This window comes from Caloenas nicobarica, chromosome 1 (genome assembly GCF_036013445.1).
Source record: "Caloenas nicobarica isolate bCalNic1 chromosome 1, bCalNic1.hap1, whole genome shotgun sequence".
NCBI classification, from domain to species: Eukaryota; Metazoa; Chordata; class Aves; order Columbiformes; family Columbidae; genus Caloenas; species Caloenas nicobarica.
The window spans coordinates 142,245,763-142,317,851 of record NC_088245.1 but is presented as its reverse complement, the minus strand read 5'-3'; the positions used below and the strand labels follow the sequence as shown (position 1 = coordinate 142,317,851).

Here is a 72,089-nt window from a genome sequence, read left to right as displayed (position 1 = left end):
AGAGTCAACTTTCTTTTTCTCATCTCTGTTAAAAAGTTTCAAAAATGAGCATAAAGAAATCAGGTTGACTCCCATGGTCAACAGCAGACAATGCCAAAGAATACATGTACTGTCGGTTAGTGAAATTCATTATCCCTATGTGCCAAAACAGAGACAATTGAGAAAAAAGCCACAGCCTCTCAACTCCAAGTAAATCACTGGGCTAAACTTGCCTGACATGACTAAGAAAATAATTGATCTAAAGAAATTATTATTTAAGAAGAAAAACCCTTCTTGTGTAGCACCAACCTCTTGTCCCCTCCAGCATCTGGCACAGGCTAGCTAGGCAGTTTACAGGCCACTTAACTGTGTGCTATTATTTAGCTACAGAAAAGACATAATTTCTGCTGCAGCTGAGCACTTATGAACATTAATGCATTAATTCTGGTAAACTCACTGCAAAGTACTGAGCTGTTTATTCCTGTCAATTTTACAGATAAAGAAAAGGTGTAATTGCTAGTGTGGCACCTTCACTTCAGCGTTAATTTGGTCTGCCTTGTGTCCTACCCAGGTCTGTATAGCAGACTGACATATTTTAATTCCAGCAGGGTCATCTGCCACAGGCCTGCTCTGTATCTAAACTAATTCCTCTGTTCTGCATTGCTAAATCAGTGCCGTGTGCAGCTCACCTGTTAGTTCACAGTGTGCTCACCCTCTATTATATTATAGCTTCTATCGATAGGAAGGTAGTGGCTCTGAAACATTAGGGACATGGTACTTCATCTGAAGAAGGCGCTGCCTGTGAAAATCTGGAAATGAAGACTGCTGACTGGGAAGTGAGCACAAGGCTGTCTGAGAACTAGGCTATCCAATGAACTTTGTTTTATCAGTCTGTTGGGATAAAACAGGATAAACCAGTATCATTCCATCACCACATCTTATTGTCTAGAATCTCTCTGTAGTTTCCAGTGACTAATCTTATGAATGACAACTCTTTTCCAAATACTCCATGAAAAAATATTGGCCGTTGTTGTGATAAATAACGTCAGTGAGATAAAGAATGTCAGGCAGTTCAATGCTTTGCATTCTATAGAAGTTAATATTTCTTGCAGTTTCTTTTTACTCTTTGGATAACAGTGTCTTCCTGGACAGTGGATAAGAATATCAAGTCTGGAAAGATAAAGTGGTAATTCTTGCTGTCACTGGTGGGAGAGAAAGAAAGTGAAAAAGATTTTGAGCTAGAACCAATGGAATATATAGAGATTGCATGCTTCTTGTCAAAGTATGGCAGCTGAACAATTCTGCGTCATGACCCAAGGTTTTGCCTGGTACCAGCTTAGCTGTAATTCAGCCAGGTCAATAACTGAAAAAGGTGGACTTAAAGATAAGAATTTATCCTATTCAGTTTCCCAGTGCTGGGAAAAACCTTGTGCTGCTGCAGCAGAGGAAATCGAATAATAAACAGGTTAAACAGAGATGAAAACAAAAAGAGAGCTATGTATTTATGATGAATAAGTGAGGCATTAAGAAGACATGTCTTACTGGATGAAACATACTGGTAGTTTTCACTGTTCCTCTCCCCAGTTAAACAGGACCTCTGTAAGTAAAGAAGTTGTACTAAAAAATGCCTTTATCTGCATTCCTAACTCCTTCAACAGGAATCTAGGTCCAATGATTGACCAAACCTAGCTCTGCAGATAGAGATAAAGGCAGTAAAGATATGAGGAAATAATTTCATTTTAGCTGTTTTTAAGCTGTTGCCTTTCATATTCATTGTAGTCTACTCAATTTCTCTGTTACAGTGGGAAAGGGAGATCTCATTTCCCCAGCCTGGACATCAGAGTCTAATCTGTTCTTTTTGCTTAACTGCTCTCTTAGTTCACCAGCCAATTTCTTATTCACCAAATTCTCATTTTAAAATCTCACTTAGATTCTAGGCATTTTTGTTGCCAACCTCAAGAGCCTATCTACTTGGCTTTGCTATAGGCTTGTGTCAGCTCAGGCAAGTTGCACTTGGCTAGATGATGGTGCCCTTGCCTGTGGTTAGCAGGGCCTTGCTACTCTGCTCTGTGGAGGAGGTGTTAGATACCTGTGGAGGAGGTGTTAGATACAACAGCGGTAAAAGCTGTTGAATTGATATAAAAAATCTTGCGTGTGATAAGAATCTTCCCCATCTGGATGATGAAGATCTTTTCCTTCCTTCCTTTGCTGAGCATGTTAAGCCCTACAGAAGAAAACCTGTCCGTACATACTAAACGCATCAGAGTATTTATAGGCTTTTCTGTGGTACCCTGAGTCAACAGTGTTGTGAAAGAACCTGTCAGAAGGTAGAGAAATTATCTCTGAGAAGCTGGAGATAGTTTGTTTTTGTGGGTTTGGTTTTGTTTGTTTGTTTGTTTGTTTGTTTTTAAGCCAGAGGAAATGAGAAAAATTTTGCCAAGGAACAATTTTTTAAAACATTTAGTCTGATGATTTGCTAGTTCCTACACATATTTTTTTAAAATCTGTCTTCTGTGTAATAGAAATAACTGCACTGTACTTAGGTGAATATTTATAGAAAAGCCAAGTCCTGCTCCTAGGCCTTGTTTTTGCTTCTCTTTTTTAAAGCTTGATATTTATATCATCTAACCATAGGATAGTTTTGGTTGCAAAACTGAGGTTCACCAAAGTCCTGAGGGACTGCCACGAGAAAGATGACCTCTCCGCTGGTTAAAAAACACCAAAAACTACTTTTCTACTGGATGTGCTGGGAATTATCTTACTGAATACACCAATTCTTCTAAAGAGGGGACAGCTTTGTGGCATAATTTTGCTGACTACGCTGAACCTCTTCCTTGGAAGGATTCTGACCCTCACCTCTTGTTTTTGCTGTTATAAAATCTTCTGCTTTTTAATGGATAATTGAATCTCGATTAGTTTCTTTTGAATTATCTTACTCAGAGATAAGACTGCAACAGGATTCTCTGCATGGCAGCAAATTGCAAAGAACACCTCACTGAAGTATTTTTGATACAAGCAAAGAAAAGGAACCAATCATTATGCTCTCTGCAGTTTGAAAAGCCTGGTAAGTTTAATGAAAGAAGCAGAGACTACATAGCTCCCATTTCAGAACATCAGAAATGTGAGATCCTCAAGCTTCTTTTGGCAAGCTCTGTAGCAAAAATTAGCATCATTTAAGGTAAAAGGCCATTGCCGGTTTCATATGTGTTTTAGAAACAGAAATTACCTAAAATTGGAATTTTACCATCTTACCCAACCACCGAGGTTTAGTTATAAAGGAATGCTGGTATGAGCCATCCCAACAACAAACTAAACCTACCTCTCATAGCAGAGATAAGAATAAACTGAAGCCTTTTATCTGAGTCCTGAACTGTGGTGGTTTGGATGAGTAGGGATCAGAGACCAGGCTACACACAGGCAGGCACCCAGGTCAGAGGCTGGTCCCAACAGTAGAGGCAATTTCTTGTAGTTTCTGAAAAGAGAACTGGAGTATCTCTCATGACCAGACGGCTGGCTTTCTGCTTGGAGGAACCCCAGGTGTTGACATCATGATGCCAAGCTGTAACCATTACATCTGTGGAACAAGCTCTCTCCTTTGCCAGTCACAGCAGAGCACTGTAGCTCACTGTTTCTGGAAGCAATGGCCTCATCCATAATTAGTGGCTGAGTGGCTACACGTACAAAATAGTCTTGTAATATTCTCTCCTAGTGTTAATTCTCTTGCTGCAGAGACAAGGATAAGTGACCTTCAGGTTTCATTTGGATTTATTCATCTCATGACCACCTGTGGCTTCAGAACAATGCTTGGCACATCTCACCTGGCCACTTGATGACATCACTGTTTACTCAAGTTGTCCCATGTTTTTCATCTTTGTGCTCCAGACGAGTTTGCCTGGCGTCTGTTAATCTTTCATTAAAAATGATGTTTTTCTTCAAGGTTTAGATAACCTTTTCCAGCCTACGACACTTTGGTTTGGTCTCTGATAATCCTTCAGCTACCTGGAACTTTTTATTTCTTTTCTTCTTTTTGCCCAGTAAACATACAGTTACTTTAAAGCTGAAGTGTGAAAATGCCTCTGTGAAGAAGGTGTATATATAAGAAAAACAAGTTTTGTTGGGTCACCCAAGCTGTCATTTAGTTTAGGGTCTCCTGGGCAATTGATCCATCTACTGTACTTGAGGATGTGAACAAATAGATGACGAAAAGCATGTGTGTTCTTGCAGAAATGAAACCGTCAGGATATTCTTAGAAAAAAGTGGTGAGAGAAGACAACACTTATTTTCATATTTGGTCAGATAGCTTGCCAGTAATTGTTCTTAAAATTAATGGGCTCTGATCAGATCTTGTTAGTAGCTTATTTTTAAGGCTGGGACAAACAATGTGGTATCTATATCACAGGATTAATGAAACAAAATGCTCAGTCTGGCTCCATAAAAATAATGAAACCTGCATTTATGGTGTTTATGCAAGATAGAGATTTTGACTGTCCTTTGTCCAAGGCGCCTTGAAATGCTTTACGTCAGCTGCCTCCCTCTAGCTGTAATATTCTGTGATTTTTTCTAGTTGCATCTGTGCAACTGTTCACATGGGAATTCAAACTCAGCAATAGAGATCTAGAAGGCTGCAAGGCGCTGTATCTTAATTATCTGTTTTTCTCATCTCACGCTCATGCTGATTTGCATTCTGCTTAAATAAAGCAATATGGTTCTTACTACCAAGAGCACAGGACTGCAAATAGCATGCTAGCCCTTGGCTCTGCTGTTGTTTTGTGCAGTACCAGCTGTTTTTTATTGAGGAAATGTAGTTGAATAATTTTAGTCTCTACAGGCCTTATTGTTCTGTTTTGGATGGGTTGAATAAGAGAGTACTAAATCCTTTGAAGAGCTAGGAAATGACAGTAAGTGGTAGAGTATGTACTCCACAGCTGATGAAGAACTAGATGATCTTTCTTTTTTTTGTTTTGGTTTGGTTTTTTTTGGTTTTTTTGTTACTGAAAGCACAGATTGACCTATGACAGCTTTACTGAGAGAGAGAAAAAAAAAAGAATGAACTTTCTTCTGTTTTCCTTCTTCTAGTTTCAAAACTATTAGAAGGTAATACTGCTCTTCCAGAGACTCACCAGCTGCTCAGAACTGTGCCACTGTATTGCTCCCAAATTGTTTGCATTCTTCCAGTGTGCATCACTTTCCTCTTCTGTAAAATATCTTGATCTCTTAAAAAGACTTCCCCTTCTCTTAGTAAGTTGCTTTGAGATCTGAGGGTGAAAAAACGAAGGTCATACTGTAAGCACTCAATAAACTAGTCACTGGGCTACCACAAGGCTTCAGTTATGGCACTAATGCTGATAGCTGTCAAATAAGGCATACATTTTCTTCCTCCTGCATACACAGAATCACAGATTGTTAGGGACTGGAAAGGACCTCAAAAGATCACCTAGTCCAGTCCCCCTGCCAGAGCAGGAACACCCAGATGAGGTTACACAGGAAGGCGTCCAGGCGGGTTTTGAATGTCTCCAGAGAAGGAGAATCCACAACCTCCCTGGGCAGCCTGTTCCAGTGTTCTGTCACCCTCACTGAGAAGAAGTTTCTTCTCATATTTAAGTAGAACCTCCTGTGTTCCAGTTTGTATCCATTGCCCCTTGTCCTATCATTGGTTGTCACCGAGAAGAGCCTGGCTCCATCCTCGTGACACTCACCCTTTACATATTTATAAACATTAATGAGGTCACCCCTCAGTCTCCTCTGCACTTTGCACTGGGGCCCCTCAATTTTTGCTTGCTACGTGGTGAATTTGACACTGAAAAAAGCTCATTTGCACATGCTAGTGGAGAGTTTGGTTGGTGCATTCAGTGAAACTTGTTGCTATGTTGCTATCTACCCTTAGACAGAGCATGCAGGTTGCAAATGGTGTCAAGCATATTTCACATCTTTAGACAGCAGCCATGAGTTGAGTAGACTTCAGGCTGCACCTCCTGATGTGGAGGGTCTTTCTGTGAGCCACGTCAGCGGGAGAGAATCAGCCTGGGAGATGGGAGAGGTGCGAATTGTCTCCTTCTCTGCCAAGTCATTTTTTTGGGAGCAGATGACAGCTGTCTTGAGTATCTCAAAGCAACTGATTGTATGAGATCAGAGTGCAGCTTCAGGCTTCGTCACCCAGTTTTCTAGTGTGATTGTGCCAAAGCAGAAAGTTTGGCTTGTTTGAAAGGAACATCCTTGTGGAACGGGGACACTTCTTTGAAATGAATGTAGCTGGGTGGGGAAGAGTGGGGAGTACTGAGTGCAGAATTTATCCTGTTGCACATTCCACATGATGAATTTTCCTTGCTAAAGTAAACCAAGCCAAAAGGGGCGAAAAAAGGAACTGAGAGAACTGAGGGGTTTTTGTGGTAGAGCTGTGCTTCATGTGCTGTTTTGCATTACAAAATGAATCCAACTGTATCCAGCAGACTTTAATTAACTTTATTGTGAGGAAAAAATCAGGTCTACGATATAGAACGTTATTTTAAAAATGAAGTATCTTGCCTATTTTTAATCCCAAATGCACAAAAGAACCAGACTACAATACATTCCAGTGGCTTGAAATATTTCAGTTGGAATAAAAAAGTGAAGCTAGTTTTGAGTCATGTGAGAAGACATCACCACATCCTTAGGTTTCATTGCCTTTATTTGCACTGAAATAAATTGAAATAATTTTATCTTGAAATCATGAAGAAATTACAGCACCAACAACGAGACCTTCACTGTGAATTTCAGGCCTGGGTGAATACTTAGGGCTAAATTGCTAACCTCTTTAAAAAATCTTCAGCTGAATGAGACAAGTCTGGGAAGGGGAATGCTGATTTTGGGCTTAATAGGAGCAGTAAATCTGTCTGTGTCAGAAATTATTAAAATAGAGCAGGGCACATGGGCTTGAAGGCCCTCATCATCTTGTTCCCTGTGCTTAAAAAATGGCTAAGTTACTTGGCGTGCTGTGGTTAATCTTCTAACCTACCCTCGCTCACTTTAACTTCCTCAGACAAGTTCTCTCTGCTATAATGTTTTCTTAATATTAAGTGGGTTTAAGTGGTTTTTTCTTTTTTTCTTCTTCTTCTTTTTTTCTTCTTCTTCTTTTTTTTTTTTTTCCAGACATGTTAGTAGGCTGTCTTTCCTAACCTTGTTTTTCAGTTTCACCTAGTAAACTTTTGAACCCAATGCAAATCTCAAAGATAATTATTTTCATACAAGTTTTGTGCAACTGAGAAGAAAGGTCCAAAGTAATGCCTTTATGAAGGAGAGACAGAATGTGAGCAGTCTCTGTTTCATTAGCAATGCTACCTCTTAAGCGGGGGTGCGCACAGAAGGCCTTTCATAAGAGTGGAAATTAGCTTTACTGAAGTGGGGGAAGTAGGAGGAAAAGAGTCTTACAAAGTCATTATACCAAGTAATTTGTTTGTTTGTTTGTTTGTTCTTACAATTTTTGGTCAAAGTGAATCTTTGACTTTGGAAAAACATTAACAGCTTCTTCTGCCCCCAAGAAAAGGTAGAGTATCGTATTTACCTAGTCCTTGTCTCAAGAGTTATGTGCATCTGTCTCAGAACTGACAGACTAAATTTTGTTCAAACTTGGCTTTTTTTCTAGGTGTATGGAAAAAAACGAGGAATAAATCAGGCTAAAAACATGTGAAGGGATCTTTAAAGATGTAAGTTGGACCCAACTTCTTTCAGCTCTCAAGGAGATATTGCAAATAATTTGACATCCAGGATTCAGAGAACAAAAATATATAAACCTGTGCAAGCATGTCTTCTCTCAGTTTTGATTACTCCTGAGGCTGAAGTATATTATATGATGGCAAATCTGTCTTTCTGAAGTCTGCTACTCCTGTGTAATGTTTATTAAGAAATAACAGATTCTGAGAGCTATCTTAACTTTTTCTTAATGAAACCTAGAGGAAGACTGTGGGAAAAATTGCTTAAGAAGCTAAGCATTTCACCCAATATTCATAATTTGTCACCATATCATAATTTTTAAGGAACGTTGTCCAGAATGAATCATGAATTTATGAAGCGCAGAACTGAATCCAAAAGCATTCTATGGAACAACCATAGTGTCAATTGGTGTATTTTAAATCCCTCTCCATTAGCAACATAATTGCTTCTAAAACACAGAATTTGGCCCTTCTTCCACACCAAAAAAGTAAACAAACATTCTGTGTTAGAACAACCACTGCATAAATAAATTACTTCTACATATTCTTTTTCTATCCTTCATGGTCTAGTGTATCTAATAAGCATCTCATATCTTTACAGCAAAATGGTACATCAGAATGTAGGGGGAGATTTTAGGCCATAAACATAGAAAAAGGTTCATAACTACAGGCCTATAGCTGAGGTATTAAAAAACCCTCATCTCCTTTTCAGTCTAAAAGATTAACACTTTAAATTCTGACACTCTTCCTTGTTGGAGAGTACACAAATATTTAGTACGGGACAGGAGAGCACACCACAGGGGAGGGCAGTGACGTTTAGTGGCTGCAGGCTTTGGAAGGCCAGTTGCCTTGGGGGGCACATACCCAAAGCAAGATGCAGCATCTGCTCTGAAGGGCACACAACCTGAGACAAGGGTCCCCAGGGCCTCTGGCATGGCCGGCTGACAAAAAGAGCCATGCAGGATTTGCCTGCAGATCACAACTTCCTCAGAATCGTTGCCTATGTGTCAACAAAGGCCCGGGGCCGACGGTGTAACAGGCAAACTGATCTGGGAAAAAGGGAAACTGGAAACTCCTGGCTCCCAGCCCAGGCTTCAAACCACACAGCCATCCTAAGTATTTCTCTGTGTATCTGAACTGGGGTCATCTTTAAGATCTGTGTATTCACCCAAGGGCCAGGTCTATATATAGCGTGCTTGCTTATGTTGCCCTGCTGTGCCAGAAGCCTTCTCTCCAGGAGATCTGCGTTGTTGACTTATTTTATCATTGTTCTTTGCCATCTCTTGCTGGTAAAGGACTTAGTTGTTTCCAGCTAGTACTCTACGGAATTTGCAATTCATTATATATCAAATAACTTTTAAAATAAATATCCTAGTTTGATCTTTCCAGTTACACACAGTCTCCAGCTTTGTGTTCCTGTTTCATTCTCATTGTAAAATAAAGCTGACCTGAAAAGGAGGGGATTTCCTGAAAGAAAACCTGTTTGTGTAGAGGAACAGGAAGGAAATATCCCAGAAGTAGTTAACTGGGAGATACATTTGGGACTAAGCCATTCAGATTTAATATGTTGCTTTATTTCTAGAACTTCCAGCTCTTATAAATCATATGAGCTCTTATTCATGTCAATGTAAAATTCTAGGGTTTCTCTGGTGACCTCGCAATGGTGGCATCCTGGTTGCTGCAGTGTTTTCTGCCGTACAGAAGGTACAGGTCTGAACAAATAAGGAATATAAGGATAATTCTGGTTTGGGGCAGCTAGGCAGATTCCATCCAGTGGTTTACTGTGGTCCTCTAGTTTTCAGACTGTCCTCTTCGTTGTCAGAAGTTAAGCCTATATGGATAGATGAAGGCAAGTCCAGGAAGGTGTGTGGCCACACTGGGGCAGCTCTGGATGTCAGGATGAGGATGATGCAGTACATGGCAAAATAGTATGATGTTCACAGAGGTGTCATCTGGCACTGATGTTATCGGGAGCTTTCAGTGAGCAGTTTCAGTGATGATGGCTTTATATGCTGAGCCTCCAGATAGGGAAGAAAGAATTTGTTGATCCACTTCTCTTCTAGGGCTGCAGTACTACTTACATTTCTGGCACTATTGTATGACTATTTCTACCCCCATAAATCTGCCTTGTTGAGCAGAAAAACTGGAGTGAAGCTGAAGCACAACAGCAGGTAACTACAATATTTTGGCAGGGAAGGGAAAATCAGGTTGACCAGTGGCAAAGGACTAGAGGCTTCTTTGCCTTCCTGGATTAAGCTGTGCCTGTACAGTACATGAACATACATGTGTGCATCTGGGATCTAAGCTGCACTCAAGGATGTATGCAGGTGCTTGGGTTGGAAGGAGCAGACACAGAGGGGTCTCAGCAGTCTCACAGGCCACTTCACACAAAGGAATAAAAAAATCAGTAAGTTTCTCTGGTGAGGAGCACCAATTTAGGCGGGTAAAAGAGTTGCTGTGGTGAACAGCCTGCTGCAAAGGTCTGCAGAACAAAGCAGGATCACAGCGCACATTTGGGCAAGTCGTATGTCCTGAGACAGGTGGGAAAGCTGATGAATGGCTAAAGCTGTGAGGTTCAGACCCTGCTAGAAACAAGCTGTTGCCATGCAGGAAGGCTCCTGGTAAAGATGTCAAATCCTGATCCGTTATTCTGAATAAGAAATATCAATGTTTGCTCATCTTGGCTCAGCTTCAGCAAAATCATCATAATAACTGTTCCTGTGTGGTCTGAGATGAAAAAATATCAGCTCAAAATGGTTTTCTCTTCGGATTCAGTTCAGCACCCTCTTCAAAATTGACTTAATCCCTGAAGGAACTGCCCATTCTCAAAGCATACCAGTGTGCTCGAATGGTAAGAGGAAGGGTTTTAATTACTCATTTGATTTTGACCTCCATTTTGCTTGTGTTTGGTTTCACCTGTCATTGTGTAAATCACTGCATCTCTCCTCAGTAGTCACTTAGCAGCCTCAGTGGGATGAGCAGGCGGGCTGCAGCTTGATTCCTAGTAGATAAAGACCCCTCTTTACAAAATCACCTCTGTGCTTGTGCCTTCAGAGCACTAAAGAAGCCGGTGGCTGACTAAGACATGGAAACTGGCTTCTTGCCCTTAAAAAGGAGCTTGGAGATTAGGGTTGCAACACATCAGCATGTGCTGCGTTGGCAGTAGCCACTGCTGTAGCTGATCTTTGAATACGTGGGAGACATCAGGCTCCAGGATCATCAATCATACTTTCATGTATTTTAAAGAAAGGAACGAACGAAGGCCCCAGTTTCCCTGGAAAAGGTCGAAGACAAGCTTGACGTTATGCCAGGCTTAGAATGATTAAAGGGAGACTGTCCCTTTCCCCATCTCTACAGATACGTGTGCTGCCAGCTCCTGGGCCCCAGTCACTCCAGCCACCAGAGCAAAAGGGCTGTTTTCTGCTCTCTTTTCTGTGCAACAAATGCAACTTTTAGGCTGAGGTCAGGCTGGAATTAGTGTTTTCCCCCCTGAGGGACAACGTCACTGTATGGTGCCAGAACCAGCCTGCACTGGCTGAAATTCCTTTGCTAGATTATCCCTTCCCATCCTGTTTGCCTCTTTGTCCTGTGACCCCCCAGTGTACCCTCAGCACTGTCCCTCAGGGCACCTGCAGTGCTGGGATCCAGCTGGCAGCTCACCCAGAGTTGCTCTGCTAAAAGTTTTGGTGGGGCTATTCTGCTCTCCCCGGCTCCCGCCCTAAGCCATACGCTTTCTTACGTTATGTAGACACAGACACAGGCTCATATGTACTTGCACAACAATCTGCTTTATCAGCCTGGACCTTTTCACACAGCAGAGATTTACACTCGCAGCTGCCATGGTTACAGCCTGACTTCACTGGCGAGGAATTAGACTACTGTATGGTCTCCTAAGCTGTGTAGGCATTTGAAAGGCAGCTGCTTTGCAGTGAGCAAATTTGTTCTGTGCAGAAGGAGGCAAAACGATCAAGTCATCAGTTTTATCTGATTTTTGAGCCAAATCTCCCCAACCTAAAGCCCTAAAAATCATTGCACACATGTAAGAAATGAGAGAATTTGGACTACACTATTCAGGGCTGTTGCTATAGATAGGGTTACACAGGCTCTCTGGTAATGATGCAATGTACTAAATAACAGTTCCTTTCAGCTGCATTTGGGTGGTAGAACACTGTTTTATTTGATAATAAGGATTCCCATTCGAACTACAGCTGAATCGGTTCCACTGCTCTCAGTGAACTGTTCTGAAAGAGACTTTATTTGCCCTCATAAAACACATCTTGCAGTGACTCTTCCTTTTTGTTTGTTGGTAAAGTTTGTAAAACGTTTACTGAGAAGTGTGACAAGATGCAAGTTTTGCTGGATGGGTTTATTTTCTGTTCAGTCATACCTGTACCACAGGAGTAAGCAGCAAGAAGAAAACAATAAAATAATGACTGGTTTAACTGAGCACAGAGTTTGACTTATCTGATTTTGGCAATTATCATAATATCTTAAATTTTAGGATTTTTTTTAACTCTTGCAAAACAACCTGTGGAGTCATAGGCAGTCCACTTGACAAGTTCATTTCTCTCATCACTTATTATACTGCATTTGGTCTTCTGTAAGCTATTTTTTATTTACAAAACCTATTCTGGTATTTTGTATCCATATATAACCACTATTAATTGCTTCTGGAAACCTGCTACACTCTCAGCAGTAAATACTAAATAACCATCTATTGATTGAAATTATGTTCTCCCACTTTTCCCGCCATTGGTGACAAATTGGTTATGACCAGCACAATATACTTCATAACATTTTCTGTCAATCACACCCTTTGTCCCATGTGGTTCTTTTCCCCTATGAGATTTCCGATTCTTTCCTGTATGCCACTTGGCCTCAGCAGCTGCCTCAGTGACTACCTGGTTTCCATTTTTCTCCTCTCTGAGATGTGAACTGGACTTTACCTTTTCAAAATACTCCTTGAGTTTTCAGTTTGATGTTAATCTGAGCCAAATCTGTGGCAGTGATCCAATATCCAGTAACAGTGCAATGGTTTTGGATCATTTCCTGAATTTTCTTAAGTATCTTTAGCCTGGAGAAAAGGAGGTTAAGGGGAGACCTTATTGCTTTCTACAACTACCTGAAAGGAGGTTGCAGCATGGAGGGTGTTGGTCTCTTCTCCTGAATAGCAAGTGATAGGATGAGAGGAAATGGCCTCAAGTTGCACCAGGGAAGGTTTAGATTCAATATTAGGAAAAACTTCTTCACAGAAAGGGTTGTCAGGCCTTGGAATAGGCTGCCCAGGGAAGTGGTGGAGTCACCATCCCTGGAGACGTATAGATGAGGCTCTTAGGGACACGGTTTAGTGATTCTATGATTCATTCTGACCTCAATAGCCTCTGTCTCCCTCTGTAAAGAAACCTTCTGCCTCTAGTTACATTCATTACTTAACTCTGAAATGTCCTCTGTGGCTCCTTTGGAGGTGAATAGAGTATTACAGGCAACTATGTGCCATTGATTAATGTAACGTTCAGTGCGTTATTTCTCATTCTGACATAATAAGCACTCATTTTTAAGTCTTAGGAAATAAAAGGTAATGCAATACTTAACTATCTTCTAGTCATCCATGACAGAAATTGTCATGCATAGGAGAAGCCCAGGTTTTCATTTGCTGTTCATCCTTTCCATTCTTTGGTCCCATCAGGACTTTTAGTGTGTCTGTTATCCAGCCTCAGCAGCTTGCTTATCTTTTATTTCTTCATTCAGAGCTTCTAGTTTTTGACAGTATATTATCTTTATTGTCTGGAGAGACTAACTCCAGAGCAGACTTCTCAGCACTGTTCACTTTGCCAAAGGCCAAGGTGATGAAGGTTTTCTGCAGCAAAATCCATGAACTGCACTGATTTTGGAAACACTACGAAAAAATAGGTTACTGGAGCATTTTGTCAGAGGGGAGGAGTGATGAGAGGGATTACTAGTAACATATGGAGCCTTTCACCTGTAAGTCAGTAGTTCAAATCTATGATAAACAGAATTTTGGTTAGCCCTTAGCATCTTCAGTTGTTTTGTGCTCCCTCCAGTTCTAGCAGGCAGTTGTATGAAAGCACTTACAGCTCCAACCACAGCAAGGCAGACTGTGCAACCTATGGACAACTGAAGCCTAAAGCTAGTTTTAAAAGTAACTTTGAGATAGATCTACACTGTTCCTGTACAGCTTTTATAATGGGGAAGAAGCATATGGAAAGCTGTCAAACTAGTGCTAAAAAAACTTTAAGGAATGCACTTACTGATCACTTAGTTATTCAGGTGTGAATTCTTGTTCTCATGTAAACATTGGAAAAACTCTCCTGAATTCTTCTGGATTTAGCCACAGGCACCTGGAAGATTCAAGTGCATAAACATAGGATCTGTTACAGAAGGCCCCTGGCCAAGTTGATAAGGGCTCCTGCCTCACAAAGAGGCTGTTAGGGTTTTCAGCTGAATTATTGACTTGAGGTATTTATCTAATATTTTTTGATTGCTTGGGAGGAGAAAGTCAGGAAGAAGTAGACGGGGCTGCACCTTATCTGAATTATCATCTGGACCTGACTGTTGTTCCACAGCTCTGATCAGCACCACCGGTTTACCATGATCAACAAGGAGACACCACAGTGGGGTCTGTGACATTGCCCTGACCTCAGCCACAACCCCTCCCTGGGTACAAGCTCACGGATGTCTGTATAGTGCCAACTCTGGATATTTGCAGGCATGAACAGCAGTCTGAACCACTCTCAAGCTGGCAAGGAGAGCCAAGGTACATTACATCATACGTTAGTAATTTAACCAAGCAGTAGTTCTACCAGCACTCACTGAATTTCTCTTTTTCTCCCACTTCTCCTGGGAAGAAAGTTAATTTCTATTATAACAGGTGCTAATCGCATTTTATGGCTTTCCTGGAATGCCAAAATGGCATGTTGGCCTAAATGAGACAAGGAATAAAATATCATTAAACAGGTAAAAGTTTATCACAGCACTGTAGTCAGAAGAATGATGTCTGATCGATTTTTTTTTTCCCCCCCAATCTCCTGCACACAAATGCTCCATGAATATCTATCTTGCTGTTATATACAGTATTTTTGTGGGAATATCTGGATTTGTGTAGGCCTTCGTTGACAGAGGCTTTTAGGATTCTGCACCACCAGTGAGTTGCTATATAGGTAAGTAGATGTTGTGCAGAGGAAAAGCTATGATCATTACTTGTCTTCCACTTTGTGTGACCTATGATTTCACAATAATCTCTTCTTCAAGTCCTTAACTCTCTCAGCTAGCACTTACTTTCAAGAAAAACTTCCTGACTCAAAGTCTTCAAGCAAAGGAGAGCCTATTATACATCTAGTCACCTTTCAAAAGGTTGACATCTCTCATATTAATTTTTTGTATATTATGTTTAACCTAAATTTGCCTCAATGTTGATTTCTAGTAATGAGATCTCATGAAGCTGCTGGGCTAGGATTATGCACGTGCTGTGTTGGGCAGAAGCATATAGTTACATGCAAGCCATAAATCTTGAATCTTCCCAAAATCTGTCTATGAATTCTTCATGATACAGTGCTTAGCTGCTGAAAATGTTGCAAGGAGTTCTGAAGAGAAGGGACATGCCCCACAGTTCTTGCGAGAGTGGCATCAGTGACTAGGTCAGGAAGACTGAATAAACTAAGCATTTGTTTATCCGCAGCAGTGCCATTAGGGAAAGTTTCCTGGAGAGTTAGAGGCAGCACATGTTAATGGAGGAGGTAGACACTTGATCTGACATCTGGCTGATATCCAGTCATTTGTTTTGTGCAATGTAAGGTCTGGTTCTTTTCCCTTTTTTAATCAGTGGATATTATAAGCTAATCCTGCTTTAGTGCTTGAGCTATAGTGTATTGTAGAACTAGCACATCATGCCCTAGGAGACTAACTGCTTCTGATTCAGCATGTCTTATATCCAGTTGTGCAGGAATGTCTTCGAAGACAAGACACTTTAGTGTTCAGAGATAGGGAACGAGGGGAGGTAAAGCTAGTATTTGAATATCCCACAGCTCAGAGAGGAAGTGGGGGTGTTTGTAATTAGATCCTATCTGATTTTTCACATCTATTGTGTATTGCATTTACACTTCATTCTTGATCGCAGCACTATTACATTTGTATGCCGAAGAGGAGGTTCAAAATCTGAATCAGGATCCAAACTGTCTAGGTCACACTCCACATCTTACCCAGGTTGTGATGAGGTACGTTATCTCTCAATTCATGTCCCTGCAATGGCTTAAAACTAGTTTTAATATAACAGTCAATCAATTCAGTGAAAATAAATGATTTGGTTTTCTTCCGCTTTTTCAGTCTTCCACTTGATCATGTCAGTATACCTACACTGCCAAATGTACCTTTCCCAGACCAAGGGGTGTAGTGTGGCTCATAGCCATACTCCTCAAGGTTAACCTGCTCTATAAAAGGCTGACAATGTGTACACTGAATACTGTTTCACCTCCCCTAGACCTCACATATTTAGCCCTCGCTATAAATCAATACTTTAGAATATTTATCGTTTCCATTCGAAATTCCTGCAACAGCAAGCACTGTATTGCAGCTCACAGGGATGATGTTTTCGTCAGATGAATTGAGTGGTATAATTATACACAGCGCATAGATCATGAGGGTTTGTCAGAATGCTTGAAAGTGCAAAGCATGCTGAGATTGTGCTGTTTGGTTTGGTGGTGTCATTTGTACCTATAGTTTTTATCTATACCAGCTGCCTGGAGTGAACCATAGAATGAACTGTCCTGTTAATAGCACTTGGGTTTCCTCTTGCAGAGACCCATTTGACTCACTTCTGAAACAACATGAGGGGTAATTGGACCTATATGCAGCACAGATGGACAGGTATTCCCAGGTGGACTGGGAAGGAAGTTACTTGGCAGGGAAGGCACACTCTTGGGAAACCTGTGTGTCAGTTCCAGCTCAGCCATAGGCTTTGCGTATGACCTGAAAGAAACAACCCTCCTTACACCTTGTTTTCACATCTATACAACTTCTAACACTTGTCTTATCAATGTAATGTTAGAACCACTAATGAGGAATCCCTTTTTTTTGTCTGTATAGATAATTTAGCACAGTAAGACAGCTTAGTTGCAGTTTGCAGGCTCTGTTATAATAGGGCTGATAACTGTAGTAAGAGGACATTTCACACTTTACTTTTGTACATTATCACTGTTTTAAAGGACTTACTGATACGGAGAGTATCTCTTTTTTTGTCATAGTTTTCTTTGTTTTTAATGTTCTGGCCTTTTAGGAATACTTTTAAACTGTTACAGAGGACAATCTCTTAATTCTCTTCTTTCTCAAATGAGCACATACATAAACCATATGGAAAAAGGAAGTGTATTTTTCCACATCCAGGCCTTCATATAAGCATCCTGTGCATTCCATGCATGCCAGAAGAAGGAGTCAGACCCACTGAAGCTCCCTGTAGAGGCAGAGGCTTGCCTTGCTTGGTTGCCCACATAAAATGATTCACATCTTTTCTGAGAGATTTGAAATCTTCTATAGAGTATCAGCTCTGGCAGCTGATCCAGAATTGCTGGGAGATGACAGAAACACCTGAAGTGCTGATGTGGACCTGAGTCACTGATGTGTAAACCAGACTAGTGTTCACGAACTCATCAAATCCACCTTAAAAAATCATTTAGGTTTTTTGTCATCACTAAAAGCGATTCACTACAATCTACTTCACTGAATTCTGTATATCAGAGCAACAATTCAGAGAACTTCATGTCAATGCCATCCTCCATGTTTGGAGCACTATAACACATGTGGACACTGTTTAAAGATGTACCTAAACTGGAGTGCATTATTCAGTGGGTCCAGCAGTGCTCTTCAAGACATGAATGTACCTAGCACCTTGTTGAATTTATGTCTTTATTTACACATGCAGGCTCGCTTGTAAACTGGTTCTGTAGGGTTTTTCAGAACACGATTAACACTCCTAAGGATCCAAAGAGGTAGTGGAGAAGTTCTTTTGAGGCGACAGAAAAGGAGTGGAAATCTTTTGCAGCGTATGAGATGGTTTTACGTGTTGAACAGCAGGCTGAATTGCCCATTCTGCATGTTTATGCGATGAAAGACCCTATTGTAACAACATGAGACACACAGGGGAAAGGGGCTAGAGCTGCTCTGGGAACCTTTAGTCTGAACTTCCTGACCTTTCTGCAATTAAAATTTCAGACAGCCTTGCATGTGTGCATTCTTTTGACACTGCATTCCCTGAGAAGGTGGCTGTTTCGATTTTGGGAAAGAGAATTGAAATCACTGTTGGATAAATAAATGTAAATCAGCTGTAGATGCCATTGTGTGACTATCACTCCTCCTTAAAACTGCTGCAAATAACAAATGTCTGTGTAATGCAGCAAGTGATTTATGTTAATAAGGTAATTTGAAAGGTGTTATGGTGAGGTAAGGGAAAACAAAGCAATGACCAGTGAAGTGCTTATGAACTTGGGTCTGTTTTTCCATTCACTGGCAGTGCAGCCAAGTGCTGCACGAAACATACAATTGTTGCCCTCTTCTTTAACCTGTTTTCCTCTACAAATTCCAAGCAGGCCTAACACTTCTGAGTGGCAAGCACAGACCTGTTCTTCAGGCTGTCCAGCAACTTTCTTTCCAGTTACAGCTCTCAGTGTCCTATGACTTATGAATTACGTGCTATGTATCTGCATATGCTGGATGACTGTGTGAACTTTCTATGACTTAGTATTTATGGCGTATTAGCTCCCTCATGCCCCATCTGAGTTTGGACTGGATAATACAGTATAATTTCTGCCATGTAATGTACAAGCATGCCATAAGGCTAGTGTGTTGGAGAGAGATGTGATCCAGCTGGAAGTAACCTCAGTGCTGTGTATGAGAGAGTCTCATCTTCTCATGGAGGTCAATTAACCTAAGGTGAATTTCCATGCTCAAACTGCTTCTGAACTAGTTTTGATATCTGGACAGTGCAAACATAACTCTCTAGAGACAAGGCCTGAAGCTGAGCTGCGGACTTCTCTGCCATCCTCCATACACATGCTTGTAAAAACTGCAAGCCTCATACTTATTAACTCTAAAGTACTTTCAAGCTCTTGACAATGTAAAAGTACAGGAATATGAGAGCAGGAGACTGTATAATTTTCTGCCTGAGCAGTGCTAAAGTCTTTAGTGTAAATGGTGGTTCAGCTCTTTGATTCTGGGTAATACAACACAATCAATGATACTAAGTCCTTGGAATTCATGAAGGTTTTATTTTCTTTCCCCTGAAATGAGAACAGCCGCCCTCCCAGGTCACAGACTTCTGAAAGTGGAACATTTCCAGATGGAAAATGGAATAATCTCTGCTTGGAGGGAGGCCTCTCTGGTATGGAAAGAATGAATAAACTATGATGCATGTCCTCCTGTATACTGTAACTTTAGTAAATTCCAAGTGAGCTGAAAGCTTTATTCTCTGCAGCACAAGGCAATGTATTCACACACTGGGTTCACCTTTTTGTGTTCTCTCCAATCTCTGTATGAGGATAAGAAGATCTTTAGAAAATATCCTAGTTATGATTCATCCAAGTGTCATAATCAAGGCCTAGTAATACCACACAATACCAGAGTCTCATGCAAGGTGTAACTCCCTCTGGGATGCTGAGCCATGCAGTGTTACAGTCATACACTTTCCTGTCTAAATACATTTTTGCAGCCCATCTCGGGTCTAGACTACTGTAAGTCACAATCCAGAAAATTGTCTTAATATTCCTAATTTGGAGGGGGGTGCGGGGGAAGAAGAAAGGATCAAACCTTACTTGGACATGGTCATTGACACAAAATACAGCTGTTGCCTGGCTGAGGAAGTTGTGCTCTAGGAGACAGTGCTCTTGAGGCCTGAATTACTCAGAACCTGCCTGTTGTGCTGTTTATATAACAAAGCAGGTCTTTTGCAAGTACCTAGAGCACCAACACCTTATCGAACAGCACAGGTAGAGTATGGCAGGGAACCGTATTGGTACCAGGATTCCCATATGCTGCTTCCAGCCCTGGTTTGGATTCTCTCTGTGGCATCTTAGTTTTCTTACAGAAGGAGAAACCCATATCTCCCTGGACTTGGGAAATTTAATTAGTATTTTGGGATCCTGTGTGAGAAAGGCAAGTAGTGAAGACATACATAATCTACTGACAATAACAGAAAGGTAATGTGGTGAATGAAATCCAGTTTTCTAAAGAAAGGTTGCTTCATGTCAGATTTCCCCTCAGGTAAATTAATGGGATTAGGTAATTGTGCATCAGCAAGGATGTATCACATCAAGGGGTCAAGCAAGCTGGTTTTTACCTCCGTCCCAGTTCAGGTTTGTTCAAACTGAAATTGCTCCTGTTTAGTTTCAGTTCAGGCCACTAATGGTTTGTTAACCACACTGGTAACTTGGAACTTACTTGCAACAGTCAGTTGCTGGAAAAGATCCAGCAAAACAGAGCTTCAGGCACAGAAAATATTACTTCTCCTTGCTAATTAATTAAAGTAAATTTTGAGAGGGTCTAATTTCAGGTGAGGTTCCAAAAGGCTGCAAAACAGCACTTGAGTTCTGGTTCAAAAGAGAAATGACATTTCTAAGTGACTTTTGGTTGGGTTCATTTCTCTGGTTGCATTGCCAGCAAGTGTGCACTTCCCTCAAGTATCTTAGTCACTACTTGTAAGATGTGATGGATGCTTCACAGAATCACAGAATGTTAGGGACTGGAAGGGACCTCGAAAGATCATCTAGTCCAATCTCCCCGCCAGAGCAGGTACACCTAGGTGAGGTTACACAGGAAGGCGTCCAGGCAGGTTTTGAATGTCTCCAGAGAAGGAGACTCCACAACCTCCCTGGGCAGCCTGTTCCAGTGTTCTGTCACCCTCACTGAGAAGAAGTTTCTTCTCATATTTAAGTGGAACCTCCTGTGTTCCAGTTTGTACCCATTGCCCCTTGTCCTATCATTGGTTGTCACCAAGAAGAGCCTGGCTCCATCCTCATGACACTCACCCTTTACATATTTATGAACATTAATGAGGTCACTCCTCAGTCTCTTCTCCAAGCTAAAGAGACCCAGCTCCCTCAGCCTTTCCTCATAAGGGAGATGCTCCACTCCCTTAATCATCTTCATGGCCCTGCACTGGACTCTCTCCAGCAGTTCCCTGTCCTTCTTGAACTGAGGGGCCCAAACCTGGACACAATATTCCAGATGTGGTCTCACCAGGGCAGAGTAGAGGGGGAGGAGAACCTCTCTCGACCTACTAACCACCCCCCTTCTAATACACCCCAGGATGCCATTGGCCTTCCTGGCCACCAGGGCACAGTGCTGGCTCATGGTCATCCTGCTGTCCACGAGGACCCCCAGGTCCCTTTCCCCTACACTGGTCTCTAACAGGTCGTTCCTCAACCTATACTGGAACCTGGGGTTGTTCCTACCCAGATGTAAGACTCTACATTTTCCCTTGTTATATTTCATTAAATTTTTCCCCACCCAGCTCTCCAGCCTGTCCAGGTCTCACTGGATGGCAGCACAGCCCTCTGGCGTGTCAGCCACTCCTCCCAGCTTGGTGTCATCAGCAAACTTGCTGACAATGCACTCTGTTCCCTCATCCAAGTCCTTGATGAATATATTGAATAGTACTGGTCCCAGTACTGACCCTTGAGGCACTGGAGTGACATTTGCTTTCCTCCAGCCCTCAGGCACCTCTCCTGTTTCCCAAGACTTGGCAAAGATGCTGGAGAGTGGTCCAGCAATGACTTCAGCCAGCTCCCTCAGCACCTGCGGGTGCATCCCATCTGGACCCATGGATTTATGGACGTTCAGATTGCTTAATTGCTCCCTAACCCAGTCCTCATCAACTAAGGCAAACTCCTCCATTGCCCTGCCTTCCTCTGGGGCCTCAGGGGTACGGGGCTCCTCAGGACAGCCTCTGGCAGAGTAGACAGAGACAAAGAAGGCATTCAGTAACTCTGCCTTCTCTGTATCTTCTGTCACCAGGGCACTCACCTCATTCATCAGCGGGCCTACATTGCCCCTAGTGTTAGTTTTATCTGCCACGTATTTGAAGAAGCTCTTCCTGTTGCCCTTGACCCCTCTCACAAGGTTTAATTCTAAGGAGGCCTTAACTTTCCTAGTTGCCTCCCTACATCCTCTGACAACAGCCTTATATTCTTCCCAAGTGGCCAGTCCCTCCTTCCATGATCTGTAAACTCTCCTCTTCCCTTAGAGCTTGTCCAGCAGTTCCCCATTTAACCAAGCAGGTCTCCTGTTTCCCTTCCTTGACTTCCTACCTGTCGGGATGCTCTCATCTTGAGCTTGGTAGAAGCAGCCTCTGAATGCTAACCAACTGTCTTGGGCCCCTTCACCTTCAAGTACCCTGTACCATGGGATTTCCACTAGCAATTGTCTGAAAAGTCCAAAGTTGGCCCTACTGAAGTCCAGGGTTGCGATTCTGCTTGGTATTCTGTACCTGCCACACGAGATCCTGAACTCCACCATCTCATGGTCGCTGCAGCCAAGGCAGCCCTCAACCTTTACCGCTTTGAACGGAAGATCCTTACTGACTCATTTACTTACTGTCCATGATGAGATGGGTCTATATGATTTCCTGCATTTGTGATTCCTTAGTCCAGTTTAATTGTATTTGAAAAAGTCAATAAAGCTTCTGTTACTTAAGAGACTACTGTTCTGATTAACAGATTTTTGCATCAGGGAGGTCTCTTAATTTTCTTACTGTTTCTTCTAGCATCACTGTAGACAATTCTTCCTCCAAGGAGGCCAGACCAATTAAAATTTGTGGTAGCTTTCTCTCTCTGTGTGTAATTTCATACAGAAGGCCAGATTTGCTCCCCCTCTTCCCATTGATAACTGACTCACATGAGTAGTCCCACAGAAAGGAGAACACTTGTATGACTAATCTGCTCAGCAGCACACAAAGTTCACCATCTGGACTAAAATTAAATGACTTGTCTATAGAGTGCTACAGAAATTGTAGAAGTCACGGATTAGAACTCAGGAGTCCCTAGTGGCAAATGCCATACTTTGAGAATTAGACCATTCTTCTTGTCTAGCTAAACTGGGTCTGGACACCAAATTTTTTCACCAGATATGCTTTTCCCCCTTAAAAATAAATAAAATGCGAAGTTTTTAGTGTTTTATTAAACTGTGTATAAATTGGGACTTCTGTAAGGGTCCCCTAACTCGTGTGGCTCTGCCTTAGTTGGATTAAATGCCTGAAAATGTTATTGGTCTTGTTTCTCCCAGGCATTTTCTTACCAGATTTGTTGAGCTAGCAAACATATAGCTGTATGTTGGCACATACATTACCTCAGCTTGAACTAATTTATGGGACGTGGCACCTCTGACACAGTTCCCCTGTTCCAAACAAAAGTCTTAATCAGTCCCACTCAGAAACATGTGTAACGCTGAGGAGCTGTAACTACTAGTAGTTTTTCCTCTTGATTAGGACTTTGGCACTGGTCCATTATCCAGCCCTCCATGAAAAAATGCTCAAAGCAGCTCACTGAAGCAGAGATGGCATTGACAGATGGGTCAGTGGTTTTTTCCTGTCAGGAAGAACAAAAATGTGATGAGACAAGTGGGGGACAGGAAAAGTCATACAAGAGAACCCAGCCTATTTCCTTCTTAAAAAAGATGTCTGGAGTGAGCCTGCACCAGTACACCATAGCATTTATTTGTTGTTTCTTGGGACTCTAGGGAGGATAGAGCTTGCAGAACTGGTGGAATATCTCTACAGTCACCTTGGAAGACAGGGATGCTGCTGCTGGCTCTCTGCTGTGCCTCCTAGAAATCTGCAAAGAAGGAACGATGCGATTGAGGGGAATAGAGACTGGATCTGTGCCACTGTAATTCCTGTATCATAAACTTCAGTGCCCCAAAGTTTATATGGCCCTCAATATAAGGATACCCAAGGGGCTGCTCCAGATTGTAGCAAGGTTACATATCTGTTCATGGACTACTCTGGCGTTTGGGAGGACTAGCATCTGTATCTCTCTCATAGCCATAACCTGGTTTATCTTGCCCTGCCTCTCTTACCTATTCTCAGAACTGCTGGTTTTGCATCATACTGTTCCTGCACAGGCTATGGTCACTTTCTCAGCAGATCCCTGAATTTAGGCTGACATCCCCTTCAGCACTGTTGTAACTGAGGAAAAGGAAGGAGAAGCAGGAACAGAGGGTTAAGAATTTACAGAAAGATGCTAGATGCAGTCAAGGATAATCCTCGGTCCATCTGTTTCTGCAGCTTGTCTCATAACTCAGGAAAGAATTAAGGAAATTAGCTAGAGAAATTCACTTTAAAGAGTGGTCAATATTTGGAAATGTTTTCTTTAAAATTTGCCAACAACATTTTTTTCCATTTAACGCAAAATTTCTCACTGCCTCTTGCTTTATTTTACAAGTGAGCTGTTGTTTTAAAAAATACTTCCTTCTCCTTTAAAGCAAAAAGGAGAAAAAAAGGAGAGGTAGCTAAAAAAGTGGAAAACAAACCCAAATGAAACCCTGCAAGTTTTTGCCTTTTCACTAAATAACTTGAAACAGTGAAAAAACAAATCTCTATAAAGTTTGGTTCGGTCTTTTTTTCATCCTGAAATGTGTTGACGTGCAGTAGGACGGATGCCTCCCAAGGTGGTGACTCGTATGCACCAGAGCAGGGGTATGAGTGCAGCTCCACAGCCCACCCTGAGAAATGGGCTCATGTTGAAGGGCCTACTGGTGGGTGTGAAGCAAGCTTCTCGCCAAGCCACCATAACTCACTCTCATGGTTAGTGATTTTACCCTGCTCCGCCCTACAAGGGTACCTCAAAATACCAGGTGTTTCATGCTGATTTTATTTGAGACAAAAAGCAGTTAAAGAAACACATGACTCCATCCTTGGTTATTTTTGTCAGCCTGGGTAGGGCGGTGTTGCTAGCAGTACACTAGACGCTGGAGCTGGCAGTGCACTGCATGGAGCTGGGCAGTCACAGAATCACAGAATGGCTGGGGTTGGAAGAGACCTCTGGAGATCATCTAGTCCAACCCACCTGCTAAAGCAGGTTCACCCAGAGCAGATCACACAGGAATGTGTCCAGGTGTGTTTTGAATGTCTCCAGAGGAGACTCCACAACCTCTCTGGGCAGCCTGTTCCAGCACTCTGGCACCCTCAAAGTAAAGAAGTTTCTCCTCATGTTTAGATGGAACCTTCTGTGCTTCAGTCTGTGCTCATTGCCCTTCATCCTATGGTTGGGCACCACTGAAAGGAGTCTGGTCTCATTCTCTCAACACCCACCCTTGAGATATTTATAAACACTGACGAGATCCCCTCGCAGCCTTCTCTTCTCCAGGCTGAACAGACCCAGTTCTCTCAGTCTTTCCTTATAAGAAAGATGCTCCAGACCCCTAATCATCTTTGTAGCCTGCTGCTGGATGCGGCCTCACCAGGGCAGAGTAGAGGGGGAGGATAATAGTGAAGAAAACAGAGCTGTTTCCAAGCACTCTGGAGTTCCTGTTGTAAAACCACCACTTTGCATTGCACGAAACCTTGCCTTGACCCTCCTGCCCCATGGAAGAGGCCGTTCTGCCCTGCCCCTGGGCAAGGATGCTGCTGCACAAGGTTTCAGTCCATTTTTCTCAGCAAATAGTGTCGTGCCACCTGAGAACTAAAAAAGAATATGAAAAATTGCAAGGAAAATGGTGCCTGGAGGTGAGACTGGAAGTACCTCTGGTGTTCTAGATGTATTCTTTCAGAACTACATTTCCTTAACAATGTGCAAGCACTCTTCCCTCTGATTTAATGGGTTTAAGGCAAATGTATTTGACTGTGTACCAAGGGCTCGAGAAAACAAAAGACAAGAAGATTGTCAAAAACCAGAAAGTTTGTCAGAAGCCAAAGCCCAAAAGTTTGTAAGTCAAACTTTCCCTCAGGTTTTCCTTCATATGCCTAACTTTGAACTCTCTCCTCACTGGCAACTCTAGGGAGGACTAAGAGACCCAGGACTTGTGCCTCTAGGTTTGTTTCTTTCAGTACACCGTGCTCTCTGACTGCCAGCATCCCATGAGAAGCAAATTGCCATGACTAATAAATTCCATCTCACACTTCACATGAAGAGGTTTGGTGGCTTTTTCCAGAGCCTTAAATTGAATCAGGGATAAGCCAACAAAGAGATTACAGACATATCAAGAGTTTACTTTGCGTGATTGCCACATATTTGCTGCCAGATACAGTATCCAGTTTTCCCTCTACACTTCACTTGGAGATCACATCAAATAAGTCTCAGCTTCTCAGTTATGTAGAAATGAGGCAAGCTGCCTCCAGTTTTGAAATTCTTTTTTTATTTAGCAAGAAATGAAATAGGCATTATGCTGGGGGAATTCACTGTGATTTGAGAATGGCTTTTTCAAGTCATTTTGGGAGATGACCTGTGAGCCCAACTCATGACAAACAGGATTGGGGGGAGAACAGAAAAACAAATCAATTTGGGCTTTTTTACTTAAAATACTTCAGTTATTTACTGAGAGCTTTTCCTCTGAGCCCTGACTTATTTCCACCTGCTGCATGGCATTTGATGAAGCAGATTACTATAATGAATCCGTTGTTACAGTTGGAAATAAATTTCCTCACTGGCAGAGGTTAGATTTTAGGATGCTTTTTACAGCCTTAGGCCTTACACATATTTGGGCGGATGCTCAAGTGTCTGGAGCAGCTCCTGGTGCTGCATCTCCTCTTAGGCCTTTTGATGTGACTGAGCACAAGTGACCTTTTCTCTTTGATCTACAGAGACTGGTGCTAGTCTCTGTAGTGAGGTTGCTGCTTGTTACTCAGCAATGGTGAATCCATAAAAAATGCTTCATCTTTTATCTGTCACAATGAAGCCCATTGTGTTGAGCTGCCAGTAGAACACCAAATTCAGGCTAATTATGCTGCAAGCATTGGTATATTTGGAAGTTTTAGCTGTCCTTAGTTGCAGTCAGTTAATAGGAGGACTAAAACGATCCTACTGCTGAACACTCATGCAATAGACAGGTGCTGGTGAATGCAGTCAGCTCTGGTAAATAAACATGGCTGAGTCTGTGGGAAAGAAAACGGAGTATCTCTAGTGCCTATATGAACTTGACTTGGAGAAAAATTCCTTCCCCTTTCTCCCAGTCAGTTTATCTGTCAGCATGTGAGTCACAACTAACATGCCCATCAGACTCTTTTGGACTATATGTGCACTGCTCTGCTTACAACTTGGGCCAGGTCAGAACTTGGCTTCACTGGAAGTCAGATGAATCTATTAGAAGCCTGCCATTCAAACAGCCCATTGTTAGTGAGGTGAATCCTTTCTAGCTGCTGGTGGAAAAAATCAGCTGATCCTATGAAATGAAAATTATCTTAATGGATAAGCAGAAGTTGTGAACGCTGTGATTGGAAGGATAAAGGAAGGTGCTGAAGAAATTTAGTTTATTGTCGTTGATGGATGTGAAATGCTTTTATGCATTTTGTCATGGATGTCTAGTACAGGAACTCTGCAGACACTATAACTTCATTCATCCATCTTCTGTGAAAATGACAGAGTACTTAACAGCAAATTCTGAAGGATATATTGACATAGTAAGTAAAATCAGCCTGTAGATGTATAAATATGCTCTGTACTGTATAGAATAAAAACAAGGCAGATTCTTGCCCCAGGAGCTCATCTATTACCTCCCAAATGCCCATGCTGATGCTTTCCGAATTGCAAGTACCAGACAGGATTTCCATGTGCCTTCAACTCAGGGGTTTGATGGGGTCCCATCTCTTGCTACACAGCTCCAACCCTTTCTTTTACTGTCTCTCTGGGCTGGCTTATGAGGCTGTTGCACTGTGAGCTGCGAGAGAAACAAATGATTCCCCAATGTAGTAATCCCAAGATTTCTAGAGCTCTGAAATAGGTAAAGCACTGAGATGTGAAAAGTTTATTCCCTGGCTCATTCTTTGTAAGCAGTTGAGCCTAGTAGGTGTGAGCTGGATGCTCCTACTGAAATGCAGTATCCAAGTGCCATCTCTAGAAGAACCAGCAGTGGGCTAGGACCACCACATATGCAGGCAGAGGGGATGAGACAGGGGCAGCTGTCCTGACTACCTTTGGTAGCTGCACTGTAGAAATCTCTTCTCTGCCAGGACACTGGGTGCTTTCCTGATGATCCCCAAGGCCTAGCTTTGTCATTACTGGTTAGAAATATATGCGACCCATGTCTTCACATCCCAGAATTTAGAGGAAAAAGGTCGAAATTCAGTGGTAATCTGAATTGTCTGGCTCTGGCCTAACTCTGATAGGAATAAAAGCCTTAATGGATATAAGCGAATATCAGACCTGTAGGAGAAGGGCTTGACAGGGTGGGATGGAGATTACTGTGGCACATTAAGGAAGATTTCACTTGCTCTGATCTGTCATTTTTGAGAGGTGCTGCTTTTTCACTGGTTATATTAGCAGAAAATTTTACCATTCTCTTCTATGATTTATTTTCATGTTACTAAAGCTAGTTCTGTTCTTCATGTCCTGATATCACTAGGAGAGGAAGTCTGGTTACATGACCTTAAACCCCCTTTGGCTTTGTTTTTTCTTATCACCATGGTGCATGGATTGTTACTAGGGATCTGTTGATGGCAGGTAGTGCTCTCAATGAACTACCTGGAGACCAGTTGTTATACTAAAGAAACCACCACAGCAGTAGACTCCAGTTACTGTTTGCCAACAGAGATCTGTAAACAATTGCTGTCTCTTAATATCTTATCCCCTTGCTAAGATTTCTCTGCATCAGTCAGGGACTGATGAAGAAGACATAAGGAGAGAGAGACTCTATTTTTGCTGATAGGAACTTCATTTTCACGCCTCTCAAGCAAGCATTAGGTTTGTAAGAAAAGAATGTTGACATTATCTTACAAACGCTTTTATCTGTCTCCGGGCCAGAAAGCTGCTTTTCTGGAGCTTAAACTGCAGCCCTTGAAGCATGTAGATTTTGTGAGCCTGTACTGTGTGGAGCAGAGAACAGGCCTGCCAGTGAAAGTTACAGGAATTTTCAGTTTATAAGTATGTAGGACTTGCAATAACATCATAAATATTTCATTTCACATCACACTTGCAGTTCCCAGCACTGTTAATATAGATGTATTGTCAATCCCCAGCCACTGGGGAAAGCGAGCTTGTCTGGAAACTGGTTCATTCCTTCACCGGAAAGCACATTCCCTCCAAAAGTCTGTAGTGAGCTGGTTGTAAAGTGTGGGCCCCTGGTTTCCCTTCTAAGCACAAGGAGATTATTTTTGTTATTTCTTTCCTAGCAAAGACTCTGGGGTCTCTCATCTGACTTCCTGACATATTTGTTTACCCTGGGCTTGAATAAGTCTTCCACCTTTTTAAGCCACAAACAGAAGAACCATGTCTCAGTGCAACATCTCAATTTCCTTAGATCTGTTGTGGGATAGATGGTGGAATAATTTTTGCTGCCAAGTTCCTCAGTAATTCAATGCAAGCAGAACTGTAGCAGCAGTAAAACACAGCTGAAGAGTATGAATATTTTTCCCTTGCAAGGCAATGTCCATATACACAATACAGTCACAGCAAGCTTCCTTAATCCTTTTGTGCTTTTGTATATCTTAGGGTTTTTAGAAGAGGTTAGCTATGAAATAATTCAAAAAAGAAACGTAAATGTTTATCTCAGAAATGAGCACAATTTTACATCTGAAGGTTTTTTTACGTAGCTCCGATAACAAAAAATAAAAAATCCACTTTTCATTGGATCTGAACAAAGACCAAATATGAAAAAGAAGCTGACTTTTCTCTTTAAAGGTTTTGATGTGCCAGTGTGATGATATGTCAGAGGTGAATGGCAAGATCTGTGAGAATCTACTGATATGCTGAATTTTATTTCTTCTTTGCTGTCACTTGCATATCTCCTTCCCCACACTCTAATCCATATAAAAGCACGCGTGCCCTTGTGATATAAATGAGTACCTAATGACTTTGTTTTGCTGATGTGTTTGAGGTTTCTGAATTGCTTTTCATTTGCCCATGCTTTGGGTGGTGAAGGTACCTGTGGTTTGAGGTTACTATCAGCTGCAACTTTTTCAGTCATCAGACTTTGATAATTTGTTCTTTAATAACTTTGTGTTTAGTGACTTCATCCAAAGGACTCAGTCACTGAGCTTTAGGACAGATTTTAAGAGCTTCATTAATTTAACTCTTTTCCAAATCCCAAAACATAAATTAATGAGGCAAACACTGATCTTTCTGAAAACCCAGCTAGACTTTTTCTATTCCCTTGCCATACATTACCACTAAGAAATATTCTGTTGAAAGTGGGACAACAGTTATTTTAGCAGTGGCTGTTGCAGACTATACTCCCCACCCGTAATGGCAGGGTGGTTATACGTACAAACCTGCTACCAGGAAACAGGGCAGTCAACAACCCAGTCACACGTGGAGCGAAAACTGTTCTTGCCAAAAGAGCAGGACAGAGCTGATATGGCACCTCAGCCTTTTCACAGAGGCAAAACCATGTCAGTTTACTTTATTGCTTTTCTACAAATAACCAGGTTTTGAGGGAGATTTTATTTCCCCTCCCGAAGTTTGTATATTCAGAGTAGTGTTTCCTAACACAGACTCTGTGCTCATCCTGTGTTCTTTGTCCTTTCATCTCCAGCATTCCAATGTTAATATTTTGGTTCTGTGGTTTCCTGACTGTACTGTAGTATTTCACATGGATGCCTCCAGTTTAGCTAACAACGTGTTCTTTGAACTATTATTATTAATGTTGCTATTATGCTTTGTCTCAGAAATATAGAGCCCCTCGACAGAACCAGAGCCCTGCAGTGACAGGTGTTTCATACACAAATGCAATGTCTTTAGAACACATCTAGTTTTCTAACTATTTCAATATATTTCCAATTTACTAGAAAACCAGAAATCTTCAGTATTTCTTTAAGCATATATTTTGTTCTTTTTTCTCATGAACCAGAACTTTTCAGTGTTTAATTGCTTTTGTACATTATCATCCTCATTCGCGTAAGTCTCATTGCATTTATGTAGATATATCTAGTCAGATTGTCTTTAAACTTGTATAGGAAGAAGACCAAATGGGAGGGAACAAAAGTATTCTCTGCTTAATACCAAGTACAACCTCTGTCTCTGAGACTTCGCACTGGCTTTTGTGCACATGGCTGCTGGTTCCTACAGACGACAAAGTCCTTATATTTCATTGTCTAACACACAAAAAAGCACCAGCTACATAAAATATTGTAATGAAATAAAGTGTGGGTTTGCCTTGTGTGAATCAACTTGAGTTTAACACAAATCTGCAGTCCCTGTGAACCTGAACACTGGGGAAATTTTGGATCCAGGTGCGAATTCTGCAGCTCAAGCTGACTTGTAACATTTTAATTACTGGATATTGCTAGGACCTGATTCATACCTGATGGTTCAAATGCTGACGGTGACTCCTCTCCTGCTTACTACCAAATAGAATGTGCTTCAACATGAGGAAACAGGGAGGAAGAAAGGATAGGAAAAACTCAGCCCACTGCCATTTAATAAGTCGCATTTGACTAAAATATTTTGTCTTGGGAATTGTTTACAAGAAGGCAAAAAAAAAGCTGGAGAATCTCTGAGCCAACAACAAATAAAGCACAAAGCCAATTTTAGCCAATAAAAAAAAGTCCACTCTTAGGCTTGTAATTCAGCACAGAAAGTGCAAAATACATTAGATTAGATTGACTTAAAAACAATAATAAAGGCATATTCTGCCTGTTTTGCAGTGAACAATGAATTCTACCACTCCTCTGTTCTTCCAGTGAAGCAGGATAGATTTATGTGTAGTTTTAGAAGGGAGTAAGGGCAGATCCTCTGTCAAATCAGTTTGGTTCAGAGCAGTCTGGTGGAGCTATCCTATCATGACTAGATCAAACAACATTTTTTCCTTTACGCACGAAAATGAGAACTGCTAAGAGTGGTACTTTCTCTTTTGCCAGTTTTCATTTGCTCTTTCTGTTCTTCTAGAATTCACTGTTCTTCCTGGAAGAGCATTCTGGAAGTGCTTATGCAGATCATAGGCAGCTCTTTATATCTTATGCCTGTAATAATAAGAAAATATCCTCACTACATAATAGCTCACTTGCCCATTGAAGTCAGCCAAAAAGGCTCCAATTTACTTTAGTGATCTTTGGCTCAGACTCTGAATGTTAATTTACTAATGTCACACTAACAAACATTGCTTGAGTTTTGTGAAAAACAGCTGAAAGCTGTATATTTATGCTTCTTATCTTTTCTACTTAAAGAAGACACACAAGTCCTTAAGTCAAGCCTAGCCCAAATTTACCGCTGTCAAAGAAAACCTGTCAACAATAATGTTGTGTTAAAGCAGCCGCATTAAAGAGAGGAATTTTTTAGCTATCACAGTGTTTTCAAACTCAGACCTGCTATTTTAATAGGACCTTGTACATACCATTTTGACTGAACCATACTGAAAACTCCATCAGTTAGCACTAGCCCCTTTGGTCTGGCACTGCTCAGTGCTTCCATGATCTTTTTCATTAGAATAAATGTATGTGACTTGTAGTGGTACTTCTAAATATATTTTCAGACACTTCCTCTGCACATTACCAGACAGCCACTTCAAGATACAGCCACCTGTGGTTCTTTTGAGGACCTTCAATGAGGGCAACTCAGAGCAGACAACAATTTTAAAGAATATTTAGTCAAAGGCATGATGGGTGACTGACAATGTGCCTATTGCTGTCATGAACACTGAGCCGGCCTTTTGGCAGAAAATAACTAAGGTATGTCAGAGTTTGTCTCCAGGAGGTCCCTCTAGCAATTTCGATGATGCTACCTCTCATGAAAATGGTTCTGTTTCATTGCCTCTACAGGAGCAAATGTAGTGTAGGGTTTCAGCAGAGATGTAGGAATCAGCTCTTTTCCATCCTAGCTTGAAAACAGCACTTTGTATGCTATTCTACCTAATGAAAATGCAGCGATTTTGTCCATGCACAGATGTGAGGAAATGAAAAACTATTGAAAAATATTCAAAAGCCATTCGTTTTCACTCTTATAATGTAAATCCTACAATGGTCTCTTCTAAAACACAAGGAGTTATTTACTGAGACCTGTTTCAAATTGAGAAATCCATTTGAAGCTTGTCATCAAATGTAAGCACATGAAAACCCACCTAAATTAGGATGTAAACATAAGGTTCTTTGTGTAAATCAGGCTCACAGTTTTATGGTAAGATTTCCCATTATGACTTTGTTACTTTTATGAAGTAAAGAATGTTTGCTGTAAATTTTTTTTTTGTAAGGAGTGAGCTTGACTTATATTCTTCTCTATTTTTATGTAGTGTATATTTTTTTTTAAATCACTCTTTTGACCTCTATCTTCCTGTCAATGTGTATTAATGAAACTCTGCTGCATCATGGGGATTGTTATGTAGATCGTCATGGAGCTTCCGTTACAGGTATAAATGGAACAATTAACCTCTGCCTCTAAGAGATACTCTGCAAAGGGTTTTACTCATGTACTTATATTCCTTTCTCAAGAAGGACTTTTACTGGTAATCGGTGGCTTTAACATAACATGAGAGGTACAGATGAAATACAGGGCTGTCACCCCCAATGAAATACAGCAGTATCAGGCATTTGAGTTTTATTCACTTTGTTAAGCAGTTTCTGTAGAGAGTCTCCATCCTGAATGTGACAAAACAGAATACTAAATGGAGAATCATAAAGGTTTGTGAAGTGTTGGAATGATGTTTCAGCTGCCTTGAGTTGAACGACGTTCCTAACAGATGAAAAGCATTTTTGTTCACTTGAGATAAGTGCAACGCAGCCAAATGATTACATTCAGACTTTCCAAAGCTTGCAAAGATTTGCTCCTGAGTCAAAGCCAAACATCAGTAACTGCTGCCCAGAAGGGATATTGTTGTTTGGAAAGGGAGAGACAGCTATAACTGATCGCAATGCTGAGCCTGGAAATTCCATCTCAACCTTATCTTCAGCATCATGCTTTTGCAGCACACTCATGAGCTCCACCACTGCTGAAGCAGCAATCCAGGGGCAGCAGACCCACCTTTTTGATGAAACAAACTGCCCCAACAAAAAAATGTGCTGAATCTCTACCTCGAGAAAAATGCCGTGTAGGAAGCAGGTAGCCTGGAGAACAGAAAGCAGTCATCGGTATTCCTTCCAAAAAACATACATGTACTGCATAACGCTCAGAAACTAATCTTTTTTTTTTTTTTTTTAATTTGAAACACCATGTGGCCAAACAAGATGTTCTGCCAGAATTAAATACAGGTTAGCCTTTATCAAAAGGCTGTGAATAGTTGGCTACTAACAGAGAATTTGGGCCTTCACATCTTGGCCTACAGCAATGTATTTTTGTGTGTAATGTTGTTAGTGAGATTTCATCTGTTCTTTTAAAAACAGTTGCTCTTGGAGTCAGCACTAAACGTTCCAAGGAGCTGTCGTAAATCAAAAAGAAACAGGTAGAATCTCTGCAGAAACAAGTCAGCCTAGGAAATGCCTTCATAACAGTTCAGTGTTGGACTGAAAGGAGATACTGATTCTGGGATACTTGTGGAGAATCAAAAATGACAAACACACAATATTCAGCTCTTAGCCTTACTTAAAGGCACCAACATGTCTCTATCCAATCTTCCCCAGGAGACGTTTCTGAAGACCATGGTATAATCTTCCTTTCTCAAGCATCCTGCCATTTTTAATGGGAGAAGGAATTAACATTAGAAAACAGACCAAAAAAGCAGTCCCACACTGAAAACAGTGCTTTTTCTGTGATGTTTCTAGTATACATACAGATTTCACTCACCACCAACCAAAATATTCCTTTTCTAAGAGGAAGAGGACTGACTCTTGTAAAGGACTAAGATGATTCTAGGCATCTGGAGTTCCTCCCTGCTGCCAGCTCTTCAGTTAAATACAGTTGCAGGCTCTCCGCTGTGCGTAGGGGGATAAAAAGCAGATGTCTTTCAAATCCATGTGAAGTTTCTGTAACTGTCATTTAAAAGAAAATGCCTTTGACTTGTGCATCAGGCAAGTCTGAACTGAAACCCCAGGGAGAGAGTAAATATGATCCTCCCGGTGTCATTTTTAGAGCCTCTTTTCTGTCCGTAACTGCTCTTTAAAAGTAAATAAACACTGTTCTCTTAATATATGAATTTGTGCCCTAAGAACACTGTTAGGGATTGCACAAATATTACCTCAGTGTATATTCAGACATTATTAAAACAAATTACTCTGTTGCAGTACAGCTAAGGCCCATTCATTCATTCATAATGGTGGAGGACGGTGCAATGTCCCTGGGGTATGCCAGAAACAACCGCTCTGCTGTAAGCTTACACACTGAGTTATTTAAAATTGATTTATTTTCTTAATATCATATAATGGCTCCCAGGAGGAGACAAAAACAAACAGATCAGAGCTGATTATGCCTCCAGGTTATTCCCTGAGACAAGGCAGTAACTCTTTGGTCTAGAACTCTCAGCTACAGAAAGATACTGCTTTGTGCTTTGTGTGTTTTTTTCTCCATGCATCCCTTTGAACCTCCCAGTATTCATGCGCCTCAGGCCTTAAACCACCACAGGCCTGCATTGTACAGCTTGGCCCACGGTCTCCAGATTGCCTGCATTGTACCTGGCAGAAGTCCAATGGTGTCTTGTACACACAGCTAGCGTTAGTTTTAAATCACCCGTACAACTCGCCTGTTCTTGGGTTCCTCTAGTCCCGAGCCACCCATTGGCACGCGAGGAAACTGTCCAAAGAAAAAAATCTCCAATAGCTAGCGATCCGAGGCAACCAGTTTGCTCCCCTCAGCTTTATATTCTGTGTATTGAACACACAAAAGGCCTGACCTACAACACAAAGATCTGTATTGGCTTTGGCTCAGCCTAGAGGTTCATGCCAGCTAGGAAATTTTCAGCCATGTTCCGATTTGGCTCCCAAGGGGAGTTTTAAGATCCAGATACGTCTCTCTTCCTCTCAAAACCATTGTTCGTGTGTTGCATGTTCCTGACCTCCCTTTTTTTCCATTTTCCTGTCAGATGCAAGTTTCTGTAGAATTTAATCTGCGTGTCAGTGGCATGACTGTGCAGTAGCTTTCTCTTCAAGAGGGAGAATTCATTCCTAACCTTGCTTCTGTGAGGCAGGTAGTAAACAGCCCATGAATTGTTTTTGCAGGAACACAGGAGAATGGTGGAAACAGGATGGGAGCAATGTGCTATGTCCTGTGCCCACACATACTCCGAAGTCCTGTGAATGCTCTCAAAACAGATTCTATTAAGCCAGATGAATATGGCTCACTAGAGACTGTGGCCAAGAGTGTAATTTACTGAGTAAGACTGTTACACTAGCTACTATCACTATTGCCACAAGGTTTTCTGGCCGCAGTCACAGCTGAAGAACCTACTAGCGGGAACTGCTTTGCTCATATATAAGTGCCTCACAAATTGGTATGTATCATACATACCATTCCCCATCCCAGCAAAACCATAGATGGACTGTCAGAACTTTGCTCTAAACATAAAATTCACACCTTAGAGCTACTTAACTGCTGATCATAATGCAGCCCTAATAGAGTAAATCCTTGGGATTTTGTTGCCTGGCTGGGCTTTCCTTTGCAAGCCATTTTTGAGATAGTCCCTGAGGGGCAGAAGCTGCCCGGCCTGAAGGATGATAGATTGTTAAAAGCAAAGTAGCTCCCTGTCTAAATGAGAATCACAAGATTTTGCTTATATTCTTGGACCCCTGAGGCTTCATTCCCTTATTTAAATCCCTCAGCAACAATCTAGGGATCTATCCAATAAAGCAGTTATACTTCCAAATAAAATGAGGCCAGGACAAGGATACATTTCTGATTTTTTAACACCTACTGTAACTGTTGGTACTTTAATTATATGTTTGATGTCTGATTTAGGCCTGATTCAAATCTCTGAGGGCTGAGCTCTCAAGGCATAGTTGTCCATACATCTCTTTTGCAGCTGAACCTAGCTTATGTACATTAGACTGGGTAAGGCTGACATAACTTTGACCCTGAGATGTACTTACATCTGTGGCCAGCACTGGATATTTCTCTGGAAAGCTGGTAAAAAGTGGTTTTTCAGATGTTTTTAGTGGCATTGGTGTTTGTAATTTCATTGAAGAGAATAGGAATGAAACATTTAATCTATTGCATGTAGCGTAAGATTAATACACCACATTATCACTCCAGTTATTACCAATGGTGATGGTAGTTTGGGCATCTGATCATATGCCATCAGTTTCCAGTTTCCAGTGAACCAAGCAAAACTGTCATAGTGTGTCCCTCATCAGACTACAGAATACCCCAGGCTTCCAATTTTTTTGAGTTTTCATCCACCTTCCGTGATAGTCACACTTCTCTCCTATGGCCAGGTATTAATATCTCCACTTGATTCAGGAGAATCTTCCAGTGAAAAACATCAAATTCTCAGTATGTGAACTGGTAACTTGTAATGCTGCCTTGTAAAGGGGAAGCAAAATATTTTGCATGAAATCAGAACTTACTTTTTTCTGCATCCTAATATATCTCTGCTCCAAACTAAATGTTAACTCCCTTTGAGCTGATAGAAATGTGTTTCACTTAATTGAAGTCTCCTCCTGCTTTGGAAATAGGAAGCAGTAAATTGTGATGGGAGCCTGACTGTATGAGAGCTGAAGACACTGAGTAAACACCTCTAAGTGAGGCTCATTCAGAGAAGGCCCAGAGAGCATGTGCACGCTCAAAAGCTGTTGAGAATCTCTGCATAGTCTGAGGTCTGCCCAGCTCTAGTTAGAACCTTAGTTTGTTTTAATTATGATCTTCCTTGCATGGGTGCAGGGGCCATGATGCATTAAAGCTATTGCAAGATCCTAATGCAGATGCGTCATGCTGTGCTGACAATGGCTTCATTCTTTGGGCCCTGCCCTTTACAGCTGTTGGGTTTTGAGGGTTTTTGTTTGGTTGGTTGGTTAGTTTGGCTTGTTTTTTTCACTGATGGATATAAACTCCACTGTGTTATTTAATGTGCAAGTTCCTTTCGAGATACATGAAAGGAATGAGGTAAAGAGGATTGAAAATATACATCTGTCATGAAGACCTGAAGTTATTTTCTTCCACACTGTGCCTATTTTGACTATTCAGAATGTGAAGTCTACAGGGAAGAGGCTTTTATCCCTAGTTTTCACTAGGATCTCTAAGTTTTCCAGTTAAGTAATTAAATAGTAATGTTACATACATACCTTTATAAATATATATAGTACATATACAGTACCAATCCATTTTGTACATATCAACTTAGGATTCTGCTTTTTTATTCAGAGCTTTGTATCAAGGCAATCCTTTGGAACAATTTAAAAACACATGAAATTTCCAATAGAAGACAAAGCCCAGAAAAATAACGGAGCAGGAGTAGGGACAGGAAGGATGAGCAAATAATGAAGTTTATATGTGGAGTATGGGTCAAATTTCAAAAGCAAATGGAATAAACTTAAGCAACACAGCATGTATTCCAAACTGGAATCATCTATAATATTATGAGAAATTTGTGTACCTCTTATTATAAATATTTATACTTTTGAACTTCCTTAGTAAACTGCCAGATATGACTCCTCAAAGAACATTATTTACTTGTTTTAGGTTTTAGCTAATCTGCCCTTCAATTATCCTGTGAGATCAAATTCTCATATTAATCAGACACGGAGTTTTTTTATTGCAGATCAAGGAGGAATACAATTTGTACATGCATTACAGCATCATCTATGAATACCTAGTAGGCCATAGTGACTAAAATTTGACCTCATAGAGTATTAAAATCTGAACACAATGCCAGAAAAAGTGCCATAAACCTCCCCAGAACGGAAATCCACAACTTATCCTCACATAAGTAACTTGAGCACAGTCTTCTCTATCTCAAATCACTGCCTGTACCTCAACATAACTTCAAAGGGAGAACTTCATGCACTCAAAGATCAGGTGATTTTTAGTGAAGAAATTATTCTACTCAGATTTACATATAACTTCCTGTTCTGTGTCAATGTACCTGCAATTATTAGATTTCTGACAATACGCAGTCTGTTGATCAGTCTTGCTCAAGCTGATGTGACAGACCCTGAATTCTGTCCCACCAATCTAATCTTGAGTTATTGTCCATCTGGAGTTAATTCCTGTCCTGTCTTTCATGCTTTAAATTCCATCTGCTCCCTAATTTCTCCACTCCACAGTAGGAATACCGTAAGGATTAAGCATCTTTGATTTAGCTGCTTTGAGGCCTGCCCAAGAAAAGTCCTTGTAACACTTAGGTTGTTATTGTTGCTTTGAGCTATTAAATGGCAAACGCACTATTAACTTCAAGGCATGAGAGTTATTATAGCATTTGTTTCTGCAGGATGTTGCAACAGAAATGGAAACTATCAGTGAAGAGCGTATCAGCTCGCAGAGTTAGTAATTTCAGCTGAGCTTTATCAATGCATTAGTGTATCTTACACCCTTTTTGAAAATCTTAACTTTGATCCAGGAAGGTGTAACTGGACATTTAAATACTGAACATGCTGTCACAATTGCATGTGCTTTCAAACATCGCTGACAATATCCTATTCTGTCATGTTTGGCATAGCTATTTAAACTGTAAGTTCTTTAGGTCAAGGACTATCTACAGCTCCCTATATGTGTAGTGATTACTAATTCTTTGACCATGTCTAGTGATTACTAATTATTTGTCCATCTTGATTAGTCCCTAGACATTACAAAAATAAACAACGATAATAACAAAGCAGTTAAGAATCCTCAATCACCTCAGGTTTGACCCAGTAGTATAAAGACAAGGTCTCATTATCTCTTGTGCCATTCATTCAGTCTTCCGAAGGCAAGTTCTTCAACGGGACAAGTCATTTCTCCTCTTCTCTCCTCCCTTCAAGCATTCCCCACCCCCTTTTTCTTTATGTAGTTCAGAAGCAGGTAAGAGAAGAACCTCAAAAGCTCTTGGGAAAAATTTGTCTCCTGAGCCCCTCTGGGTCCCAACAACACCACAAAAACAGAAAACTAGAAAGAAAGAAAAAAAAAAGTTTCTAGTTTGACATAAGAGTTTTGATCAAAACAGCTGCAGTTTGCAAGGATTAGATTTGGTCTACTGTCTTGCAGAGGTAAGAACGGGACAGTGGCTCTTTATGATTTCACAGCCCTCTGCGCAGGCTGCCAAAGTAAGCATGTTTTGATGAAAGTCTGAAAAGGGGGAAAAAAGAGCTGGCATCAAAAAAAGTTCTGGTGTCCACCTCCAGCCCTAATAGTTTTCTTTTAATCTTTAGCCAGGGCATTGGAAATACAATTCTCCAACATTAAAAGCAATCAAGTGATTTTATGTTGGACTGTACGTGACTTGAGATTTGCCCCCTTTATGTGATGAATAAGGTTCGTGGAATCTGGTTACAAGCTGAAAAGTCACCATGGAAATTTTTATGAACTTTCCCTCTTTACCCTCTAAAAGTAGCCTGTTCCTTTCTAGAATTTTGGTTTTGTTCTTTTGATGACATGTGAGGTATAAAGCAAGGAGAGCATACATCTACCTGGAATAATATCTAAGAATTCTTTCAAGTTATCCAGCTGTATTTTAGTTCCTCAGAGCTCTCTCTCACTGTCATGAGGTTATCTAAGTGATTTTATGTGCCTTGTTCTATGGTTACAGATATAAATTTTAAAAAGGAAAAAAAGTGTTTCCTTTCAGCTGGAGCAATAGGGCTTGAAGTGGTAATAAATGGAAGGAGATGACGGACAACCAAATTCCCAAGGCTATACATTGTTTTTGCAGTTTTTTTCCTATTTCTTTTTTAATCCGTCCTCCTGCCCCCACATACATGTGGCAGTGTTTGTAGAGTTTCAGCCTTGGGAATGTTAGCAGCTGAGCCTTGTGTAACCTTTCGGCTTCAGGGCATGAGCTCATCAGCTTGTACAGCTAAACCACTGCTGGGCACTGGTCAGTGTGAAGTGAGGAGACCACAGGTAAACAAACCACCAAACAACAACCAGTGTCCTGTGGAAAGCGTTACCTAATAAACAGACAAAAGACAGCTATTGATTTGCTGCCGGTTGACAAATTAAATACCAAACAACATTAAAATTTTGTCCCTTAAAACCTCAGTATTATTCTCTGCAAGGATGTTATCAGACTTCTATGACATGGTACGAATACGGGGAGTGAAGGAGAGCTTGCCCATGTAAAATCAATTTGCCAGTTCCAACTTGATGTTACAATTTTCAGTTTCTATTCTGTAACTCTTAAATAAATTAGCAGTTTTCATAGCTTTCTGTGTTCAAGTTCAGAGGTGGCTGCACTTTGATGATAAAAGTAATATTTAGTTTTTACACAGTATCTATCAAAAGTAGAAAACCATGTCCTTAAAAAAGTAGGTTGGTATCACTACCCAGTTTTACCTAAGGGAAAGGTGAAGCTCCTAGAGGTGAAGAAATTTACCCACATTTATTTAAGTATTGCTAGCTTTTTTTTTTTTTAAAGGGAGAATCAGAGGGTGCTAAATTTAATAATGATTTTTCCTTATTGTTGTAGTTGATCTGTCCTGATTTTTGAATAGGCAAAATGTGGTTCTTGGTGATTGCACGCAAATCACTGAATCCTTCTTTCCCTTCATATTCTTATCTATTTAAAATATTGATGATATTTTGATTTTGATTTTAAAATATTAGAGCATAATTCAGAGGAGATTAATGAGGTTTAGATTTGCAAGTAATGGTTAAGTGCTGTAAGATCTTTGGCTAGGAAGTGTTTACTGACAGGCAAAACAATATTATTATTTTGGTACAGTATTCTGGACTGCTCTTGAAATATTGATACTAAACTCAGAGAGCCATGACTGCCAACTTCCATCAACCTCATTGGATCAATGAAGAAAAGAGAGCTATTTAAAAAACTCACTTTTTTATTACATCCAACGCTGCTCTGCTATGGCACTGGCAGCTCCTACCTTTGCAGCATCCTCTTGATTTGGATACCCCCTACAGCAGATTCAGCCTGATAGCAGCTCTGTGATGTGCCGAGTTGCTTTCCTGCAATGGGAGTCCTGGAGCTGGAAAGAGGCAGCTGAACTGCGCTGCAGCCAGTGATGAATGCTCCTAAAAAGCATGTTCCTACAGTCATTCATCTACAAGACACTATCATATGATCTCTCCTAAGGTTCCTACTGCAGATCTTTGCTGGTCCTACCAGAGACAGGACTATCTAACCCAGATGTCCCTGTTCTTTGCTGGGACCTCATACCCATCTACTTCCCTTTCCTGAAACAGCACGTCAAGGAGCATGATGTATCACACAAGTCCACGCCCGGTCATCTGTTTGTTTTGTGTTTGGATAAACAGCTTTTCACATCATACCGCCTAGTGTGCACATCTTCAGACCTTTGAAATGTATCTGCAATGTCACTTGATACAGGAGCCTTATTGTGGCCGTGTTCAACATTTTCATGAGCACTTCAGTATTGAGGTCTGAGTTCTTGCAGAGAAGCGGAGAGGGAGAAAAAAAGCAGAGATGGGTGGGTTGACCTGAGGATGGCAGGTGGTTACTCACCAGAAGTGTGAAGCGGATTAGGGTGTGTGACTGTGATGGGTTGGCAAACTTTTTAAAAGTATTTGGTCTCTGGTTCTCACTGTGAAAGAGCCACAAAGGTACAAGGGAAGGGGTGAAGGGCTGGCGAAATAAATATTCCCCAAAGGTGTGTATGCCTGTGTTTCCCTGTGGCCAAAAATTCTTGGCCATGTTTCAAAGAGTTTTCTCAAGAAAGAAAGGCCCCGCATTGCAGAGTGGTAACACACAGGTCCTACATTTAAAAGGCAGGGCCAGGATCAACTCTCCTTAGTTTACAAGGCCCTCCCCAGCTTGGTCCTTCATGGGAGCTGGAAGTGTGGCCACTGCATGCTTTCTCCATCACATTTTTCATCAGGTTTTGATCACTCTTACCCATTGGGATGATATGCAATGATTTCTCACCCCTTTCCCGTTCCTCTCCCCTAACTGAAAGATGGAGATTAAACCTGCTGTCAACTCTCATGTGATGCCAATGGATCCCATAAAAGAATCGTACCTTTTCAAGAGCTAAGTAATTTTCGGGGTTACAGGTGAGTGGTGTACAAGAGAGAAGAGCAGGAAATTTGGACAAAGCTGACTTCAGATGTTTATTTTGCCTAGAATATAAGGACCAGTTTTCTGAATAGACCAACCACTGGAGCAGATGGTATTCTGCTCGGCTGCTATCCGTACTGAGGCCAGGGGTCTGTGGAAGTGAGGGCATGGCTTTTACTGAAGGTGTGGAACGTACCCTAAAGTTTCTAGTGCAAATCTGTGGTTTTGGTCCTTCCGGCAGCAAGACTAACTAGCCCAGACATCCCAGTCCTTTGCTGTCTGTCTGCTGGGACCTTGCACCCGCCTACTTCATGTCTTGAAACAACAGCGCAGGAGGTACGGGAACAGTGGGGGCTGCAGGAGGGAGTTAGCTGCTCTGTGGACCTCAGGTAGTAGACAGATTTTGATTCAGATAATAACGAGAAGAATGAGCCTTCCCACAGAGAAGCTGGGGTGCTGAAAAAGGAAAGGAACTCCTATCCCTAACTGCAGTCCTGTAAATTCTCATTAATCACTCCCTAATCTTCTTCCCAGTTTGCCTTTTACTCTCCCAGCCTCAGATATCCCACTGGCTTTCCCCTGTTCTTTCTCCACAGCCTCAGAACCTACTTACCATTGCACATTTGAGTGTTGCATATACCATGGAGATATCGCCAAAGATTTCTGAATGAGCTTGTTGGTGCATAGTATGTTATTTTTCTTGATTTTCTGTAGAATTGCCTTATTACTCGATGGTGTCATGCATGGGAAAATGTGGGGGGGGTTTTGTGAGAACATCCTGTCACGAATGAAGCTCCACATGTAAGAAAATGAGTCACTAGAATCCCAAATCTAATAAGAAAATACATGGAGAATGAATGCTCCTCCTATGGCCATGTTTTTCAGAGGGTGAGGTGAAACTGTCATCTAGTGGTCATAATAGGTGTTCCTGAATTACCATTTTCATTTGGATACAGCTAGAATGTTTCCTATTCCCAGGATGTATCACCTGAAAATACTAAGCTAAATACATATATATATCTGTATCTGTGAGGCTTTGGGGTGAAGGGAAAAACCCCAGAATCTTTGATCAAGAATAAACAAATTTGTATGTTTGTGCAGCAAGGCTGTGAACTCCCTTTTTCCTCTCTCTCCCACAATTTACCACAGTGACATATTAACTTCTGCCATACTGAGCAGCTGTGGGAGGCTGAAGATCAAGATAACCAAAGCTAAAATAGGGCATCAAAGTAACTTCTCGTGTTAGGTAACCTACTACAATCATTTAACAGCTCAGCCTCAATTTCAAATTTTCCCTTAAAAATGGTAGCAACACTTCACCCTAACTCATCCTAGAAGGTCAAGTTTTGTTACAGCATCAGTGCAATGCCAGTGTTTTCAGTTGGACAAGCAGGTTGTAAGGTAGAATAGCCTTCAGCCTAAAGGTGTAAATCTTCTGCTGTGCATTGACTCCAGCAAGTTGTGGTAAACCTGCAGGGATATATTAAGAAAAAAACAGGCACCATGAGTGGGCACAGCTTCAGGCTTCTAGATCTTCGAGTACAGACCTCTTTATACAAAAGCTATTCTGCAGCAAGTATATTGACGGTGAGAAGAGGGCTAACTAAGTGCATCTCCTCACTATGGGCTTCTTAATGTATTAGTGCTTTACAGCTGACTGATCAGTAAAGCTAATACTAACACCTAGACAATAATGATGGGAGTTCAGAGAATAAATGTGAAAAACAGCAGGACTGGTACGCAGTGTAATAAGAATGTTCTTACAAAGAGGAAAGTTGGCAAAGTGCAGTGTCATGAGTTTGATGACTCAGGCTAGAATACTGCTGCATAGCATTAGCACCTGCACCTAGTATCTGCGATAATGTGGACACAAGCAGGTGTGATTCTCAGCTTTTTGTATGGAGAGATTCATGTGTACTGATCAGCGAGGAAGTTTTTATGCAAGCCATATCTCCTGGAGTAAATCGACTAACGTAAGTCGTAATCCTTGGCAAACAAGCTTCCCATCTAGCTCAGTTTGCAGATTCTGTGTATTATTTATATTTTCACAAGGTGTTGGAGCCCCGGTTTTGGATTAGGATCTCATTTTATTCAAGGTGCTTGCAAGCTCAGAACCTCAAGATAGCACCTGCCTTGTAATGCCTACAGTTTTATGCATATATCAAGGGGCAATGCTGATAGAAGCAGGTGATGGGGACCATAACAGAATTACAAGACAATCTGATCTGTGTAATTAGCAGGAATTCCAGTATGCCCACACCCTAAAAAATGTTATTTTTATTAAACAGGTGTCATTGCAGAAGTCAAACAAAGATACTGAAGAAAAATAATGAGGTACCTTTGTGGATGTTTAGAGTGTTTCCAAACCGAGGAGTGTAAATGACAAAAAGCGCGTGGTGAATTATTTTTAAGCTTAATATGTGGTCAAAGATAGCTCGCATCTTTAGTCCATCTGAGAGAAATGATTTCTCAACAGTGAATGTGAGGGAGAACAGGTTAGGCTATGGAACCCTTTCTTATAATACATATTCATTAGTGAAATATATTCAGTAGTGAAAATTCTTTGCTCAGTATTTTCTGTGAATAGGTTTTGGTCTGACTGCATAGCTTCTTTCTGTGGAAATGTATTTTTTGAGCTTCCTTTCTAGTTATGACTAAATGCATTGCACACTTTTCTTTCCCTACCACTTAAATATGAATCAGTTTTTACTTCGTTTATAAAGATTTTAGATTTTTTTTCTTTTAATGAATGTTTTTAAAAAATATTTCTTTAACATTCGCTTGCCAATACACTCATTTTCTAGATTTTTATAAGGAAATACACTCATTCCCTAGATTTGTTTGAGGAAGTCCCTGCTAGATCTAGAGGTAGGTGGCTATGTCAATGCTCATGTGAAAGTCATCCAGCTCTAATATGAAAATTTGAATTTCTGTTCCCAGTAGGATGAAAATTGAAGCTACTGAATCAACTTTAATTCATAACTGGAAGTAAGCTGAGCAGAACTACAGAGCAGTCACACACTGAACCAGAAGGTCTGTGATGGACAGCAGGATTACCAACTAGACTGTAAGTAGTAAACCACAAATCTGAGTAGGTGATACTGGCAGGACAACGTAGTTGTAGGTCTTGAAACCTGTTGTGTAGCAGGGACAGAGCAATATCTGAAACACCACTTGTAACGGAATCTGTTGTTAGTAAAGCTGTTTGAAGCAGGTAAGTGGTGATATAATTACCTTTCCGCTAAAATTTGTGGTTTAACAAAATCTTACATGTTGCTGTAATGGGTGACGAGGGGCTTGACTTTGTTCCCATTAAATAATTTCTAGTTAGAGAGGCCCAAGAAGCGATGTATGTACAGAAGCTCTGTTCAGTCTCAGGATTTGCGGTGCATCCATTTTTTAGTACTGCCAGTGCCATCTTAAAGAACAGGCCCTGAACCTGAAGGTGGCCTGCTGCGCTTGCTGTGCATATGAGCTCCGTGCTCAGGACTTTCTATAGTCATAAGGTAACCGTGACTATTAACTACCTGATTAGAGCAGGAATGGCAGTTGTAAACTGTCAAGAAACTGCAATGTGTGCGTGAAGATAAAATATAGCGATAAAGGTGGGAGACGTAAATTTAGCAAAATTAAATGTTGCAGCAAGAGATGGAATTGGCCGATGTGGTTAAAGCCAGAACATCTTTTTATGGGAGGAGCTGAAAAGCTGCTGACTTTCTTCCTGCGGCTCTGCAACATGGTGGGGAGTTTAGAGGGCAGGCTTGCCTGAGTGCCAAGAGACAGTCAACACAGCACTTTTGCATGGAGGATGACCGCAGCACAGCAGCAGCACGTTGCAGAGAAGTAGCAAGTACCCTGGTGGAGAAAGAGGAGTGCAGGAAGGGACTTTCTCCTCTAGATCTGTGCTGCCAGGGACAAAGAGTGTATTTGTACATGCATGTATACATAAGACTCTTAACTCATATTATTGATCACAGTCACAACTAAAATCCTATTTTCTGCCCATAGCAGGCCCAAATGTGGAACAAAGTAGAGGATGAAGGAAATAATCAACCAGTTAGCAACTTAGCAATGTCCAGGTCCTGAACATACGTGATTCAATCCAGTGTAATAGGCCTGTAAAGGATCATAAAACCTTAACAGCTAGACAGCAGGTTAGCAGGTATTATGCTTCTGTAGATATATTACATATAAACTGGCAAGAGCTGCTATCTCATAGGCTGAGCCCCACTTCATGGACACTGAACAACATAAATGACTTCCCAGTCCACAGAAAAAAGTCTAAGAAGTGATGGCACTCTGGTTTTGGGTGGGAAGAAAGATCATTGGACAGTATCACACCTATTTTAAGGGGGAGATTTCAGAGGATTATTACTGAGTCGACTGGCTCTCTTCCTTGATAAGTCAGTGGAAACTGAGATTCCTTTAAAACTTGTTTATAGCTGATTGGTATTCAGCTTTAATCCCCTCCATTCTAAAATGACATACAGAAACAGAGAAAAGCAATACGTGCATGCAGAGAGCACCTGGACAAATGTGGCTGTTTCACAGCTGCTAGGGTGAGAATAAATAACCAGTTGTATCAGTTTACATGAGTAATACATTTAGGAACTGCAATCAGTTTAGAAATCTGTTTTCCAAGCACAGGGTCATAGCCTTCAGGAGGCTGTCTCAAAAGAAAGCTCTACCTATGTGTGGCAAAGACATTTCTACAGTCTAAAGGAAAAATCTAGTTCTGATCCTACCATCAAACCAAGTATCCAGTCAATCTTTTAACATACTGGAAGGTAGTAAACAGAGGTTTACAAATGGATTTCTTTACTCTTTCTTTTAAGCCAGTTCGTTCTTTAGCTAGTAAGGCATCAATCCAAAAAGTGTGAGAATCGCTAATATATAGGGGACATTTTATTTGACTTATTCCCAAAGAATATTATGGGAAGGTGAGAAGAAGTCACCTCAACATGAGACACATTAAGATATATAGGCAAATTTACATACAAAAAAATGAGCTTGAGAGTACATTTAAAAGAATATCAATAAAACATCTAGACATATGAATGAAAAAATCTTCAGTTGTGGTAGTTAAAATAAATATGACTAGAATTAGCAAGCATTTTATCCTTTTTGTACATTATTGCACAGTTACAGAAGAGATACTTGAACTTGTTTCATTTTGTGAAATAGTTGATGTTTCTTTCTGTTAAAAGTAGCTTCCCAAATTTGAGTTACATTATTCTTTTACAATATCTTAATGCCAATACTCTTAAGATTAAGAGAGGAATACTGTATCTTCAAAGAATCTTATGGAAAAGTAGTCATAACAATAATCTGAAATACAGAATGAACACATTTAGTGGAAATACTGAGTATGAACCTAACAAGTTGATTAATCATGCTAGCGAAGTCTCTTTCTTAGTGGATGACCTTCTAAAATTCTAAAATGCTTCCGTTTTCGGAACTGGAGGATTAAAGGTCTTCCCTACCAATATCTTCTGTCATTTGAGCTGTTCTGTGATGATCATTATTCAGGCCACTATGTTAGTAATTTGTGAACTAGAAAAAAGTGGCTGTTGATTGTTGTTGTGTTTCATTTTAGTTCCCATCTCCCAAATGTGTGCAACATAGTGTCAAGTGCATCAAAGTAATGCCTAGAAGTGACTGACAGAACTAGGATCTCCAAGGCAAGAACAGCAAAGGGAAGACTGGTCACAACAGCTTTTCCAGCAAAAAGTGTGGCATGAGGTCAGTCACATTTTCCCATGGAATAACAGGAAACCTGTTTCCTTTCCCAAGGAAGAAGGCAAGACAGGAAAAAAAAAGAACTATATAGTTTCATCAGAAAGTACAGATATTTGAACAGACCTAGCGAGCTATGTTGTTCCAAAATCTGAAGAAATCCTCTGAAAAGTTTCTTTCTATAACCAGTCTTTTGTAAAGTGTCTCTCTCCCTTTCCAGTGTTGCTGAATCATTCATGTTGCTGGCGACAGTCCTTGTGGAAGATTCTGCCCCGCTGTCAGATCAGACACTGAGTTGTAAATTACGTTTTCCTTCTGCACATAAGTAGTATAAGGTTCCACTTCCATTGTGTCATCCTAGCAAAACAAAACCAAAAACTGTAAATACAAGGAGTAGTTTAGTTTGGTAAGAGCCTGCAAGCCTTTCATCTGTGCTGAAGAATATAACTGGGAAATAGTGCTCCTGTGTGTATTCATCTTGGACTCAAGAAAAAAAACTCTATTGCTTTTTCTACCGAAGAACATATATTGCTGTTTCTGGATTTGGAGGGTAAAGCTGAGGTATTGGTTCACCTGCCTCCTTTCCCCCCCTTCTACCTCACTTATTTTGGCCTGAAAAAAATAGGTATTGGGGTATACTTCTCTAGAAAGAGAAAATAACACGCTAGAGTCTTGAACATAATTGATTCCTCCATCAGTCTTCAGTTTCAGTCTACAGACAAGCTAGTGAAACCTGCATGATGTGACAGCAAGTACACCACTACTTAACCCATTATTTTGCATTAATGCAAGTGTGTCTGTCAGCAATGACTGGGATGCACAGCAGCAGAACCAGAGGAATAATAATAACTAGAATTGACCAAGTCTTTTCAGAAATTGAAATTGAAGACACTTTTAAAATTGCTGACAGAATTTGAGCCTCGTTTCTATTATATGTGCACAGATATGCACAATATTGATATAGCACAGCTTACCTGCATAGAAGTGCAGTTATTTATATTTGGAAGCAGAGAACAGAGACATGGAACTGATGGGTGGATTGCTCAGCTACACAGTAAGCTTTTAACAGCATAGGGAATTCAGTAATACCTCCCAGCCTGCAGCACAGCACTACTTCCTTTGTTTTAGAAAATGTTTTGTCTTGAGTATGGTTGGTTCTTTGATTGTGGATTGACCATACGAGATAAAGAGTGGCTTTCAAAACTTATGCATTATCATTCTAGACACCAAGAGGGATATTCTTTTTTCCACTGTGTCTGTTAATTTTGTCATTTAAGCCTCTTGTTTACTAATAGCTTTCTTAATATTCCCCAGCCTATGATATTGCCTCCTTCCCAAGCACTGTTTGTACAGCAGTTGGGGTCGGTGTATCTGATATGACCAGGAAGATGTGGTGGGACTCACTCCTTGCTAAGATAAAGGATGGCAGTTGCTGAGCCTTCGCTGTTGGAACATGCCTCTAACATTTGCTCCAAGTCAAAATTATAGTGATCATAGGCTTCATTTGCCCTGAGATACAGCTAAGAACAAACATATAAGACACAATAGCACCTGCTGAAAAGCAGAGAGTAGAGTAAAAATCTAATGGTTTCCCTTTACTAACGATGTTTTCAGGGCTACCAGAAGGTCTCTGATTTGGTGATGGTCTAATCTGCATATTTCTCCTTACCTGTGGGGAGTGTGTGAGATCAGTTTCAGGAGGATTGAGTTTGTGACACAGTCTGTGAAAAAGAAAACAAGTATTAAAGCCAATTCCTTACTCAGTCCTAGGTTTGGCTGGATCACAGCCTGGTTTCTTTGTTCACCAGCTTATCAAATATTTCGTTTTCTTGTCATCAAGAGTAAAGCCAAAAAGCCTTCTCATGTCTCTCTCTCCTCGACTTTTGGCCCCAAAATTATGGCATCCTGACTTTCTTTAGAGGTCTTTTCTCGTGTTTGTGGGAGCTTAAGCACAAACTGGGAGCAGAAGATTAAAATGAAAGTCCTGTGGAAAGCTGCACAACTTCTGCTTAGTATTGAACTAATTCTTCACCTCTGAAGGAGCAGGTTTGGGAGAAAAACTGGTTTGGAACAGGGGAAGGAGGGAACACAGCTGAGGTTTTCAATACAGGTGCTAATTCAGCCTTTCTCCGCACAAATGACTTATGTAGCTTTTCCTTGGAACTGCTTTTTTCTCCACAACAAATCCTGAAGGGGCTAAAGCCCAGCTTCCCCCAGGGAGCTTTTTCATAAATACAAATACAATGTGCTATCCCCTCTGTTGATATGGCAGGATAGCCCTGGACAGTCCTCTGGCACTTGATAGACCTTATTAGGCAGCAGAACCAACACCCTGATTTAAACAAGAGAGACACTGACAGACTGTCACAGCATCTGAAGAGCAGCTTTACTCTCTCAGTTTTGTATTAGAATGAAGAGCTCCCCTTTAGTGTAGCAGGCAATGCAATGAGGATCCTCTACCAGCTTCTGCCCATTTATATTTTTCTCAGGTGCATTATTCAGTGAAGATGTGTGCAATGCACAGTGTCTGCAGTATAGAAACATTTCATGTAGTTAATTCAGTTATTCATATCAGAACAGACTGACAGAATCATACGATTTCAAGACACAAACACTACTTAAAGATTTATTCTACCACTAGACGATCTTTTCTTAGCATCTATCATACATACCTGTCACTGTGGAGCTTAAAATAGCAAATGACAGCCATGAAGGTGATAATGGTCAGGACACAAAGAATGATGGTGACATGCAGGTTAAAGCCGTTCTCTAAACACAAAGAGTTAGTTATATTTTCTTACTGCTCAGTTTCTTTGTTGTTTCAGCAACAAATTAAAGCTGCTTTAGGGAATACACACATTTTCAGCATGCTCGTAAAATAAATATAATGCCCTTGAGCAGAAGAGAAAGTCAGTAATTAAACTTATTTGAGAAACACAATTGGAGTCTGTGTCAGAGACAGAAGTAGATCCCAGAAATCCCACAGTAGTCACTCATGATGTCTGTTCACTAAGCCATACCTGAGCTCCCCTCAAGAACTCAGCATATCTCAGTACTGCAACTCATCTGTAGTTCTCAAAAGTGACAAAAAAAGCAAAAACCAGAAATCAAATGTCATACAGTGTCAGACATTCACGACTTGGAAGTGTTTAATTTTTTTCTGCTGGCCACACAAGACTTGGTTCTATTTCTCTCTCTTTTACCATGATCTGAGCAAGAGACTTTATATTTGCATCCGAAAAATTTTTTCTGCTTTCTGTTTCCATATTGTAACACTAAGATCATGACTGCCTTGTCTCTGTTTCCAACAATATTTCCACTACCAAAATAATTCTACCACACTTATGTATACCCCTCCTAGGGAAGAAACTATTTACGGCATAGTGTCTAGAACAGAAACAAGTTGGTGGTGTTTCTGGGCAAAGGCAGTTGGTGATGGCACCCTTGTCTATATAGGACTTCACTGAAGGATTTTATACCTTTTATAGTTTTTCCTTCCTAGAAGAAACAAGAGTGTGCACGGGAGGCTAAGCAGGGTTTTGAAGGCCAAATGCACAAAGGGAAGCTTACTTGAGGGACGACAGGCTATGGACTTGCTCTGGTTCCCAGCCGGGTGGGACACAATGCAGATCGTATTAGTCACATTGGTTCCGTGTGCTGTGAACGTGCTGACAACAGTCACTGTCCCGTCGTCGTGGACTTCTTCCCTGGGGCTGGAGTTGCTCTCTAGGTCCCACGAGATCTGAGCAGGCGGCTTCCCTGCCTCTGCCTCGCACACGGGGTTCCCGTGGTCATCACAGTGCAGGGTCAGCCTGGGGGGGACTGCAAAGTGTCAGGAAGGGGAGATACATGGAGTTAGTTTGCCACAGATGGGATAGAAGGTTCTTGTTCTCCACCCAGAATGAACACAGGGAAAAGAGGAGGGTAAAGTGGGAGGCGCCATCCCATTACAGCGACATGGGCCAAAGTCACAAGAAACAAAGATCGTGCCTCTTTTTTTCCTTTCAGGCAACTCTTCCCCATTCAGGTGAGTTACCACAGTCACGTACCATTAGAGGAGGTACCCCTGGACATTGTGGTAGGGAATTATCCCAAATACCGGGCTGAATTAGACTTTTGTCCTAAGCAGTCATTGTACACGTGCTTTAAAATGTATCTGAATGACAACATAAGAGGAAATGGGTCCATTCTTACTGTCTGGATAAGGACAGCCCGTGTTTGATAGAGTGTCCCAGTACTTGAAAGTGTTACTTTCGCATGCTGTCATTTTCTTAGATTAGCGTATTATTGACTGATTCTACAGGAAAACCGGATGCATATGCAGAATCCTTTTTTAGCATATTGGAAATTGCTTCACACCTGTCATTTCTAACTAGGCAGTGGAAAAGGAGGTAGGAGAAGGGAGAAGAGTTTTGGGAAATAAGGGGGAGGGAGACGCAGAGCTAGTATCAATGAAATGCATGACGGTTTATCCCAGCAAGAAAGCTCCTCTTCTTACTGCACGCTTCCCCCAGTGCACGGGGACAGGAGCTTTATATGTCCAGGCCCAGACACGGTCCTTTGGAGAACTGTAAAATGAGGAAAGCGTCCCTTACCCAGCACGGTCAGGTGGTACGTCCTGTGGAAATTCCCTTCAGTTGCTACTACTTCGCAGGTGTAATTTCCCTCATGGACTATTCCCACTTGCTGTATCTCAAGGGCAGGATCCTGATCTGGTCTGAATTTCCAGTTCACGCTGTCGCTGCAGTTTGTTCTGTCTGTCTTGTTCTGATCAGCCCTGTATCCTAACGTGCAGGAGCCTCCAGTCTTGGGACTTATTTTCCATGTTACCATGGTTGTATTTAATTTGAGAGCGCAGATGAGCACAGAGCTGTTACCTACTGTCGCTGACACTCTGTTGTTCCCTGAAGGTGAGAAAGAGATAGAAGGACATGTGAGAAAGTGCCCAGGGATGTCACTCATAGCCTTGGAGTTCTGGTCTGTGCTTCACCAAGAAATGTCTGCATTGTTAAACGCCAGGGCAAGGCCCTGTCTATTCTGATCTGTAAATTGTCAGTCACCTTGTATTAGAGCTGTACATAAAGGAGTCAGTGGCGTATCACAGCCTACCATCTCAATATTATCCACGAATTTCCCACTGGGGCTCATCTTAGTGGATAAGACAAATACTGAAGGAAGACTCTGTCCCTGCCTATTGCCTTAAGGGGTTCAGTATCTGAATAGTGCGTTTCTGTTTGCAGGTCCTCCAGTGGGTTAACATTTACAGGCTGAAATGACAGAAATTTGACTATTGCATTTAGGCACATGATCATGACTTTTCTCCGGAGTTGTTTTTATCAGTGAAATAAACAACTTTTACTTCTGCATCCACTCAAAATCCAACACTGTGCACAAAGGCCTTGTCTACGCCTCTCAGACACAACCACAATGTAAATAACCATGGTGGAGCTTCGTGTAGGAGGAAAGGTTTTTGCCTTTTGTCTCTGCGGGGTCTTCATTTTCTGAATCTTTGTGAACATGTACATTCACACTACAAATGTACACAATGTGTACATATACATTTACACTGTGACTGTACTTTTTTTACTGCAGTGGTCCCCATAGGACATAATGTAAGTCCTGCCCATCTTTGTGCCAGGCACATAGCTGCAAAGGTGTACAATATGGCCATATCCCTGTGCTTCTTGCTTGTGAGGCTGAGAGTGCAGAGAAACTTTATTCAGTTGATGTTATGAACTGTGTCTTCTTCTTGAATTCTGTTTTGCATTTACTTGGAAATGTTCTATTTAATTTTTTTTTCTTTCTATGACACTGACTCTTCTTTTGTTTTTCAAAAGATGTCTCATGCTTGGAGTCAGGCATGATACCTCCTCTTTTTATCTTTCCATGATCCATGAACTATGTACTTGAAGCTAGATGTCTGTATGGGACAGCTCGGAGCTAGTCCTCTTGTCCTTTTTGGAAGTTATGACACCGGCCATTGAACAGTGGAGAGGCAGACCTCTATTACAGCTCCTGTGTGTGCTGTGTTTGTTCAAGACAAGCTACACCCTCAGGATTGCCTTACATTTTAAAAATTATTATTATTATTATCTTTTTCTTTATTTTTTTGCTTATGGACCCCTGAGTTTCTTCTTAGCCAAGAAAGTAATTTGCCTGAGTTTTCTTCTTCCACAGCCTTTCAGGACTGATCCCTTTTTGCACATATTGAACATGAGTGATGCTTGCTCACTTTATATTGACCAGATCTGGAACCCTTCATCTGCCTATGTCTTCAGCTGACACATCCAAGGGGTCAGGCTTCTAACCCCAAGATTCAGTTCACTATTTCCTTGATCATTAAAGCCTCTCAACAGGATACCACCTTTGTGACTGTCAGTTCTTTCGCTTTGTTTCAACTAGTTACATTGGGACCTCTTTTCTTGATATTCTGTGATGGGCCTTGTTCACAGTCAATGTACATGTGGGCAAACGCTCAGAGATGAAAGAAAGGTTACCTGGAGCTGTTACTCAGGAGGAGTTGCTTATATGTGCATTACTGTTGCCTACATTTACATGTGCAGCCCACTCTTCTTTGTGAGGGACTTTTGAGACTGAGAGAAAACAAGAGTCTGAGGCACAGGTTGTAAACAAGTGTGAAGAGTAGGTGGGGGAATGGGACTTTGGTGTCCTTTGGGTCCTGCTGAAATTAAAAGCAAACCACCTACAAAATCCACAATGCATGTTTATGTATAAATAACCACCTGAAGAAGACCTGTTACAGATAAATATCCTTTCTTTTTCAAAATCTCATATGTTTAACAATTACTGAGTTAACAGGAATAATACCCACAGCTGTTGTCGAAGCCGGTCTCCATTTACCACCTCATTCGTTTCCTCTTTTCATAGGTGACCATTAAACTTTGGAACTGTAAACCACTGAGCTCTGAGTGCTCTGTGTTTCTGGTGGAACCCAGAGTTGCTCTTCCCCTGGGCTGAGTAACTGTCTTAGTGGCATTCTAAGGGAGCTGTGTGCAAGGAGAAAATCGGAGTACCACTTTCAAACTATGCATTAATCTGGAAGTACAGCAAAAGTTAACAAACCTGATTTGTACTGACAAATTATTTTTTTACAAATTCTTCCAAAAATGTTAAACCCCTTCCCAATCCTTTCAAGCAGATATACTAAAGAAACAAGTGAAAGTTCAGGTGGAATATGCGAAGAATTAGACGACCTAAGTCTTGCATGATTAATTAAACCTTTGTGGAAGTCTTCCTCAGAGGTACCAGACCCAGCTGTTGTGTTTCTCTATCCCCTACCCAGAGCTGGAATTCTGTTACCTCTGCTGGATGGTGCAATGTGAATCCAGTTCCTGAACATTCACAACTCTGTAAGAACTGGTCTTACTGAGTATCAGCTTCAAGTTATTAGTCAACTTCAAGTTATTAGTCAACTCACTACTATTAGCCTCTTTGAGAAAACTACAGTTGTTTCTACCTTAATAATATTGTCTGAAATCTCATTATCTTCTCGAATCACAGTGAATGAACCATTCCAGCTCAACCACTTTTCCTTCTCTTTAACTGTTCTTGGGAAATGATTTCTAACTTGCAAATGAGCACAGTTCGCTGCATCTTAACTACTTACAGATTCCTTTAAAGGTTTTTGCCTTTTCATTTTGAGGTTGAAGTATTCTTTGGGTGAAGAAATTTCCAAACCTCCTGCAGATCGATAGGAGGTATAGCTGCAATATTGCCCCACACTACGCTACCTCATACAGTGTTGTAATGTGTGAGTTACTCCAGCTGTATAACATGCAAGTCAGAGCATAATTCTGAGAAGCTCGGGGTTTTTTTGCTGGTAGAAGAGGAAAATTAAGTGGGGATAGGATTCTACTGAAGCCATCCACTTCCCATTTTTATTAAATAAAGGAAATAATACTTAGCTTCTTCCTGCTCAATACTGCCAGGATTAATTGATTAATGTTTCCAAGCACGACTGAAGATGTGCTATCAACTCACACCATGTTCTGATACACAAACTACCCAGTAGCCTCATAAATGCTTGTTTTCTTAATTCAGTTGTCAACAGTGTTCTGTGATGCATTATTACACTAGAAGTGGTTTTAAATGTCATGGTTTTTTCTGCTTTAATGGCATTTCAAGAAAATGTGAGGTTTGTGTTTTAAACTCAGATGGTTCTACCAGGAGAGGAACTGAGAGAAGCCTTTTGTTTCATGATGGTTTCTGGGTGCGAGTTTGGTGAATATCTCTGAAAATTGGAGAACAAAGTCTTTCATCTTCCAGTTTAACACTGCCAAGAGCCTCGGAGCTCTGAGTCACGTCGTCAGTATGGCTGACTTCATCTGAATATGACTAAGCAAACCTAAGCATTCAAAGAGCCTGCGTGTTGGGTCTGGGGTTTCTTTGGATAATGTTCGCAAATGTTGTGCAGGAATAACAATGTTGTGCATTATTTCATTGTGTACACTTTCGTTAGAGCAGCATCATTTTACTTGTCTTTCAACTCTGCATCTCCTAAGCAGCCTATTGCAATGTACAAGCTCTCCCATATAACATCTTGTGTACTTCAAGTCTGTAAAGAAAGAGGGAGTGAAAGTGGTGCTTTCTGCTATGCCTTTCTGTCATATTCTCCCCTGAATGAATCTGGTACCATTCATTTCAAATGATAAGCCACATCAATCAACTTAAAATCTGATGAATCATGTTTAAGTACAATTTTAGTTTTACAATAAACTTGTAGAAGGATTCTAAATTCCCCTTTGTATCTTGTTATTAATCTAGAAGGCTTTTAGCAAGGCAGGATTTTTCCCCAGATGGTAGATTAATTAGTAAAAAATCTTCTTTGTCCTATCCTTACATACACCTTCCTAGTATTGTGAAGGGGCTTTATAAACATAATAAAATCAAACTTCTATCACTTTACTGCCCTCTTTCATTGCACTTACTGCAGGTAAGTGGCATTAGTGTGAATATGAATTGTGTACTTTCTTCCTTGCATTGCTTCTTTTCTCATGAGTGCTGCTAGAAACATGATCTTAAGGCTTCATTTACAGAAGGAGAATGCATATGCCAGAAATCCTGAAAGCTTTGGTTAATTTGTATTTCTGAAATGACTTTGAAGACCTCCTCTTAAGGCGGAATAGGGAATAAGTTTTTATCTCTGTAGAAGAGACACATACTATTAGGAAGGAGTTTTTATCCTATATTATGACACTGTTAGCCTGTTAATATTCTCCCAAGAACTGTCTAAAACTCTGTCAGTCTTTATGTTGAAGGCAGAGAAAGAAAAAAAATGGTAAGGATGTAACTACAGAGCCTGCACCTATTTTGATGGTATTCTGGTTCAATGTGGCATGGAAGCACATCATGATGGCTGAGTGCTGTGGATACCTACTAGACTTAGTCCCAAACCCAGCATAGCCAGGCTGATAGTTCTACAGGGAACTGGATCCTTAGCCTTGCTTGTCAGCCATATGGATGGTTATAGTGCTTCCATCTCTATAGATGCTCACTCACATTATCATGTGGTGCAGAAATTTTCCAGCGTGCTTGCTGTTCTCCCAAGTAAGCATATGCAAATAGAGAGATCTGCTTCATTTTACCACAGAGCATAGTAGCGGGTTCAGATTATTGAAGGTTTTGAACCGTGTGAGCTAAAATCTTGTCTCTCACAATAAAAATAGGACTGGGCCTGGTTAATGCTTGTGAGAAGCTTTCAAGTCATAAAGAATAGTATCCGCCATTTTCATAGCAGTTTCTGATGAAAAGAGGATTTGCCTTTCTTTTCTTATTTCAATCTAAAATTTAGACTAATGAGATGTCAAGACTTGCTGTTTTTTATCAGAGAGTTAGCTTTGTTTAAAAACAGTCCAAAATGTATATTCTCAGGAATTAACCCATAAAGAGCTAAGGGATCAACCAGTGCAAAGGCAGTTCTGTAAACAGAAATTATCCTCATCTCTGTCCTGTCCTTCCTGGGCAGCCAAAGCATTTCCTTCAATTTGGAGATTTTGATAGGACCTCGTGTTGGTTTGAAGTTGGACATGCCCTACTTTTTTCTTTCTAGTAAGCATACCAAAAGCCATCTCATCTCTAAAAATATGTTTTATTAGAACATAAACCAAGATGTTAGAAAGTGATAGCTCTTCAGGGAATTTCAAGTTGATAGCTATACTCACCAAAGAAAAAGAAAAAAAAAAGGGCTGAAAAGAACTCTTCCCTGTTCTCTGTGCCTTTACAGAACAGGTTCTTTCCCCCAGTCCTCTCTTCTACTCCACCAGGTTACCAGCTTTCAGTGACTTGTCAGGCTGCACAGACTCCACATCATCTCTTCTGAGCTCCTTTTTCCATCACTCCCAGGACTTCGTGTGGGTCTGCTCCAGCTGAGCCCTTTGCCAGGGTATCCCATCTGCTTTCTTTGCCCTCCTTATTCTGCCTTCCTCAGCCCACATCTTGGGTATATAGCTAGCAGCTTTGAGGGAAGGCAGAGTCCCCCCTTCCCTCCGGGAATTTCACTGAATCTAAAGGGTGTGTGTCTGCTCTGCAGGAGAACTAAATAGAGAGAAGCATTCTGCTTTATTAAAGAGGGAAGGTTCGGTGCTGCAAGTGTGTTAATTCAGACCTGTCACTCCACCATGGTTTTCTGGAATGGTGCTTTCATACTGTAAAGTGGCTAAAAGTCAGTTGCTAAAGTTTCCTCTCTGATAGCTGATTGGTTTATGACCAATGTCTCAGGTCATATATACCACACACACGTCAGCATTTATCTAGTCAAATGAAGGCTCGGAAACAAGCCGATGTGTTGCACTGCTACTTCTCTCAAGGTAAAATCCCATGCTAGAGCTGAGCTGACCTGACAGCTTGCTGTAGCTGAAAAAGGGGATAACCAGCGCAGCAAAGGCCTCAGTCTCTGTGGGTCTGCAGAGAACAAGAAATTTGAAGAGGTGTGAGCTATCAAGCTTATCTCAGTGCAGTGATAACTAAAGGATGATCATTAAATGTCAGTACTGTTATGCGAGAGAGATATGAAATGAAGGATCATATAGCTACACATTTATTGTAAATAACTTCTCATTTTTAGTCTTATTCTTCACAAATGAGTGGACTCTGGAAAATAGCAATAATTTTTTTCTGTTAGCTGGAAGGACCAGACCTCAGGAGTCCAGGAGTACGTGCTGTCATACTGATGTGGAAAATAGGCAGGTCAGGTTCTGGGGATTCTGTACAGCTCGAGGCTGAACCATCCTGTTTTGGTTGCTGACACAAATCCATCATGAGGAGCTTTCACTTTAAAGACTCATCTGACAGGTAGGTAGGCTAGGAGTCCTTTAGACTGAGGTCCTCCAGTTTGACTCCAGCCTCTGAAGGTCATCTAATTATAACAGCAATAAAATTATGCCCTTCGTCATTGTCTCTCCTTGACTGTTGAAGAAGATTTTAAGCCGTGTGTGAGGAGGTTCTCAAGCTCTATTCCAGTGCATTGAGTGCACATTCCAATGCACTGACAGATTCCACTGTTCTGTATGAAAATGGACATATTCTCTCACAGGAAAAAAACTGCTCAGTTGAGGAGTTTGTATTTGTGTTTCAAAAACGTGCTGATTACTGTAACTGAAAAAGATTGGGGGAAAGACTTTGCTTTGTTTCTTTTTAACGTGGTTTATGTAGTGTGTTTGACAGCTCTCGTGGGCAACTAGTTGCACCAGTTCCTTTGCAGAGACACTTATTTAGTAATTTCTCCTGTTTCTCAGAGTCTTTCTCACAGTCAAAGGAGCTAGAAAGATTTTAAAAACAGGAAAATTTTATTGTGAAGCCACTGAAATTTTCAGGGCAGTCACTGTGATATCAGAGACAGCCGCGCAGCTTGAAAGTGCTTTTGGTTGCTTTCAGATAGGAAAGATTTCAAGCTTTTGTTATTCTAGAACAGGTTTTAACCCACAGTAGAACTTTTTCTTGCCCCCCAAATGACTCAAGTTCCATGACACCCTGTTCTCAAATGTAGCTGTTAAAGAGTTTTTCACACTGTAAAGAGACCTCTTTACTTTCTCAGACATAATCCTGTTGTGTCTTTATTTCTTACAGTAACAATCTACCACAATGTTTTGGTGCATCTCCCCCCGACTCTGCAGGTCGTGACATATTAAACTTAGAGGTATAATGAACTGAAACAATGATCATGCCACAAGCAAATGACTAATTGTATCTTGGAATGAATATATTATGTGAGTCATAGAGGCCACATACAACAGGCTTAGCTCTGCGTCTGGTTTCCCCTTCTGCTGCCACAGAGTGCCCGTGAACGTAGCAAGGCTCGTCTGGAATGACATGAAAGATGAACAAATAGAAGTGCTTTGTAGTAGGGTAGGGATTGATCAAGTACTGACACTGTTCTGTATATGGTAGATTTGTGACTCTGAAATGTAGCTACAGCAGCACAGTACAGAGCACAGGCTGAGTAACAGCCCTGGGTGTCAGCTGAGTAGTAAGTAGTTTGACTACTCTAATTTTCATTATAGAAATACTAGCCGGCCTGAGCTGCTATGGCTCTGTTTTTGGAAGCTGCAATCACAGCTTTTTCAGCATGGGCATATCTTTAAAAGGACACTGTAAGAGAATTATACCTTTTTTGTTGATTTCCCACTCACACTCTTTTATCCATGCTCATCATTATTCCATTAAAATATCTCCTATTCGCATTTTGTTCTATTTAGGCTTTTTTCCTATCTTCAGAAATTCCTTTCTTATACTCAAATTCTTCTTTTGTTCTACCTTTGATACCTTATTTGGTTTTTGCCACCATTACTGTGTCACTTGCAGTATGAGTCTCTTTTCCTTCTGTCTCATACAAACTGAAATAGCAACCTTAAAACACAGCCAGAAAAATACTCTTTGTCATTGTAAACTCTGGTTTTCCAGTATGAAGTGTCTGCAGCATGGCTGGAATTCTTTCAGATGGCAAATTGTTATTAGGAAGTGACATTATATGTTGCAGAGAAGTGAGCACACTGACAGAACTTAATAATGAACTCAAGGTTTCAGTCTTTACATTCAAGGTGGAATATACCTTGGCAATGGCCAGTTCCTAGTTTTAATTTTTCTGTGATCTTTTCATTCTCTCTAGCTTTCTCTGGTATCCTTTCAAGCAGTTACTCAAGACAGCTGATTTGGAAGGCAAAGGAAAGATGTTAAACCTCACCTAGCTAGAGATGCAGTTTGATACAGTGTCCTCTTGAAAATCATTAATTAAGCTGAAGAACAGAGGGGCAACTGGAGGGAAACATGATGGAAAAATAACTGGATTAAGGAAAGCAAAAGGTAGCATTAATGGAGGTGTCAGGTTGAAGGTAGCTTGCTAATAATGTTTCTCAGCAGACGATTTTTACGGTAATTCTGTTTAACAGATTTACTAATGGGATTGGCATTTGTCTCAGGAGTGTGTGAGGAAATCTGTTGAAAGCAGGAAGAATATAGAATTATTCATATAAAAAATGGAAATGTCGTGCAAAAAGAACCAGGAGACCTTGAATGGTAGATGGGTGCTGAAATTTAGCAGCCTAAAATGTAATAAAAATAAAAATAGGTAGTACAAGAACTTTAGGCTGAAAATTAGAACAGAGAATCTTGCCTCAATCGTGATTAAAACCAGCCTTTCAATAAGGTGGGTGCTTTTTTTTGTTTCTGAAAAGTGTTTCATGATACACCACCTGCCAAAAAAGGCAATTTGATGCAGTGATGTAGGAGTCCTTTCTGAGGTTTGGTTTCTACCCTCGTGTAAATGGCCTATGTCTCAACAGAAACATGACTTTGTAGAAAAAAGGATGGGTACGCTTCTTTAATTAAGGAATTACTTGGTGTTTAAATGATGTGTTAGAGTCATCCAGCTTGCCAAACAAACACTCCTGGCCAAATCCTCAACTGATCATAGATCATCACTGAACTTGACAAGCTATCACATATTATATCAGTCCAGCTGTAAATTTTAAACTTGGCGTAGCAATTTCTGTGTCCAAAGTATGTAGATCTTCATCCTTGCCGAATGTGAGCTGGGGGAAAAGGGATTTACACTGGATGCCAAAGGGTCTTGAGTAGTACTTCCTTCAGAGTAGCACCGTGACACCATGTGTAACCAAGTGGAAAGGCCCCTCACTTCACCATATAGAAACAGATACAGAACGCGTGCTGAGCTTTTACTCTCTTCCTTGTGACAACAATAAAATAAGTTCTACAGTTTATTTATGCTTAAGTGTAATTTTCCTGCTATTCTAAACAAAAATAGATCATTGACTGCAAGCAGTAGGTTGTATGCCCTCTTTTTCATACGTTGCAGACAGCAGATAAGGGCATGCTGTGAAAACATGCTTATGACCTCACCTTTACATGGTTAAAATCTCAGTTGTATCTTGTTTAATGCTTAGCTTTAGCATAGTACTTTTTTTTTTCCAAGCATTTTCTTACTCAATACAAAGATAAGGCAACATAAGAAGATTCCCTACACTTTTTTCTTATGAATGATTGTACCTCTAAATACAAAATATATCAACTGCAAGTTTTAAGTAGCATGTACTTCTATGAGGGATTTCCCAGTTAAAGAAAATATGCTTTTTGGTTATGGAGTATGTGGTCAACTTGCAAGACTGAACATCCTTGTTTCCATGGTTTTGAAACTAGACACATTCAGACACTGTGTTTGGACCACAGCAAAGTGTTAATGTCACAAAGACATGCTTTAAAGATTGTCGTAGAGCAATTGAGAGGTCTTCTGAGAAAAAATTTGCTTAATTTCATAGTACAGAATTCCGTTTTAAGCATTTGGTAGGAAACTCAGGTTACCTGGATTCAGGTGTTTTTAGGGTAAAAGAAGTCAGAATTATTCCAGCATGTAGACCCGAAGGAGCAGCAAAGAAATAGTGAAATGGAGACAAATGTAAGTTTACCAGAATAGTTTTTTAGGCTATGATTTTTTTGTCTCTGGAGCAAGGTTCCACAATAAACTAGAATAGGAGGCAACAGAGACGAGAGCCCTGAAACACACCAGGACAGGGAAAGTAAGAAGATAATAAAACACTACTACACTAGTGAAAGAGATTTTACAAGTTATATTAAGGAAAGAAACTAAAGGAAAGCAGTAGCATTCAAGAAAGTTATCTATGCAGGTATACTTGAACTTTAGCCAAGTTGCTTTGTAAGCCTACTTCACGTGTATTCACCCCATACGCTCTAATTCCAGCATTGATGCAATGCCACTTAGTTCAGTTTTTTAGTTTTGATAAAATGGAACTAACCATAGACAGTCACATCTCACTACTGACAGTGGATTTCTTTCAACCTCTCTCTATTGTCACAGGATATTACTGCAGATACAGGACTTACACAGTCGAACATTGCAAATATTAATCCAACAAAAAGAGATTTGTTGCACAAACCTCTCACAGAAGATCTTGCCCTCCTTTATCCCCTTTCCTTTGGAGTATGTACACAACCACATGAGGTTTCCTGTCTGCTTAGTCAAACTAGAGAAGTCTTCAAAGTGTTACCGAAAAGATTTCGAGTCTTTTCCACTGCTGCTACTATGAGGATTGTCACAGAAGGATTGTTGGTACAGATCATGCACGATTCAGCAGCATGTTATCCAGCTCTGTTTGGGGGCAGATCTAGATACCACAGTCATGAAGTAACCTCAGCCTTGCTTCCAAGCTGCCCTTTCTGTGGTTGTAAAAAGTGACCAAACCACAAGAAACAGCATGTTAAGGAAATGTTAAAGAAAATGCTAATGCAGATAAAGCCTGGTTACACGCAACAGTTTTTGCCTGACCTTATTTCATTCAGAGTACCTTGCTCTAGCCTTCAGAAGAGGGACATAGTTCCTTCTGAGCTTCATACAACACTAAAATCCTCTGGATAGAATACACACATTGGATCAGCTTGACACATTTTGCCTGTGGTCTCTGAAGAAGAAAACCTTGTCACTACATCTTGCTCACAACAGCCACCCTAATATTGAAGGAAACAAATTTAAGAGCAGTGTTAGCTGAAAACTCGCCATCAAATGTGGGCTGGTTTTTATTTGGGGGGGTGGAATGGTTGTGAGGGAAGGGAAGGTTCAACATGAAATTTGATTTTAACTGAACATCTTTTTCTGTGTTATTTGAAGGAGAATATAATTGATTCACCAACACATCAGGAAGTTTAAATCCTGTTACCTTTTGGGAAAAAAACAAAAAACAAAAAACAAAAAACCCCAACAACAACAACAAAACCAAACAAAACCAAAACAAAACACAATTTAAAAAAAAAAAAAACAAACCCACAACCTTTTGGCATCTGATTTTTAAAATATTTCCAGCAAAGTCAATTTTTTAAAAGAGGTTTTGCCAGTGGGATTCCCCTTTGCTGCCTCTATTTTCTTCAGCATTTTGTGACATGACCATATTCCTTTACTTTTTGAGCAGCTGTATTCAAAAATGCAGACTGTCTCTGATGCTATCACAACCTGCTTGTATAACCCCGAACAGGTTCCTCAGTATTCTTCTGAGATAGAAGAACTACCTACAGAATAGGGACATGCCTTTTTTTTTTTTTTTTTACCTCCAGTGTGCCCGTTGGGAGGTTACCAATGCAAAGTTTAATATTGTTTTTGAAGAATTTCAACTTTTTCCAATGGGTAGCACTGAGGGTAACCATTTTGGACCCCTCATTTTATCAGCCCAACACATTATAGACAGGTATTCCCTCACTGCCAGCAATGACTACATCCATTTTGCTTTGAAATATCATCAAGGAGCCATTTTTATTTTCTGGCCAAATGGAATGGAATAACTCAAGTCCATGCAGTTTAGTTCTACCTGTCCATAATAGGAATGGACACATGCATGTTCCATATTATTTGGAGATGTCCCTAGTTATAGTTTGGATCCCACGGACCTGTATGCCTTCTCCTTCTAGAAAGAGACAGTTTAGGTTTCCAGAACTGCTGCTGAAATCCCTGGTTCCATTATCAAGTCCATGGACTGCTATGCGGTGTCTGGAAGAGCACAAGCTCTAGCAATGCAAATGAAGAGAATGTGGAGGACATTAACTTCTGTAGCTAGACTCTATTAAAACTAAGCCAACTACACTAAAAGGTGGGTTTAGAAAGGCTTAGGAGTGCCACTGTCTTTGGCACAAAAGCCTTTCCCACTCTTGATAGTGATCACGCCTGATAGCCTCAGAACAAAATTCCAGAAACTGCTCCGTACTGTCAATGCATCAGTGATCCGTCACTCCTCAGAAAAACAGGAGAGATCTCTGCCCTATTTCAGAGTATCTGCAGCCTCTCTTCAGCAGAAACAACATGGCCAAAAGCTTCAAGTTCACAAACACGTTCTCAGGGATATTTTTAATATGTCAAATGGATCAGTTTCTCAGATGATGTGGATTTAGAGGTCCGAGTAAAAAGGCCATCTGTGACAAATGCTACATTCCCAGCTAAGGGTCACTAAATAATTGCCTACATGGAAGTCACAGGGATAACGATTGGCAGCCCTGTGACCACTAAGAGAAGAAGAGGAGTGGATATTCAGGAAGCATGTTTTAGTTGTATCCTTTAATTTTTAGCAATTAAAGTCACGGCATGATGAATAGCTTTTATGGAAATAAACTATCTGTGCACGTTTCCCTTTCTTCCATCGCAACGGCTGATTCATCCCAGTTAGACTCACCCACTGTTCTCGTGACCTCGGTGATGGTGAGCAGCACGAAGACACAGACCGTCTTCCCAGCGATCTTCATGTCGGCTCCTGCTTTCATGGCTCAGGCAGCTCCGTCACTCCATCCATCCCGCCGCCAGCTTGGCTGTGGTCATGGGGAGCGTTTCTTGCCTGCCAGTGCACCCGCAGCAGCCAATGCCAGTGCTTTGTCACCCCTGTCTCCAATCGTCTCCTCCAGCTGTGCCTGCTCCTGCTCGACTGGCTCCTTGAAGCTGGAGAGGTTCCTCCTTCTGACTTTTCAGAGCACCAGGCTTCCTGTGCTGAGAGCCTGGGCGAACGCTGAGGAAACAGATTCAGCAGCTCTGCCTTCCGTTCATTGGCTCTGCTCAGGAGGCTGATGAGTGAAGATAAACCCTGCAGCAGAGCTCAGAGGGGGTAAAAGCCGAGGAGATTATTTGAGGCTGATTTTAACATCGAAAAGGAAATCTTAGTCTTGGGAAGCAAGAGGGAAACTTTTTCTTCATACTTATCACTACTACTACTACTGCTGCTACTTGTTTGTCACTTCTTTGGCACTGCATCCGAAGAAATTCCTCCTCATACCTCCCTCAAAAAAAAAAAGCAGTCTCAAGTCTTCTCTGTAAGTGACATTTTTAATGATTTCTCCCTTCAGTAGCCACTCAGCTACTGACAGCGTAGTTCTCATCTCGAACAACAAGGCTTTCCAGACCCTGACGGGAGAAACTGAGTCTTGAGGGGAAAGGAAAGCCTATTTTACACACTTTTCAACAGAAATAATATAAAAATTGAAGCTTGCCCATATCTTTCACTGCAAAACTCTTTGGGTTTTTTCAGAATACTGTTGCGTAGGGTTTTTTTCAAATAATACCGTACCTGTTTCCCACTGCCTCATTGATCTACTAATTTCATATGCAGGGTTTCTTTTCCTTTCTTAAGCCACAGCATTTCCCCAGCACAGTTCTGGGGGCCAGCGGTAGAGAAAAGGCCTCAGCTGCTGAAGGCTACAAGTCCAAAAGATTACCACTGAGGACAAAGACATAAGAGTAAAGACTCAAAAGAGATCAAAGGCGGCAGGAAATTGAACTGCTCGGGAGCTAGGACTGCACATCACGTTTGAACATCAGCAAGATGTACAGATGACTGTAGTCTGATGTTCTGGTAATTTTGTTTGATCGGACTGATGTTCAGAAATGGTCTGCGTTGATGTTCACTCGAATAGAGGAGAGTGAATTAAGGTCCTGTGTAAATAAGAAAAAAAAGGCTGATAATTATCATATAAAGAAAATCAGGTAAGACAGAACTTCGGCTGGATCGTTTTGGTCCTACGGTCATCTTATTGACTGCAGTTTTGTGTGGGAGGGTGTTCTGTATATTTTTCTCCACTTGATTTCTTAAATTCAGTTTAGCATTTTGACACTCCTCCACACTGTTCTGAGTTTTTTTATATGCTGCTCACAGTAACACTCTGGTTTGTTTTCTGAGTTTTTATCATTGATCTAGGAATTAATAATCCTTGTGCATAGATATCATAGCTATATTTTAGACAAGGGCATGGAGAGGAAGAAGAGGTATTTATGTAAGTAGAGATTGAGATCCAAGGCTGGAGAGAGAAGTAGGCAACATGGAAGCATTATGAGGCCTCAAATGGAAAAGAAATAGTGCTCAAAAGCAAAGGCAAGAGGAAACTAAGATGGTGTAAATGTGCAGATGTGGTGTATTGGTTAGAAAAATGCTGCATAAACGTGAAAAAATGAAGAGATGCAGTGGGATGAAGGAGATTTTGGAAAAGAGCAAACTATCTTCTGAATAAGAAAAGACCTACTTTAAATTGCCACAATGAAAGGACTCTGCCATTCCTATAGGAATTCATTTGGAACCAGAACTTAGATGGCTTTTGGTAGGCAAATATTATTTAAGATGTCATTAAGGCACTCTGGGAGTCACTTTCTGGTTGAAGCCTGGGTTTCTAGGAACAAATGAGAGGCTGATATGAGAAGGTGCGGTGGGCTAACCTTGGCTGGTTGCCAGGTGTCCACCAAGCTGCTCTATCACTCCGCTTCTCAACTGGACAGGGGGAAAAATACACAGCAAAAGTCCTGTGGGTCAAGATAAGGACAGGGAGGTCACGCAGCAATTACTGTCAGGGGCAAAACAAGGTGGTCTTTTGGGCAGTGGCATGGTGTACAGGGTATGCTTCTAGCCAACCAGTAGTTGCTTCCCCCACAGTATGTAGCGCTTGCCACGGTGTGTTCGTGGCAGCAATCCAATGCAGCCAGTTTGCCAGGCCTTGCCATACCAAAACCTCAGCAACTGCCCTCTGTTCCAGGGAGACCTTACTCACGTGGCTCACTTGATTGTGGCACGTGTTCCCCATTCATGAGTGACCCGTGTGATGGCCTCCATGGTCAGGTCCACCCCTCAATCACGAGCCCATCTGTTTCTTGTCTCTCTCCCTAGATGCCCCAATGTTTCATAGGCACATTGAGCTACAGATAACTCACCCTTACACTCCCAGTCCAGGTCCACCTGAGCTATTTGATTTTGACATCCTTGTCTACCTGTTCATTGTTTGAACCTTCTTCAGTGGCACAGCTTTTGGGCGTGTGAGCATCAACACGATGTACCTTTAGAGTGATGTTTTCTGCCTGGGCAACTATGTCTTGCCACAATACAGCAGTCCAGATGTGTTTTACCTCTGCACTGCCAGTGGGTCTTCCACTGCTGTAGCCACCCCTGTAGGTCATTAGCCAACATCCATGAATCAGTATAAAGATAGAGTACTGGCTGCTTTTCTCACTCAGCAGTCTCCAGGGTTAGCTGGATGGCTTTCACTTCTGCAAACTGACTTGACTCACCTTCTCCTTCAGTGGCTTCGATGACTTGCCGTGTGGGACTCCACACGGTAGCTTTCCACTTCTGATGGTTTCCTGCAACACAATAGGATCCATCAGTAAACAGAACATAATGCCTTTCATCTTCTGATAACTCATTATAAGATTGTGCTTCTTGGGCACCAGCCACCTCCTGAAAAAATGCTCCAAAATCTCTGCCTTCTGGCCAGTCCATGATTTCTTCCAGGATTCCTGGGTGGTTGTGTTTCCCCAGTTGAGCCCCCACTTACTCCATGTAGTGCTGGTTGTGTCGTGTGTAGAGGGGATGTTTCTTTTGAACATGGGCAATCATGGTGTCAAGAGGAGATATGCTTCTGTACAAACAACTTCTGAAGCAGCTTGAACCCCATCATATGCTGCTAGTTCCTCTTTTTCTGTTGGGGTGCAGTGGGCTTCTGATCCTTGATACCTCTGGCTCCAAAACACTAGCATTCTACTTTGGTTTCCTCCTCTTGTTTTCTGCCAGAGGCTTCAGGTGAAACCATGCTCCCCGGCTGCAGTCTAGATTAGATTTTGCACAGCTGGTCCTGTTTTAGCTGTTCAAAGGCTTGGTGTTGCTCAAGGCCCCACTCAAAATAGTTCTTCTTTCAGGTTACTCTACAGAGAGGGCTCACGATCTGACGATAACCTGGAATACACATTCTGCAGAATTCCACGAGACCTAAGAAAGTTTATGAGTCTTTCTTGTTAGCTGGTGCAGACATAGCTGCTGTCTTGTTGATCACATCCCTAAGGACAAGGCAACATCTCAAAATCTGAGGAGGACCAAGTCTGGGAAGTACTGCAAAAGTTCCTTCTTCTATCTTGTGAAAGTTCTGCTACAGGCAACAAAACTTGGGAAGTGAGATATGAGAGGTCTGTGGCGGGACACAACTGAAAACATAGATTTACCGCAAGGAGTGACAAGTACTTTATCTCTAATTCACTGGAGCCTGTTCTCTCAGTTACACATTGAGAGCCAGGATCCCATGACATAGGAACTGACCCTAAGAAAGGCCAGAGTGGGGCAGAGGTTGACCTAGACACAGAAATAATGCATGTAGAGGGAGAAAATTTATCAGGGTTTGCTGGCTGCGTCAGTCAGAAAGGTAGTGTGCATTTGATGGAAAGGAGGAGAAGGAGAGGGATAAACTGATTGTGATAGCTGAAGCCTGAGACACAGCTGAGGATGAAGACATTGCCAACAAGGTGCAATTAAAGACATACTTTCAGTAAGTGCACTTCTCCACACAGCAGCAGAGAAAACTCAAGCATTGTTGATTTAAGGTGCTGTGCAGAGCCATCACAGCCTTCCTGGAGACTGAATTTTCTCTGTCTTCTGTGTTCTGAGAGCACAGACCTGGGCTCTGCCTGTGGTTTCTAGTGTGGGTTATTGCAGATCCATTTTATGTTAAGTATCATAATGTCATCAGATATTATTTGACAAAGGCACAGTCTGTGATCTGCTCTGTTTGAAGTGGTTTTACTCAGCCTTAAAGTCCTTGCTGACAGCTGATTCCATGCTAATAACTCAAAGTTCAACAAGAAGTGCAGGAGCTGTCAAGCTGGATTTTAATTACTGAGGTGCAGACAGAAATTAAATTATTTCCAGGAGCTTAATTTCCAAAGATACCACGAATATCAGAGTGCTGGAACCTCAGCTGGCATAAACTTTTAAGCCGGCCTGCTTCTGTTGAGTTCTCATGTAGTTACCATAACTTTCTCCATGTGAGAATTCTCCCTGCTCTCTCTTTCTATGTCAGCTGAGGATCCTAAATCTTGGACCATACAGATAGCTCAACAGGCTGCACATAAATGAGTAAATCCCATTGCCTCTGAAGCTGGGAATGGTTTAGGAAAAGCATCATGATTCTCTGTGTACTGACAGATCCGTTTGACTCACTGAGTATGTGCTCGCCCCAGCAATGACATACAATGGTTTTGTCTGACAGTTCGGCAAGGAAGATAAATTAGGGATGCATTACATTATGCAATGGCCTTGTCCAATGTACTGGGCATTAAAACCGCTTTAATTCTTTCAGAGATAGTAGAGTATGTCACACTTGTCAGCGAATTTCCTGCCTTTGATGACCTGTCTTAGCGCGTAGAACTTGTTTCATTTATGATGAAGAAAAAATAATTTCATAAGTTTTATTTGCATACCCTGTAACAAAATACATTAATTTTGCATATAGGAGTATGTGAAAGAGAAAGCAAAAGTATTGGATTGTGCCATTTCTTGTGTGGGCAGATGCAAAGCTTCCTTGCTGATGCACTTTACTCTCAGGTACCTTGCTGATGCACTTTACTCTGACTGGCTGTTCTGCAACTATTCCAGTTCTTAACTCTAACAGAGTTCATCCAGTCTATCTGGAACATGATTGACAGGTCTGCTCAAAATTTGATTGTCTGAATGGCTGCAATAGCCAGACTCTGTAATTTCTGCTCTTGCTTTCAGCATGCCATGAAGGGCAGGGTGCAGTGGTCATTTCCTAGCCCATTGGTCCCACCGCATGGTAGGTCCCCTAGTAGAATGGCATAATGCAGTAGGCTGGCTATGGAGATAAAACTTATAAACTTTGTGGCAGTAAAGTGACATAGTACACTTATAAGGCCGCTTCCTGGTTGTTCTGTGGTTGGGTGTTGTTTATTCCGGGAAACACCCACACACCTGAAAGTCCTGATGAGAACATGGTTTCTTTTGCACAACTCCTACTGGAGGCTAGGTAAGGCGAAGGTGAAGCCCACATTCCCAGAGTCCCTCTCCCTTCAGGGAAATTTGCATTTAATACCAAGACTGAAATTGGAGGACCTGACTTCAAGTTCAGAGCTGTTGTGCACCCTTTATACACACGCTTAGGTTACTAAAATACTACTCATGTTTCAAAGTATGTCTGGGATGCTGGGCGTAGGGGCTAAATGTATCAAACACGTCCCTGTAGCCTAGT

The 72,089-nt window shown here is 41.1% G+C and overlaps 1 protein-coding gene across 1 annotated transcript; it reads right to left on the bottom strand.

Annotated features, from left to right (window-relative positions):
• Positions 1 to 47,929: 47,929 nt before the first annotated feature.
• Positions 47,930 to 66,350, bottom strand: LOC135994984 (cell surface glycoprotein CD200 receptor 1-A-like). The gene is made up of 6 exons (XM_065645948.1): positions 66,263 to 66,350; positions 53,159 to 53,467; positions 52,134 to 52,385; positions 51,236 to 51,332; positions 50,233 to 50,284; positions 47,930 to 48,920 (listed from the first exon to the last, which is right to left on the bottom strand). The coding sequence occupies exons 1-6, from the start codon at positions 66,348 to 66,350 to the stop codon at positions 48,798 to 48,800; spliced, it is 921 nt and encodes a 306-aa protein (XP_065502020.1). The 3' UTR covers positions 47,930 to 48,797.
• Positions 66,351 to 72,089: the final 5,739 nt, after the last annotated feature.

Excerpts from the sequence above, each read along its gene's own strand:
- LOC135994984 (XM_065645948.1), bottom strand. The coding sequence starts at position 66,350 with ATGAAAGCAGGAGCCGACATGAAGATCGCTGGGAAGACGGTCTGTGTC. Across the intron at positions 51,333-52,133 it reads CATAGCCTGTCGTCCCTCAA|AGAACGGCTTTAACCTGCAT; the intron begins GTAAGCTTCCCT and ends CTTTGTGTTTAG. Across the intron at positions 48,921-50,232 it reads ATCTCACACACTCCCCACAG|GATGACACAATGGAAGTGGA; the intron begins GTAAGGAGAAAT and ends TTGTTTTGCTAG.